The 60,948-nt window shown below is 39.4% G+C and overlaps 1 protein-coding gene across 1 annotated transcript; it reads left to right on the top strand.

Annotated features, from left to right (window-relative positions):
* Positions 1 to 683: 683 nt before the first annotated feature.
* Positions 684 to 55,422, top strand: gria1b (glutamate receptor, ionotropic, AMPA 1b). Its single transcript, XM_081391523.1, has 16 exons — positions 684 to 780; positions 935 to 1,069; positions 8,608 to 8,847; positions 22,690 to 22,874; positions 24,730 to 24,783; positions 26,323 to 26,481; positions 26,791 to 26,958; positions 29,063 to 29,167; positions 29,514 to 29,624; positions 32,346 to 32,552; positions 33,586 to 34,052; positions 46,426 to 46,624; positions 47,709 to 47,956; positions 49,905 to 50,019; positions 53,347 to 53,481; positions 55,149 to 55,422. Exons 1-16 carry the CDS (start codon positions 699 to 701, stop codon positions 55,305 to 55,307), a joined length of 2,769 nt encoding a protein of 922 aa, XP_081247649.1. The 5' UTR covers positions 684 to 698; the 3' UTR covers positions 55,308 to 55,422.
* The last annotated feature ends 5,526 nt before the right edge of the window (positions 55,423 to 60,948 follow it).

Genomic DNA, 60,948 nt, shown 5'->3' with positions numbered 1-60,948 from the left:
AAGATTCATAATATTAATTAAAATTAATAGTGCAATTTTTTAAATATGTAGCCTATGATGACATTTTATTTTTAAGAACTTGTTACATGTTTTAAAACATGTTTTTTTTTTTCCCCAGATATTCATATTTGGCATCCATAGGCTACAGAAAAAAGTGGTGTGTTTGATTTCTTGTTGGATAACATTTTTTGCACCATTCTGTTGCTCGGAAGCTTTTAACTGATCAGACTCGAGGCTCCTCTAATCCCAATATATATATTTTATGCAGTTTAAATTGATGTATAGCTAATAATATTACATAGCTACACATTTGCAAATTGGAGAAAATCGTGCTGTTATAAAATGGTACAGTCTGCGCACGGATTCAAGTTTACCCCCAGTCATATGCTCTTCTACTCTGAGTAGAGTAACGAGCTAGCGGGAGCGCGCGGTGATGTTAAGAAAGCGATCAAGAGCGCTTTTTCTTTCTTCTGCTGACACTACAGAGAGTGTTGTGTTCATTTGTAAGTAGAGCTGTCAGAGACGCGCTTATTCACTCACCACCGCTATTGCCAACAGGACTGACTGGGATTCACTGCGCTCTGCTGGCTCTGTGTTACCGCTATGGGTTCAGTGTGAGTGAAGAGGCAAAGACTTTGGGATATACATATATGTTTGGCATTTGGCTTTTCGTCAGTTTCTCAAATGCAAACGGAAATATGCGGCAAAGCTTCGTCTTTCTCTTAACCGGTTTGCTTGGGTTGTGTTCATGTTCAAGTTTCCCAAGTAACATCAACATAGGTGAGTACTCGGCGGCTATTGTTCATAACCGTGTCCTGACAGAGATTTAAAGTTTCAGTCGCACAGGGTGAGGTACAGTTAACCATTTGGGTTTAAATATTCCCATTCTGCTGTTATTTTCCCTGAATTACTTTTTTTTTTGTAATCTCGACAGGAGGTTTGTTTCCAACCGACTCCCATGAATACGACGTGTTCCGTTTCGCGCTCTCTCAACACAATGATGTTCCTAAACTGGTACCACAAGTGGACATGGTGGACACGGGGAGCAGCTTTGCCATGACATACGCCTGTAAGTTCTGTATTAATATATATGTCATAGGTCTGTTATTCTTCCCAAAGCCAAACCTCTGCAGTGCGCACGCGACCTGTTTCTATCAACCTTGTTGCTTTGCTAAATTTCCGACTCTGCACAGATGATTTGTGCCAGTGAAATAGTGCAGGCTTAGTTAAGTAAACGTGTCTTCACTAATAGTCTTAAACCCAGCTGGATTACTGTCAGGTGGAACTGCAAAGCTGGCAAAATGTTCTAGAACACCTGAGGTTGATTTTGACAGGAGCCAATGGTGTTTTTTCACATTTCCAGATGCTTCATTTCAATTTGCCACAGTAGTTTGTTTAATTTCACTACTTTCATAATCATGCCCTCTTTAGATGTTGACAAAATAGATTTATGCATTTATCATGTTTTCTATAATTTTTTTTTTTTTTGTAATTTTAATGGAAAATGTAAAAATGCATTGACCTTACCAAATACTTTAAAACTTATATTAGATTTAACAAAACGGTGCATGTATTTATTTTTATTTTTTTTGCATAAATCACCATTTTATTTATTCTACAAAACAATATTATATTTAACAAGGCAATACATTTACTTTTCCAGTAAAATAAAATCTTTATTTATAAGCCTTTGTAACTAATTAGTTAATAGTTATGTTTCCGCTTATTTTTGTTATCAGTTTTGTAAAGATATGCATTTTATGTTGTTTAATACATTATTTTTGGCCTTAGTTTATTTCTGTTGAAACATTGCCTGAAGCATCATCACCACATTTTTTACAGCAAATTTCTGGCACCACAGTTGTTACTTTTAACATGTTTTTTTTAGAGTGTATCAACAGATTAGACAACATATTTTCTGTCATGAATTGGAATATGAAACGTATTGCTAATATGAACATTTTTAGACAAGCCGAACAGAGAAAACATCCTCATTCCTTTCTCAGCTGGCTGTCAATCACAAATGTTGCCCTTTGATGTCTCAGATTGACACATGCAACCTTTCCATGTTTGTGCTCAACCCTGCCAGCGTCGTACAGCATAAAGCTTGGCATGCAGAAAGCTTCTGATGAAGAGAGAGAAAATATTTCAGATGTTTGAGATACTTCGACACTAGCAGAGTAGACTGATCGGAAGTTCAGAGAAGTCATATGGGCTATATAGTCTCTCCCAGATGAGTACGTGTGATAAACCTCTCTCATGTACACATCACTGGTGCCTTTTTAAGTGAGTCTCAGCGCCTCAAAGCAGAGTATGCTGTTTACTTGAAAGCTGAGCAAAGAAACTGGGGCTGCAGCGATGTTTTCCATTTTAGGGGATTCCTTAAGGCATTTTTATAGGGTGACATCGGAAAGGGTCTTGGGAGGCTATCAAAGGAAAGTTTAACGTAAGGGCTGAGTATGTATGTTCTTGTCACAGGGAAGTGTGAAAGTAATTATATGGAGCTAATTACATCTGCATGCAGAGAGTTGGCTCATCTGGGGCGATTGTGCATGGCTGCTGTCTTATCCTCTAATCGCTGTATACACCATCCCAGAACTAAACCCAAGAGCACTTGAGCAATTTGTGTGGCAGAAAGTGCAACCAAATTCAGTTTGATTATAATTTGATCATTTTCCTCTTTTGCCGCAAGAAAAAAACCCAGGACTATAGAGAACAGTGAATGGGCCTTTAAGAAACAGAACAAAAGAAAATCAGTGTTTTTGTCACTTGATTGATATGTTCATGAAAGCTGTGGAGAATTGAGTACATTTTTGTTAAAAAATACCAACCTGCAGTAATGGCAATACAGTAATACAGACATTTATGATTTCAAGCCTGTTTCAACACTGTTTTCTTCAGTGTCCATTTTTGCCCAATAATTGACAGATGGATTAGTAATTGCTGTTTATGTTAAAATATTAACATAAACAGCCATTGAAGATAGTTGAGTAAAACAGCATGCATACTCTTAATGTGCTCATCTCGACAATGGTGCCGTCTTAAGTTTTGTTTACACCTGGAATTAGCTTTCGTCTTGAGTGATCCAATCACAAGTGGTCAGCTGAGACTGAGAACCACTGTTTTAGTGCAATGATTGATTGACAGGTGAGTGTGCGGTCCTTTGCTGTTGTCTGGGTTGACATCAGGACAGATTAGCGTCTATAGTACAAGTGCAATGTGGTCACATGCGTTTCTGCTGCAAATCAGATCAGCTGAAATCTGTTATAGTGTACGACTTTGCATTTCTAATTTTTTTAATGCTGTCAGATAATCTGAAAAGAGCATTGAAAAAATACAGCCTGTCATCTTTTACCCAAGAAATGTATATTTCTTTGTATAACACATGTAAGGGTTTTATATTTCATTAACAAGACATTTAGACGTGTTCCCATAACTGTGAATCATTATCTGTTATCATATTTATAATACTAAAATAGATGATATGCATGGCAGAAATGGCACACAGAGCAGTACAGACTCTTATTTTCTTAGATATGCGCCTGAACCAGTTGCCGAAGATGCCTTAACTCTGAAGAGCTACAGTAACCGTTTAGCACAGCTCAAATAGATTCATGTAATCTATTATTCATTGCATCATAGCCAAAGTGATTATTTTCAGGGGTTTTGATGTATGCATGTGGGAGCAGAGCCACAAAGGGAGTTATCATGAAAAATCCACTTATGTGGGAGGGAATTGACAATATTTAGCTGGAGTTGGACAGGTGTTCTGGGGAAGGAAAATTGTTCCCCAAATTACCACATAATAGTGGGCTTTATCCTACATAAATGGCAACACACTGTACAGTGTAAACCTACTGGAGTGTTAAGATTAGATTGCAGTGGACATATCGTAGAATACTGTTCTGAAAATGTCTTCAGGACAGGGAAGTTGAATAGGGAAAGTGCTGATGGGAACAGAAATTAAAGCTCAGTTATAGAGGTCCCATGATGTAGTATGTTTATATAGGGCAATGTGAGCCTCCTGTCATCATTACTCACTGTCATGTTGCTTCAAACCTGTCTAGATACAGTTTTGAAGTTGTGTGTTCATACAATGGAAGTCAATAGAGCCATTGAAACATTCCTCAAAATCATTATTTTGTGTTTAGCAGAAGACACTCATCCAGGTTTAAGAGTGACTGAGTAAATGATGACAGAAATTTCATTTTCAGGTGAACTATCCCTTTAATATGATCTCAGTCGGTTTGAATGCTATATTTCAGCTTTCATTTGGAATGCAGCACATTATTTCACAGTAAACAGTTTATTAGAATTGGCTGGGCCCTTAGATGTTTTCAAACGGAATATCCGACCACATGAAAATTGCCATACAATATTCATGTTCAAGAATTGCTTGCACCTTTGATTTGAGTTGTCAGTTGCACTGATGAATAGTGAGTTACATGCAGTACGTCGACCTCTCCGAGACAGTTGAAATAACCAGTCAACGTCTGTCATGATGGTGATGAGTGTTTCTCCTCTCGCCTCTCTAGTTGAATAAAACCCCTCATCACATCATTTTAAATCTGGCAAACAGGCTTTTGTCTGTTGTGAATAGGACAGATTCCCTTTTCTTCCATACATGAATTATTTTAAGAACGTTTCTGCTTTTGCCATATCACAAGCCTTTATGACAGTCAGTTTTTGGCATTAGTCCCGTTCGGCCCCGTGGTCCTCCTTTCAGCATGTATCAGTCCTTTCATCACATTGACATGCAGTCGGGCCAAATGTCCACAGCATGTCAATCAGGCGAGCTCCAAAGAGACCCATTGAAGCTCATGTCACAGCGAGTTCAGGAACAAACACTGTTTTGTGTCTCTTCCCTGTGGAATTCACATAGACCTCTGAAGAGCTTTTACCTGTGTGGTTGCCTTAATTTGAAGCTTTATATACAAGTGATGGAAGACTTTGAAGGCAATAAGCTCCTACTTGAATATCCGTAGCCACGTTAGCATCAGCTGCATATTCATTAGCAAGGACTTCCAGCCATTAGACGGATTCAAAATGATGCATTGTGAAATATGACTGGCTTTTCTTTGGATGCTTGACCGTTGATTATAGATGACGGGTATGTCATTAGCTTCATTAGCCGTTAGGAACTGGATGCAGTTCAGAGGGAATGGCACTGAGGTTAGCAGTGGTGATTTCAGGATATGTGCCTGTAGGGCTACATGCTCCCCGACCTTCACTGGGCTGGAATGATACAGTGATAAAAATTTACCTTATCAGATATATCATCTTGCAAAGACTGAGGCTACAAGCCGCTTAGAGGACACCAGGGACAAAATCTGATTCTGTTAGGTGACAAAAAGAGCCCACTTGGCTGTAATCTCTGAAATGATCTAGGTATTTTCAGTGAAACGCTGGGCCCTAATGTTACAGAATTCAGGATGAGCTGCCACTTTTTCATTCTTTTGTAAGGAGCAGTTTACCTAAAAATGAAATTTTTGGCATTAACTCACTTTCATGACATTTCAACCTTGTATTATGTTCTTTGTGAAACATGCAAGGAAATCTTGAACAAGTTTCTGATTTCTATGCAAAAAAATGTGTATTGCCCACATACACACTGTCAAGCTTTAGGAGTGAATTTCTTTAAATTATCGCTCCATGTGTGTACCAGGGCCGTAACCACCATAGGCTATCCCCCCAAAAATTAGGAAAAATGGGAAAAAAATATATGATTTAATATCTAACTACATTTACTAACCTGACAAAATTTTTAAGGGTCAGATCAGGTAGAAATAGCTCCTTAAAGGTTTAGTTCACCCAAAAATTTTAATTCTGTCATTAATTACTCACCCTCATGTGGTTCCAAACCCGTAGACCTTCGTTCATCTTCGGAACACAAATAGATATGGCTGAAACCTGTATCACGATATAAGTGTTTCATATCGGTCGATATCGATAATTATTGATATTTTTTATGACCTATTTAAAATAAGGACCAGGAGAAAAATATATTACAAGTTGCAATGACGTTGCTGTCAATGGAGGGACAGAAAGCTCTCAGATTTCATCAAAAATATCTTAATTTGTGTTCCGAAGTTGAATGAAGGTCTTAGGGGTTTGGAACGACATGAGGGTGAGTAATTAATGACAGAAATTTTCATTTTTGGGTAAACTAACCCTTTAAGGTAACGATTGCCTGTTACACTTTTTTGAGTGTATAGTACTGTATGTCTTGAGAAGACTTGGAATATATTGCATGAGTCATATGGATCACTTATATGGTGCTTTATTTTTGTCATTTTTGGTGCTTGTCAGTAAAAATCACCATCCGCATTTAGGAAAACAGATGGTGAAGCTTGGACATTCTGCCTAAAATTAGCATTTTGGGTTTCACGGCATGTAAAGAAAGTGTGAGGATGACATGAGGGTTACTAATGCCAAAATGTACATTTTTGGGTAAACTATACCTTCATCAGGAATGACATTTAGTTCAAATGTCCTCAGCATAAAACCGCATCTCTGATTAACCATGGCTGGCACAAATGGCTCCTGTCTCCATTTTGGTTTATCAGCCATGTCACAGCTCCCTTAGGACTGCACATCAGTTCAAACACCCTTTTTTACCTCAGATTCTCAATAACCTAAGGCAAGGAGAACAGAGGCTGCTGGAACAGATTGATGCAGCAGAGCTCCTCTCATCTTCACTGCAGTGACTGAAGATCAGACGAGATCACTCATACTGGACCCACCTGTCACAAACATCTTTCAGCATCGTGGAGATCACCGCAGGCAGAAAAGTTGTTTTCTCCTCCCCAACCCGACTATACATTCATACACATGCTCTGTACCCGAACACAGAGATTCAAACCCTGATGCTCCTTCCAAACAGCACTACATAAAAATGCGTTGTTCTTTTCGACCCCCCCCCCCACACACACACACACACACTTTATCTGCGGTAGGCATGAAGAATGCTGATAAAGAAGATGTGCACACAGAAATCTTGCGTTATCTTTCCAAATGGTTGAGATAAATGCATTGTGCAGCCTCGCATTGACTCTTTATCGCCTGTTTTAAAAGATACATATCTCGCAGTGACAGTACATTTGTCAATCCTCACTATCAGTGCTGTGGAGGGGAGAATGAGGGTCATTATTATAGGGGAATGAAGCTTAAATAGTGCATGCTATTGTAGATGCATAGCAGAGAAAGCTATCTGCCTTGTGGGATGTGTTCTGAGGCTGATTTGAAAGTTTGCTCGCCTAAGGGGAAGATTTGGAGCTGAAGAATGTCACAACTGTGGCACATCCCTCATTCACATGCTCGAAGCCCCAGGGAACCAATGTCTGAATGCAAATGGCTCGTATCTTCCCTAGAATTATACGTTAGCTGGAACCAATGCAAGGTGTTAGCTTGAAAACACTTTTGAATTTTAGCTGCTGAGATTTAAATTTATGGTAAGCAAGGCTCTCATATAGTTTTATAATAAATGCACAATAATTATATCTAAAAACGCCTGCATTATTATTAATGAATGCAGTGTACAAGGGTTTTAAAAAGAGAGTGGAGCAGTGAAATGTCCCAGAGGAACATTTATATAATTACAGAATATAAGTAAAGGGAACGAAGTAGGATACAGTTTGGAGAATATAGCAAATTCAATACGCTCAATGTTTCCAGGGTGTTCTGGAGCTTTTCTGTTTTAGAAGACCCAGATTTGACACCGTCTGTAACAAAAGACTCACAAGTAAATGAAACGGACCCCCTTCTGGAGTACTGCAATACAAATCAATTGCCATGTGCTTCTGAAGCACACAGGGTTTAGCCGGCTGTGAGGGGGCTGGAGGAGAGATGATTGGTGGGTGGAGGTTTCACTGTCACTGTAATTACAAAGAAGAATGCAGGGCAAGACATATTGAGGTCTTGTTTTTTCAGGAGGAAGTGCTTTGGGGGTGATCATGACAGAACTTTAGATAACATATTGACTTGCTTTCTTGCGTAAACCCTGTGGGTATTGATTGAAAGATGTTGGAAGTACAGTATAGTGCTAATGAATGTCACAAGTTGTATATTGTCGATGAGCTGATGTTTTAATTCAGATGTATATATGCAGTTGCATCAGCAGCAATTTTCATAATATTTTTTGTTTGTTTGTTTGTAGCAAAAATACCCAAACATCCTTAAAACAAAATGTTAACTTTTTTCCCCCCAAAGGTTTTCATGTTTTAATGCCAAGCACTCCAAATATGACCAGGCTTTTTGTGAGGGACCCCTTCCTGAAAATAAATTATAAAATTAAACAAATTATTTTCAACTATAAAGACTTGAAATATTATATATTTTTAAAAATATATAATTGGCTTGTATGTTGTCACTGTAAAGCCAGGCCAAGTTATTAAAATATGATTTGGAAAATATTTACATTTGTATATTTTTTCTTCGTTTTTTTTCACCCACTTTGCATATTGCTTATCACAACAGATATCGTTCCAAAGCAGCATTTAAAAGAAAATGTTTTTTACAACTTACTTTCACATTCTTCAAAAATGCATTTTATAATCCAAATCTAATGTCCAGTACATTAGTCTTACATTTCTTCTGTTTTCTTCCCAGTTTGTTCACAGTTCTCCAAAGGAGTCTACGCCATAATTGGTCTGTATGACAGGAAGACCATGAACATGCTCATGTCGTTCTGCGGCGCTCTGCACGTGTGCTTCGTCACGCCCAGCTTCCCCATCGATACCAACAACCAGTTTGTGATCCAGCTGAGACCTGAGCTCCAGGATGCTCTGATCGCCCTTGTCGAGCACTACAAGTGGACTAAGTTCGTCTACATGTACAGCTCGGACTCAGGTTGGCTTTTTATCTTGCTAACGTGCCGTTTCAAAAGTACAATAACGGAAACTGAATTTAGAAGTTTTCAGGGTGAGGTAAATATTTCATTCGCTTTTTTCTGTATCTGCATTGCCACTGCAGTTGCAGTTGTGATTAAATGTTGTAATACTCTGTAAGGTTGCTCGGGATGTCACAAAGATGATTTAGTGATTTGTGATTTAGGAGCTTTAGAGGATATTGCTGGGAAAGTTTGAAAAACGTGATGATTTGTTATAATCCTGTTGAGGTGCTCATGCTTGTCTTGTAATAGGGTTATACTTTGACATTTCCAGTGCCTCGGGTGTAATAAGTTTACTTATGACTCCCTGATTCCTGCAGGATTGTTCTTATAATCAGTTTGAAGTTCACTGAAAGATCTTCTATTGTGATTTAAGTATGAACGAGCGCTGGCTGCACCATAATATCTCCTGTAAGTGGAGACACATGTGTGGTGCTCCATCATATTTACCATATCCAATCATTATCAAATTGCCATGTTGTCATTAGAGAATAACTCTAAATCATTACTGCGATCATTTACGGATCCTCACGACCAGAACAGTGCAATGCAAATGAGAGCATCAGACCATAGGAAGTGAGCAAATCCATTTAACATTTGTGGCAATGTCATGCACAGTATATCTGCACAAAAACCTGCGTCTATCCATTAACCACCCACAATCCAGTTTAACCAGGTGCTAAACGCATTGGAATAGCGTTTTACCATATTTAAATGAAGTCATTGTTTTTTGCACAAACATGCCTCATTTCTATGTAAATTAGGCTCATTATTGATTGCGCCCTATTCACAAAACTCAGTGCTATAGAACTATTCAGTCATGAAATCAATTTGTAGACCAACCTGGAAGACTAATTCACCATGGCTTCCCTTGGGAATTTCCCAAAGGGGTTTTAGAATAACAGTCTTCGATTTGTGAGTAAAATAAGGTCTGTGGTTCATGTTAGGCTACTTGAAGAGACTTTAATGTTCTGTTCTACAGCATACATTATACATAGTCTGACCTCAGTTGTGAATTCTGAAGCCTCTATTTTAGGACTACAACAGTTGTCCATTCCCTCAAGCATGTAAACTCACATCTTTACGGTAGATGTAGTGATTTGTTGCAGTTTTTTGTTTAAGATATGGTTTTTGTCTTTTGATGAAAATATCCTGCACTACATATCATGTAATTTTAGTTAAAAACAAACAAACAAACACACATTTTAGCTGACAAGCCGTACTGGGTAGTAACTGATTACATGTAATCTGGATTACATAATCAGATTTCAAAAATTAAGTACTTGTAATTAGATTGTATTATGTTTTAAAATACTCATAATCAGACTACAGTTACTTTTTTATTGATTACATGATTACGTTATTCTCACAATGGCAGTAAATTGTTCCTAATTTTATACGTATCCTTTTATATGTTCAGAAGGTTTTCCAGGCCTCAGACCAGCCACTCGTCATGTGACTATCACTGAGTGAGTCATTTGACCACTGGATTTACAGAAATAATTTCACTTTATTGAATTAATAGCATGTTTTCTCAACAATCCAACATTGCATGTCTAATCAACTCCTGACAAACACATTCATTTTTATTTGAATAATTGTTCTTTGTAAAGCTTTTGTCTTTCAAACACAAATGTACAAATTCATGTCACAGAACTTTATTTGTCATCTGAACTTTTGACCTAACATATTTACTTTCAATATGATAAACAAGTTATGTCAAAAGTAACCTAAAAGTAATCAAAAAGTAGTCTGATTATATTACCTTAAATGTGTAATGTAATTGATTACATTTCTAACAAATTTTTAGAAGGCAAAAAATCAGGCCTGATGAAATGGACTTGTTAAATAATCTTAAGTGCAGACCTTGTTTTACTAAAGTTAAATACTAATCAACAAACCTAAAGGAAGATCCCATGACTAGAAAATGCAAATTCTCTTCCTGGTTTTGAGACTACAAACTGAACAGCTCTGTTTGCATGGTGAAATTAACTTCCCATACCATCATTACCATTCACAGGAAGCAGTTGGTACACAGGACTTCATTTAAAACAGGTATCTGTGTGCATTGTCTATTCATTATGGCAGGAATTACTCATCCAAGAATGGAGAAAAACGTCATAACCGGCCATATATCCATATGCGGGGTGTAGTCGAGCATTTAAAGAGTTAGGTGTTTGGATTGCAGTGGTGGAGAGATGCTGCACAGTGATGTTCAGATTTTGTGGCAGCATTTGTGCATAATCTGATTTGCATAATTCCTTTAGTGAATCAGCACTAAAACAACACAGAGAGCATGTGCAAATAACAAATGAATCCCCCCATCATTTTCCACAATATTACATTTTTCTACACCCCACACCCCACTCTTGATTAATATAAAGCTGATGGAAATTAAAATCTCAATCATGAAACACGTTATTGATTCACATTCACATGTTTGCCAGTACTGAACTAGGAACACAAGGTCACTGAGTGTTTTATCCACACACAAATACAACTACTACCTCTAGAAGCCCCCACTGCTCTCCTGTTGCCTAGATACAGCAATACTCAGTCTCTAGGTTATTTTAAACCTTTTAAGTAACTCGTGTGTGTGTGTGTGTGTGTGTGTGTGTGTGTGTGTGTGTGAAATGTTTATGTCATGTCATATGTTGAACTGGTGGATAAATAACTGTACTTTGTCTCTGCTGACACAAAATCTGTCAGAGAGTCTGTTTTTTCCCTTGTTTTAATCAAATTATTTATATGACATGCCGATTAATTTTCTATATAGTATATTGGTAACATATCGGTTAGCGGTGATAGAGATTTGTAATATTTTATTTTTTACAATATTTAAGTGTGCTTCCTCTATTTTCATATTTAGATTATGTTTGCTGTCGTCTAACACTCAACACTAATAATTTTAATCACTGTTAAATGTAATCTTTAATCTCAAATTTAATATCCGTATTTCATAATGTACTTATGTTGTGATGAGTAATTTCACTTGTATTATTTAAAAGACTTATTTTATTTTTTTGTGATTTATTTCTATTTGACAAAATGACATAGAATTTTAATATCGGTTATCACCCATAACATGAATAACTCTCCTTATCAGTAATCAGCTGGAATTTTAATACCATACATTCCTAATTCAGCCATAATACAGATGGTCGTCTTTGTCCAGTGCTTGTGCATCACTGTTTTCAGCCATAACCTTTTTCTATTATTTAGGTTGACATGTTCATCTAGATGTTTATTTTTTATGGCAGTGCTGTAATTAGCGTGCTGAATTTTTATATAAATGCAACATGTTATGGTTAAAATAGTCCAACCTTTAGAAATGCTTCAAGTCTGTAATGAGGTGAGGTGTTGTGTTTTCTCTGTTACCATGCGTAAACACTGCTACAATAACCTGGTCTCACATTAAAATGTTTACTGCGTCATTTGTCAAGGTGCTCAGAGATGACATCTCAAAGCCGTTGCAGATGGGACGAGCATCATCTGTGGAGCTAGCAGCAGTTTAGTGATCACAACCCCCTGAATCTGCCCTTGCCAACTCACACAGATGTTTACCAAGCTGAAGCATGATGAGCTGGGCGCATGTGCGCTATCTCCTCAAAGACCCAGATAATAGAGTTAGTGCTTTAAACACACAGCCGGCTTTGTTGAAGAAAGCAAGGAAAACACACGGCTTTGGACTCAAAAGGACATGGAGGGAAATTCAATTTGTTCCTGTACGTGAGATATGAAGAAGCACAGAGAGAACAGGTGATATCAAGCCAGTTCTGCTCTTCCAAGACAATCCATACTCTCATCTCCTTCCCTTTTCCTGCCTTATCATCAACGGCGCAGTCGCGGTACACGACACTAACAGGAGACGGACAGAATGCACTGTCCGTTTCTCCCTCTTTCTTATCTGGGGGTTAGCGCTGCTCGGTGGGAGATAAAGCTGGTTTGCTCTGTGGCACGAGACAATTTCATAGCTGCCAAGATGCAGGCGTCAGGAGAGGGTAGAGCGTTGGTGTGGCTGTAGAGGCGTTTCGAAAGGCAATCTGATACAGTCTTTTAATGAATGCCAGTGAATGCAATGGCTGTCTCACCGCTCCTTCAATGACAAACCTAATTCTGGCTTCTGTTGCATAATAATCCAAGTACTGATTCTATAATTAGAAATCTGTTATTTTACAGAGAGGTGTGGAGTGAAAGATTTCTTTGGACTAATATTGACAGCAGTGAAGTGAAGAGTGTAGGTACTAGGTAGTATGCAAAATTATACAAAATTTCATCCTAATGACCAAAAGCTTCAATGAATATGATGCAGAGACCTAAGCGTATCTTTCTACGTTTGCTGCAGTCCAGATTGTAGTCTTGTTCTCTTACGAGAGTTCTCTCGTACTGCGTTCGTAGAACGCTGCGGGAAAAGTCTCTTTTCACGAAATACTGAAGCAAAATTATCCTTAATTTTCATATTTGTAAAACGCATTGCAGCAGTGCACAGCCATGGCGAGACGGCTCGCTCACTCATTGGCTGTTCTGCGGCAACTGCATGAGCCTATCGAGCGAGGGCTGATGCAATATCAGACCAATGAGAGCGCTTCGCGCGCTCCTCGTCACATCCCGCCGAAACGGGTGTGGCCATCCCCTATAAAAGGAGCTCGAGTAGGCTGATTCAACTGATTTTCATCTCTTCAGCGAAGCTCACGCATCGCTGGATCACGGAGAAGCAAGCGTCGTCGAGGCAAGCTTTTCAGCGGGACGAGCCCTTGAAGCCGCTGGCCTTCGCCGCCTCTACTGCCGTACCTGCTGCGCTTTCCGGCGCTTCATATCCTTTACCTGCTCTGTTCTGTGTGTGTGTGTGCAGTGTTCCCCGAACACTCACCCCTAAAAGAGCCGCGTCTTTATCAAGATGCCATCCTGTGGCTCGTGCCGAGCCCCGCTCACCGAGGGAGACCGCCACGTTATTTGCGTCTCCTGCCTGGGCGAAGATCACGCAGCGCTCGCGCTCGCTGACGGCGGCTGCCCTCACTGCGAGCTTTTGCCGATGGTGACTCTGCGGACTCGCCTGGCACATTTCTCCGAGCCTGCGCCCCCCGCCGCGGTGCCGCGCCGCAAGAAGCGCCGCTCGCAGCGGGCCCCGGAACCCTCCTCTTCCCGACAAAGCTCGCCGGCTCGCCCGCCAGCTTCGCCGGCTTCCCCCGGAGCACTTCCCGATGCTCAGCGCCCGCAGTCTGCCGCCGCTTCATCTGAGGAAGTTGTTTCTGAAGCCGAGTCGGTCGATAAGGATTCCTGCTCTCTGCTAGCTTCAGGCAGTGAGGACTGGGCGAGCTCTGCGGATCTCACGCCTCCTGCCCGAAAGCCCTCGGCTAGAGCTAGCATCGAGAGGGAGCTCATGCGAGTACTCGCGTTGGCCGCGGCGAGCCTCGGCCTCGAGTGGTCTGCACCGGAACTCCCCTCGCGCACCCGGCTTGATGGTAGCTTCCTCCCTGGTGAGCGTTCTTCTCCTGTGTCTAAGCCCGCTCCGTTTCTTCCTGAGCTTCATGAAGAAGTGGCGAAGGCCTGGAACGCTCCCTTTTCTGCACGAACACGTTCGTCTGTATCCCCAGCATTTTCCTCCCTGGATAATGCTCAGGATCGAGGCTACCTCACTCTGCCGCCGGTGGAACAGGCGATAGCAGCCCACCTTTGCCCGCCCTCTGCTGGACGGCGGACTAAGCCAGTGCTGCCGTCGAAAGCCTGCCGCATGACGTCGTCGCTGCTCGCGCGGATCTTCTCCGCCGCTGGGCAGGCGGCATCGGCCCTGCACACCATGGCCACGCTTCAGGTGTTCCAAGGCGATCTCCTCCGCAAACTGGACGAGATAGGACCTGAAGCTATCTGCATCACGGACCTGAGAAGCGCGTCGGATCTTTCCCTCCGCGCTACCAAGGCTGCAGCACAAGCCATGGGACGCTGTATGGCTTCCGCTACCGTAGCCGAGAGGCATTTGTGGCTGACGCTCACGGAGATGGCTGATGCAGAGCGCAACGCGTTCCTCGACGCCCCGCTATCTTCCGCTGGCCTCTTTGGATCTTCTCTCTCCGAGTTCGTGGAGAGATTTTCCGAAGCCCAGAAAGCGTCACAGGCATTCAAGCACTTCCTGCCGAAGCGCTCCAGTTCCGCAGCGGGCCGTGAGAAACAGGCCCCTCGGAGCTCACAGCCTCAGCCTCCGGCCGCCCCCTCTCAGCGACAGCAGCGCAGCTCACGCCCTCGCTCTCGCTCTACCAGCCGCCGCCCCACTCACCGCGGGCCGCGACCAAGGGTTGTGTTGAAGCCGGAAGCCCCAAAGAAGTCCTAGCACGCCTAGGAAAGCGCAGGTGTGTAAGCCCCGTTGCGACCGGGCCCTCACCAAAGCGCACCGCTGTCTCAGTCCCAGGAATTGCGACTGCTTCAGCGTTCTCAGCAGAGCACAAGCCCGCACAGCTGCCCGCTTGCCTGCACACAAAAGCCGTTTTTACGGCTACCCAGATAAATCCCGAAAAGAGTGTATTTTCTGGTGTCCCGGCCAAGGCCGATGGTGCTATAAATGTAGTGTTGATGCCCACTTCCCTGTGCCCATCCCTACACACAAGCACAGCCCTGCACACAGGGCCCGTACTCATAAGATCGACGCAGTTCGATCGCGCCACAAACATAGTCAAAGTGCCCACTTCCCAGTGCCCACAAGCGCTATGTCTGGCAAGCCACAGGCTCCCTGTAAAAACGGGACCTGTGAGCACCCGCTCTGTTCAAGCAGACAGCGCGGCCAAAGCAGTAAACGTGCCCGGTCCCCGCCCACGTTCACTTGTAGGCTGCATGAGTCCCATGAGACCTTCTCAGACCTCCCTCGTTCAGATAAACACTGTAGCGGGGTCGAGGATGAGCGTGTTGCCCGCTGTATTATGCGCGCTCCCCGCCTCAAATGTCACAGGCGTAACGCCTATGCTAGCGCGCCCCGAAGCGCCGCCGTCGCACAGCGAACAGAGCGCGCTTCGCATCCAACCCCTAGCCGGCCATGCAGACGCATGGGCCGCGCTTCCAGGGGTTTCGGACTGGGTGCTAGACATTATAAAGAGAGGCTTCTCGCTACAGTTTTGTCGGCGCCCTCCACGCTTCACAGCGCGCGTCGAAACTACGGTGAATTCAGAAGTAGCACACCTGCTTCGCGCCGAAATATCAAAACTGTTGAGCAAAGGGGCGATACAACATGTATCCCAAGCTCAAAGCGAAGGGGGGCTATACAGCAGATACTTCCTAGTCCCCAAAAAGGACGGTGGTATCAGACCCATACTAGATCTAAGACGACTAAACAGAGCTTTAGTGAAACGCAGTTTCAAAATGCTCACAACCAGCAAAATCCTCGCGCACATTCGCCGAGAAGACTGGTTTATGTCGATAGATCTAAAGGACGCGTATTTCCAAATACAGATAGCGTCACGCCACAGGCGATTCTTGAGATTCGCCTTCGAGGGTCGGGCATACCAGTATACAGTCCTGCCATTCGGCTTGTCCCTGGCACCCCGTACATTTACGAAGTGCATGGACGCAGCGCTCGCCCCCCTCAGACTCAGGGGCATGCGAGTGCTGAACTATCTGGACGACTGGCTGATCATAGCTCAATCACGATCTCAGCTCGTGGAGCACAGAACCATGTTACTCGATCACCTCGAGAATCTTGGTATCACGATCAATTGGACGAAGAGCTCCTTGAACCCCAGCCAAACTATTTCGTTTCTGGGCATCGTTCTGGACTCTCGTTCTATGACGGCGCGGCTGTCGCAACAGCGCGCGCTGCGCATACAGCACGCAGCGAGGTCCTTCCGCTGCGGTGCGATTATCCCGCTCAAACGTTTTCAGAGGATGCTGGGCCTCATGGCCTCAGCATCATCAGTTCTCCAGCTGGGCCTGCTTCGCATGCGCCCTCTGCAGTTCTGGTTGAAAGCGCGAGTGCCACGCGGAGCGTGGGCACTCAGCCGATTGCGCCTCAAAGTCGATCAAGACTGCGCAGCAGCCCTGAGACCATGGGCGGCGGGCGATTGGTACCGTTCAGGTGTAAGCCTGGGGACTTCCTCGAGAGTGAAAGTGGTGTCTACGGACGCATCCACCTCGGGATGGGGAGCGCTGCTCGAGGGCAGGCCGTTCTTTGGCCTCTGGTCAGAACGAGAAAAGCTCCATCATATCAACTGCCTGGAAATGCTAGCAGTTCACAACGCGCTGACGCGCTTTTGTCCCCACATCAAGGACCAACACGTCGTAGTCCGCTCGGACAACACGGCCGTGGTGTCCTACATAAATCGCCAAGGCGGCCTCGGTTCCAGTTCCCTTTACAGGCTGGCCGAGCGCCTCCTAATATGGGCTCAGCGCAACCTGAGCTCGCTGAGAGCGGTGCATGTGCCCGGGACACTCAACCTGGGTCCAGACAGGCTGTCCAGGAACAATGTTCCCACAGGCGAATGGTCTCTACACCCACAAACAGTCCGGCTGTTGTGGCAGAGATTCGGCAGAGCGGAGGTGGACCTATTCGCGTCCCCAGAAAACGCTCATTGCCCCGTGTTCTTTTCAAAGAACGACAGCGCGCTGTCCCACAAGTGGCCGCACTGCCCGCTATACGCGTTTCCCCCAGTCTCCCTCCTACCTCAGGTGCTGGAGCGAGTCAGGGAAGTGAAATGCCCAGTACTGCTTATAGCACCGTTCTGGGACAACCAAGCCTGGTTTCCAGTCCTGATGCAGTTAGCAGACTCCGCTCCATGGCCAGTGCCATTGAGGAGAGATCTCCTCTCGCAGGCCAGGGGCTCGATTTGGCACCCACACCCAGAGCTGTGGTCCCTTCATGCGTGGACGTTCAACGGTTACCCGTTAGCCTCACGGATGGAGTGCTGAACACCATCACTCAGGCTAGAGCGCCTTCCACCAGGCGGCTTTATGCCTCGAAGTGGTCGGTTTTCTCCAGCTGGTGTACAGCTCGGGGCCTGTCACCCCTCGAGTGTGAGGTGACGGAGGTTCTCTCCTTCCTACAAGAGCTGTTGGATAAGGGCAGATCCCCTTCCACGCTCAAAGTCTATGTGGCGGCTATCGCAGCGTGCTCGACAGCAACGCCAGGCCAGTCACTGGGTAGGAACGATTTAGTCATCCGCTTCCTCAGGGGAGCTAGGAGGCTGAATCCCCCCAGACCTCCCTCAGTCCCGGTGTGGGACCTTTCTACGGTCTTGGCAGCCATGAAAGGCCCCCCCTTTGAGCCTATCCAATCTGTTAGCCTCAAACATCTGTCTTTCAAAACGGTGTTTTTGATGGCCCTCGCTTCGGTGAAGCGCATAGGCGATCTGCACGCGCTCTCTGTGAGTCCAACGTGCTTGGAGTTTGGGCCCAATGACTCCAAAGTCATACTCAAACCTAAGCACGGCTACGTGCCGAAATCCCTCAACACTCCGTTTAGGGCTCAGGTTATTTCCCTGTCTGCCCTGCCGGGGTCAAACGAGGAAGGGGACTCGAGCTGTCTTTGCCCCGTTAGGGCGTTAAGAGCTTATGTGTCCCGCTCCGCTGCCTTCAGACAGACGGAGCAGCTCTTTGTCTCGTTCAGTGGACGTTCCAAAGGAACGGCTGTTTCGAAACAGAGCCTGTCCAGATGGGTGGTTGACGCCATAACAATGGCTTATACTACCAAGGGCCTTCAGTGCCCGTTGGGCATTAGAGCGCATTCCACGAGAGGCGTTGCCTCATCGTGGGCCTGGTCTAGCGGGATTTCCTTACAGGAAATATGTACGGCGGCGGGCTGGGCCTCGCCGTCTACATTCATAAGGTTCTACAACCTAGAAGTTCCCGCCTTGCAGGCCAGGTTGTTTTCGGTTTAGCCGTATCAGCTGTCTACCACGACACTGATTTCGCAGGCGCACAACGCCACCGAATACTTCACCGCACTTGCAAGCCAAGTGTTTTCGGCGTATTCGAGTCAGCTGTCTGAACACGGCACTGATATCGCAGACGCACAGCGCCGCCGAAGTTCTCTGGGCAGAATTGTGTAAGACCCATGTTTTCCCACATTAGCCAGGCTCCCTCCTGCCTATGTGATGTTATATCGCGTCTAGAACGCACCTATTTGGGCGAAAGTGTGTAAGTCCCACATTTCCCACATTAGCCAGGCTCTCCCTGCCTATGTGACGTTGTATCGCGCTTAAGGGCGCATCCATTGGGCGAAATTACGTAAGACCCACATCTCCCACATCAGCCAGGTTTTTCCCCTGCCTATGTGGCGCTGTTTCGCGCCTAGGGGCGCATATATCTGGGCAAAAATTTGCGTAAGACCCACATTTCCCACATTAGCCAGGCCTCCCCCTGCCTATGTGATGTTATATCGCGTCTTAGGACGCAGCTATCTGAGGGTGGTTGTCCCCCCCCCCCCCCTCCAGACTCTCCGAAGTCTACCGGGTGATTATGCACTGTATACCTGGACTAGCTTCCAGTGGTCGGTGTTTTCTCATCCCAGCACGCACGGCGTCTTACAAGTGGTTCCCGCAGCGTTCTACGAACGCAGTACGAGAGAACTCTCGTAAGAGAACGTACTCGGTTACTAACGTAACCTCGGTTCTCTCTAGAAGAGGGAACGAGTACTGCGTTCCCTGCCGTGCGCGCGGTTCGCTCTGGTTCGCTTCGGCGATGAAAACCAGTTGAATCAGCCTACTCGAGCTCCTTTTATAGGGGATGGCCACACCCGTTTCGGCGGGATGTGACGAGGAGCGCGCGAAGCGCTCTCATTGGTCTGATATTGCATCAGCCCTCGCTCGATAGGCTCATGCAGTTGCCGCAGAACAGCCAATGAGTGAGCGAGCCGTCTCGCCATGGCTGTGCACTGCTGCAATGCGTTTTACAAATATGAAAATTAAGGATAATTTTGCTTCAGTATTTCGTGAAAAGAGACTTTTCCCGCAGCGTTCTACGAACGCAGTACTCGTTCCCTCTTCTAGAGAGAACCGAGGTTACGTTAGTAACCGAGTACGTTTTAGTTAATGATATGCATTGTTAACATATTATGCTAATAGAATGCAGTGGGCCAAGATCAGTGTCTATATTTATAATGTTTCTATCTGCTCATCTCTAGATATTGTTGACTTTGCGCCAAAACCTTTTTTTTTTTTTGCTTCATTTGGGAAAACAAATAATGCAAGAGCTGTTCAAAAGACATGGTGTTAACACAAATGGACAAATTTTGATATATATTTTGACAGTGAAGCAAAATTCATAATTTCTTTTTAACACCAAGATTCATTGTTGGAGACTGGGCCGTAATGTACGAGCAAATGTGATGACAGCACCAATTATTAGCCAAACCCATGACAGAAAGTGCAACCAAGCATTCACAATAAATGCAAATTCATTTAAATACATAAATTGGCTTATTAACGTTGTCTTGGATTAATATCTTTGAATTTATGTTGCTTTCCTGACCCATTTAAATGTGCCAGCTAGATTGCATTAAAACATCTCACTTGCTGAACTTTTGCATGGCCTAATTTTCCACTGAATGCATAGTCAGGCTTTATTAGGAGGTTGGTCTTTTGTTTTTGGGTTTTTCTTTTTTTACATTTGTGCTGCTCGAACACTGATGTGTGGTTATAGGTGTCCGCATTGATCTAGCTTTTGCTTTGAAAGCAGTTGCCTTTGGTTGAATTGGAGATTTGATGTCTTTGAAGTTGAAATTCTGCTGCCTGCAGAATTCGTCCTTCATATTGACCAGTAAACTTATCATAACGCTGATCGTTGTTTCAAAGGATCATAATAATATTATTATTATTTTTTTTTAAATGCACAGACTTTGATGCTGTTCCTCTATGTAAAGGACAGGAACAGGGACAGGGAACTTACTTAACTCAGTCAGCATGACTGAATGAGATTGTCTTTTGAAGTTGGTATGTGCTGCATGACCACCCAGTTCTCTTTTTAAACACTGTATATCACTTTTGATCAGCATTTGTATTACTGATGAGACGACTTTTAAATGCTGAAATATTTCGATTTAACACTGTAGTGGCACTATTAGTTGTTATCGGTGGGGATTTAAAGACATTGGTCAATAAAATATATAAAAGTATTCATGCTGAAGAAACTGACATTTTGTGAGGAATTTAAAAATAGCCATTTCTTTTTTTTGAGGCATAAAGTAAAAAAAATACTCATTAAATGGATGACATTCTTGAAAAAAAAAAAATTATGACTTAAACAGTTTGGAGTCTTTAATTACCGTTCCTTAGGAGAAAAAAATAGCATTGAAGCAGATTTCTTTTTAAATATTATAAATATTTGAAAAACTTCTGCCCGCCAAATCAAGCCATATGGTGCTAATTATGTTTTTGTTAAAACTATTTATTTATTGAAATTATGTTTTTCAAGTAATCATTAATTAAGTATTATTTACTTTTTACATAATGGTTATGTCATAAAAGTTTAAATTTAAACTTTTGTTGAAAGTGGTATAAAGGTTTAACAAAGCCATTTAAAACTATGAATGCAAAAACATTTCTGAAAGCTTGGTACATTTTGTATATAAAACTAATTTCCTTTACTTTATCTGGGAAACTATTATTTGTCATTGACCTAGGTAACAGTCTAATAAATGGAGGAATTTGCTTAATTCTGTTCAATTCATTGTTAAAATCAATAGATCTGAGGAGGCTAGGAAAGCACTCACCTTAAGAATACAAATGCTACTGAGGAACGGTCATCTTTCATTAAACTACCTATCAATGTGTCTGATACACAGGAAAAAAAGCTGTCAGATTCAAACAGCTCCTTTTTGAGGAGCAATCAGTCATTTTCTTTTATTAGTTTCTCTCAATATGCAAGATGCCATCACGTGACATGCAGACAAGCAGGTACTTGATAAACAGCCTGAAAGAAAAAGTCAAATGATCTGAAATGGTGCATGTTTATTCATACATCGCATCTCTGCATGGCGAGAGACATACGGTAAAATTGGTTGTTCAGTTCTAATGAAATTCACAGCAAGCCATCCAAAAGCTGACTCTCAGCAGAGTAATGTCCATTAATATCAAATGGTTTAATTTCCTCTAAGAAAAGCATAGCTATCCAATTTATACAATTGGTGGTAGTGGCTTTGATCTACCGGATTACATAAGGCAGTTCCTCAACGTGAGGTTCTGTTTTCCTTGAAAAGATAAGCACCGGAGGAAAAACATCCAAGGATATAAGAGGATATGATGCTGAGAATCAGGCATAAGCAAGCTAGAAGTAATAGTAGAGCACTGTTTAGTGAAAAAAGGAAGGTTGCATGTCTAAATACTTTATTTAACTATGATCACTCAAGGTTTTTCTAAATGTGTCCAGACTAAACAACTTCAAACACGTCTTTACTGGTCCTCCTCCTCACAAAAACACCCAGAATTTTCTCTAAGCTGAAGAAGGAACATTTGAAGTTCAGTGTTTAGCTGTCCAAATTCTAAGTAGGAGTTTCTTAGTGATATGAAAGCAGATGTTCATCAGAGCTGGAGCAGAACAGCGGAGACCCCCTGCTGAATGTAGAGACAGAGCTTCTCCTCAGGAATACGTGACTCAACGGAGCATGTGGGTTTTGAATGTTACAGAATGTTACAGTACGGTACCTCACTAAAGGGATATTCATAGAGCTGCATCACTGTCTTAAAATACTGATATTTTGAAAAGGTACAGATGCTTCAACATATTGTGCTGCAACAAATGTGGTATCAATGCAAGCAGATGCCTGTTAGAAATATTCAATTATAGACATATGAGTCTTTTTATTGGGATTTTTGTTTTTGTTTTTGAAGGTCTGACAGTGCTGCAGAAGATTTTGGACACTGCTTCCGAGAAGACCTGGCAGGTGACATCCATAAACTTTGACACCCTGACAGAGGCGGCATTCTTGAAAACCATCCAAGATCTGGAAAATAAGAAGGAGTACAAGATCATTCTGGACTGTGAGCTGGAGAGACTCAATTCCATTTTAAACTTGGTAAATACATACATTTCTTAGGGTTGAACAAAGATTATGAAAGCGTTTCATTTTGTATCTAGTGTATTTTACAATGAACCAATTACCAGGTGGTTGACCCAGACAGTTTTTAATTTTCTGCATTGATTTTGAGGGAACAAGGTAAATAATTTCAATAAAACAATTAGCTATAACGCTATTACCTTTACTGATAGCCTATGTTTATGAAATATATATGATGAAATATATTCAAGATCTTTATCTGTTTAAAATGTCATCTTATATATTTATAAGGCCACCAAGAGAATGTGATTTTTGCATAGGAGTGGTTTCAGTTGTTCTTACATTTTTACGAAGAACGAAAGTTATTGATGAATTATGATTTGTTTTTGAAAACGTTTGTATGCAGATTTCAATCACAAATTTGTGCGAACACATGCTTAGTAAATGAGGCCCTTTGAAAAAAAACCTTATATAAATTGAATTAAATAAATAATATTATTATTGATTTATTTATATAATCATATCTAATTATAATTATAATATGTTTTGTAATTTATACAATTACAGTACCTGTCAAAAGTTTGGAAACATTGCAATTTTTTTTAAAAGAAGCTTCTAATGCTTTGAATATTTTTTTTTTAAATGTAATATATTTCTTGTGACGGCAAAGCTGCATTTTCTGCATCATTGCTACAGTCTTCAGTGTCACATGATCTTTCAGAAAAAAGCAGCACATCTGTTTTCAACATTGATGATAATAATAATAATAATAATAATAATAATAATAATAATAATAATAATAATAATAAATGTTTCTTGAGCAGCAAATCAGCATATTAGATTTTTTTCTTAAGGATCATGTGATTTTGTTTTTTTATTAAAATAATTATAATTAAAACAAATTTGTCTAGTAATCACAATCGACAGGCAAATGTCACAAGTGAATGTGATGGAAATTCATTGTTCTGTGGAGTTTCATCTGACCGTAACGTTTAGCAAAGCAGGACACTGAATTATTTTTTTACATTAAAAAAACACAGACTTATCACACATATCAAGATGCTTCCTATTACAACACTGTACTGCTTTACATTTGTTCCTCTGTTAAGCATTTATTTTATTTGCTCTATCCCCATTTCATTTCTTTGGACATTTCTGTTTTTATCTTTCATAATGCACAGTGCATTCTCTGGACTTTATTGGCTAAATAAGTTACTCTGGGACACATCAGTTCATTTTTAGACAGTTTGAAATGGTATGTTAAGTTAATTATAGAACATTACATGTCGTCTTAAAAAGCAGATGATATTTCTGTACACTTTAAAGTTATGTCATGCCTTTCCCAGAGAGGCCAGAAAATGATTTGAGAAACAATGAATTCCTCCTTCAGGCACACCAAGGCAATTACTCTTCTCACTAGTAATCACCATCCAGACTGTCAAGATCTCAAAGAAACCACTGCCAAACCAAATGATCAGAAATCAGTATCCAATACAATTAACCCTGGCGGTGTGCTTCCAGAGGCCCGCTGCTGTTCACAGGTGTTCCTGTGGTCTTCATGCCCATGTAGTCATTAAGTCCTATAATTGGACTTCCCATGGTGACAGATGCCAAATCTTTCTTTCCTCCCTTCCTTCTCGTGTAGTTCCGACTGCCCCTTCTGATCACAGATATTCCACACTCAGTGAGCTTAGGAGGGTGTACAATTAAGTCTCGAATGATGGGACTATTCCCGAACCTATTCATTTCTATTTAGAGAGCCAGGCTAAAAATGATACTTTAACTGGCGCTGAATGAAAGAGGCCTGCCATTAGCTGATGGTGAGGGAGAGGTGCTCTTTTACGCTCTCATGCATGTTGCATTTGTCTTTCAGATTGCAGTGCAAAAAAAGAACATGAAGAACTATCACTACATTCTAGCAAACCTGGTAAGTGAAGCATCCTGTCTCTTACTGCATAAATGAACTATGAGCCTTGAGGCTACTTAAGATGTGTTGTCGGTTAACCACTTGCACATTAACTGGAATCGCAAGGGAACGCTCAGGCATTTTATTTTATTTTATTATTCCTAGCTTCAGTTTTTATATTTCTATTTCAGTTTCTATTTTAATATAATTAATACTCTGCATTAAGCAGTTCAGTGGAGTAGCAAAATAATAGTTTAATTGGCTGACTGAAGAAACTGTAACACAGCACTCATGAACTGTGACTTCACAGGAAGCATTGTAAATTTATAATTGGGTTCTGTGAGAGGAAGAAAAGAAAATACTCCAAACTGCAACACTCTTTTGCCAAGTGCATAATTCCCAGCAATGATAAAAAAAAAAAAAAAGATATCATCCCATAACCAATTATGATGAAAGCTGCAAGGATGCAACACTTTCCATGATAGAGTCCCCTGGGGTTCATCGCTGCATGGGACACCCAAATGAGCAAAGATACACACAAACACAGATTCAATTAGCTGTTATCACACAGATAATATGATATTTACCCAGCATGCTATGTATGTCTATGCATGTCAGTCACTTTATCATTAAGCCCGGGACACACCAAGCCGACGGACGGCCGTCGGGCAGTTTTTGTGCGTCGGCCGACTAAGTTTTCTCAGTGTGTTCCGCACCGTCGGCAGAAATTGGTCCTCATCTGCTTTTTTTCGGGCCGATTCGACATGTTGAATCGGCGTCGGGCTGTCAGTGAAGGAGGGAACTCTGATTGGCTGTTCAGCTTAGTGAACGAGTCAGTGCACGAGAATAATAGCAAAACAGCGAGCAAAGAAGTCAAAACAGGACAGATAGAAGGCTGTTCTAATGTTACGTCATCTTACCTGAGTGTTCCTTGGCAAATAGGTTCCTTGCAGCGTCGGTTTCCCTGTTTGAATGACGAATATAGACGAATATCTGCAGAAATAGACAGTTGTCTCATTTACACGCAGGCGCAGAACGCGCATTCTAGCTGACAGTCGGCAGTAGTTATCTCGGTGTGGTCAAGTGTGCCTTTTACCCCGACGCGAGGCGACAACACAGTCGGCTTTCATCAGCGCTAGTTCTTTGCCGTCAGTTTGGTGTGTCCCAAGCTTTAGCTAACACTGACTCTCTTGTATCCATGTAATATTATACTGATAACCATACAGCCCTTGGGTATTTTTCTAAGATTTAGTCTAAGAGGATGTAATTATGTCTAAAAAGTGTTCTGACTTTAATTATGGGTTCATATTGTGTGTTGTAGCTCTATTTGACTATTTTCTGTTAAATTTTACTTATTGCTGCAATAGATTTTAACTCACTTTACAAAAGTCATAATACCCTGAAACCATTTCTTAACAGTTCTGAGAATAAAATTATTGCATTTGGTTATTCTTTTTTCATTAGAGTACACAAAGTCCTGAAACTTTCTATGTTACACAATGGTAATAATTGGATGTTAAAAATGTGAATAAATGGAGATTTTGATGTGTTTGTCTTCAGGGATTTCTGGATCTTAATCTCACAGAATTCAGGAAGGGAGGTGCCAATGTGACAGGCTTCCAGCTCATGAACTACACAAATCCTACTGTCAGCCGGACAATACAGGACTGGCTGGTGTTTGACAGTAAAGACTTGAAAAGTCCCAAAAGGAGGCTCAAGGTAAAGCAAGGTCTTAAAAATAAGAGTCATAAAAACATAATTGTAAATGTTCTCATGATGGACTTAAAAAGCTATGTATCCTGCTGAAAAGACCTTGAATTCCCACTTTGATCCAGCATAGGTAATGCATTTTAGAGGTAAAGATGATTGATCAAGGGAATGTTGCTACTTAAACTAAACAAACATACCAACATATGCGGGTCTTTTGAGCAGGGCAAGATACTAACTGTGAAATCCAAATGTTGTGAATAAATTCCTTTCTTTTTTTCCTAAATTTTCATTTGAAACCATGTCTGTGGAACGTCTCAGTACACTGGAGCACTCACGTATGATGGGGTGACTGTCATGGCCACTGCTTTCCAGAACCTGAGAAAGCAGCGCATTGATATATCTCGCAGAGGGAATGCAGGAGAGTGTCTGGCTAACCCTCCTGCACCCTGGGGCCAGGGCATTGACATTCAGAGAGCTTTACAGCAGGTAACCAGACCCTTTTTTGCACCAAAAGAATGCTAGTTCTCATGCCAGAGCTGGTACTTGTTCGGGGGACCTGTAAACCTCAGAACTGGTCTTGTATTTCTACTGACTTAAGGACCGAATGATGAAATAACACACTACGCTTCTATATAACCTGCCCACAAACAAAGCATCAGGGTCATCTTAAAATCCAAATCAATTTGATTCAGCGTGTTTATGCAATAACGAGCTGCTTTTGTTTCATCGGTTATCTGATGAAATTCTCGGCAATCATTCAAAGATATGTTGTTTGTAAATACAATTATTTTAGTAAGGCTAATAGATAAAATCGAGTATTATCGATAATGAAAAGTGGCGTCTGCGCGCTGTGCTTGGAAACATCAGACAGTCTCTTATTTTCCTCAGTGTATAACTTACATTTTATGGTTATATCCTTATCTGTAAATGTTAGAAAGTCCCGCGAGTATTTCCATTTAGCATATTCTGACAACAAGCGAGTCTTGTTAAACTTCATAGACTTCAATGAACGAGCCCCGGTGCGGGCATACACGTCGAACAGACGGAGCGCAGTAAATCTGACTAAAATATACATTTTGCTAAAATATGTTTTGTTAGAAACTAAGTGTAGTTTTAAAATTCTACATGTAACACAAGTAATCATATTTATGAGAGCACTAACAGTAAAGTTACAATTACAGTAAAATTACTATGTTCAGACGGGTGAACACACACAGTGTTCTTGCAAGTAAAAATGTTGTGCTTTTATGTTTATTATAATTTATTCAAAAATTGTTTGTTATATTTAGGTTTAGAATGTACTGTTTGTATTTGACCCTTTTCTTGCTTATAAAGTACAGCATAGCCTGCATAGATACATTCACAGCATTGAGCAGGATATGGAATAAAATTCATTTTTAATAATAAAAAAATATTTTAATGTATAATAATTTTTTGATTTTTTCATCCGATTAATCAATTAATTGAAAAAATAAGCAACAGATTAATCGATTATCAAAATAATGGTTAGTTACAGCCCAACATTTTAGACAAACTCCTTGTCAGCATTTCTTTTCTTATTGGGATTCTGGTTCAAGACCAAACGTTTTTAGGGGCTTGAGCAGAGCCTATTTGATCACCCAGATCTGGCCATTCAGCATTTAAAGGAGAACTTGGTAACTTTTTTAACTTAATAAAACTGTCTAGAAATCATTTGGATGGTTAAACAACCTGTTCTGGTGATATTGGTGACATTCCCCGCTCCCGCCAGCGTTCCCAGGCGGAAAACCAACCTTGCAACTTGGGGACTACCGTCCCGGCAAGATAGAAATTGGAAGTCTCGTGAGAAACGAGAACGAGCGCGAAACACGAATTGCTTTATGGCAATTCGACATAAACACACGCATGTATGATGTATTACCAGATTACCCACCTCGGTAGTCAGACATAGCTCCACATGATACAGTTGGCTTGCTCCGATCAAAACAAACGCACATGAGCAGCGGTAGAGAGGGGGAGGAGGCCGCCGCAAGTGAGTTTTTTACGACCGTGTTGTGAAATATACGCCCCCCCACAGCTGTAGGGGGAGCTCGTGGGGAAAACATGCGGCAACAAAACAGAAAATCAGCGAAGAAGTGACTAGAGTTCGCTAGAGTTGCCGAGTTCTCCTTTAAAATGCACAGAAAAAATGGGAAATGGGAAAAATGTAGTTGATTTTTTTTTTTTTTTTTTTTTTTTTTTAAGCTCCAAGTTTGCTGTGCTTGTGATTATTTTTAGGTGGTGCATATTACGTTTCCAAATGCATGTTCCCAAACTCAGAGCACATGCAAAGATGAGTTTGTGTGGAGCAGCATTTACTGTGTATAAATGAACACGGTGCTGCCCTTCAATCTGAAACACGTAGTGCATATATTTATTTAATTAAATCACAGCCTTTGCGATTTGCTAATCGCCCTAAGCCATATGGTGATTTAAATTTTATTTTGATTAATAATGCAGCCAAAACATAACTGTCATTTGGCTTCTTGTAAAACAATGGAAATCTGATCAAGTTCTGTGTGTGCTAAAATGAAATTATGAACAAACCGATTATGTGTGATTCTCTCTGTAGGTGCAGTTTGAAGGACTTACAGGACATGTTCAGTTTAATGACAAAGGACATCGGACCAATTTCACTGTCAGTGTGATGGAATTTGGCCCAAATGGACCCTTGAAAGTAAATCAAATCTTTTTTTCTTGGCTTGCACACAAATGGGGTTCACACTAACCAATGCATCCCAATAACCGAATCTCACTCAAAATTTGTAAACGCGTCAGTGCTTGATATTCTCCTGACAGAAATTTGATTTGTGTTGATTAACCTGAGGTTGTGCCTGAAACTTTAGCACTGACTGTGGTGAAAGCGAATGAAGTGTTAGTCACAGGAAGGCTTAAAGAGCCGTGTATGCATTTCATGTGATTACAGCTCCTCTTAAGCCGTCAATATGAATATTTAACATTCTAAAAATAGTGTCTCTGAAATTCCTGTGCACTGCTGTGATATTCCTCCCTTCTGCCTGCAGGTGGGCTACTGGAACCAACATGAGAAATATGTGAACACAGCTACTTACAGCAACGTACTCAATGAGTCATTCGGACTGCAAAACCGGACCTACGTAGTCACCACCATCCTGGTGAGTTTTTCAATACTAAAACAACTACAATTGTTATGAAAAAATAGTAGAGTTACAGTTAGTTATTCTTTTTATCCATTTTTCTTTTAAAGCGTAATTCAAAAGATACGGCCATATGGCTCTTCAGACTTTTTCTGTTCTGATCTGGAAATGTGTCACATGAGTGTGGATTACAAGTCATCAGTGTCATCAAGATTAAATGATGTGCATGTTTTCAATTTGTGTTTGTAAGCACATAATGATCCTGAGGTGAGTATCATTAAGCTGAAGTGTGCAATTTTTTTTCACCAGTTCTCACTAAGCAGGATTTTGAACATGATTGTTTTGGTTATCCTAACGGATAGTTTCAACCCAAATTCTTTCCATTGGCTGCAAGGATGTGCAAGGCAATGAATTGTTACCAGTTCATTTAAACTACAAATGGCTTATATCTGTCTGTGCATTTTATATGCCTTGTTTCCTCAAAGTAAAAATATAAAGGGTAATTGTGAGTTTAAAATAAAAGTAAAGGATATTTAAGTCAAAGTTGTGAAATATATAGTTAGAGATAAAGAGTCTTACTCAGTGTTGTTGTTTTCTTTTTTTAATCTAAAATATATATTTTATATTCATTTTTATTTCAGTTTTAGTTATTTCAGTAAATCAAGTTAAACTAAGTAAAAATGAGAAATGCTGCCTTGGAATCTAGCTGTAATAAAATTTAGCTGTAAAAGTTTTTATATTTGATTTCAAGCAACAAGAATTATTTTTATGATTTTAGTTTCAGTTAACTATAATGACCATGGTTATTCATTTTTTTTAACTAAGATTGAAATGGGTTTCAGTTATATTTAAAATAGGTTCTGGGCTGCTCTCCTTCAGGTCCATTTGCTCCCATTTTACTCTGTAGCCACAAACTTGCTAGAGCATACAACAAAGACATAAAAAGCCTTAACAACACTACTGTCGCAGTGTACATTGTGATATTTTTGTGCTCCTTGTAGGTTATTATTTGTTTCATACTAAGAAATGATGTAAATTCTACAAAAATTGTCACCACATGATCCCTCTCTCAGAAGAGTTTGTTCTTTGCCTCTGGGGTGAATCACCATCCTCTCAGGAAGGTGAGAGGTAGTGTGAATCTTTTGAGCCATGCTGGGTTTACTGTTCTGCTCATTACGGGCACAGTTTGAGGTTTGACTCGAGAGTGTTGAGTGGCTATTGATCTTATTTCATTGGAACTCCAAAATGAAATACCCTCTTCCCTTAAGGAGTCTTCTTTGACTGTGGTTAGGCAGCTGGAGTATTGATTTGTATTGTTTTTTATAGTAGTGTGTTTCCTCTTACACACATTTCATATATGTACTTGTAAGTATATATTAGTGGTGTGACGAGATCTCATGCCACAAGATCTCACGATATTAAAATGTGACAAGATTTCTCATGGAGGTGAAAAGCTGTCTAGCGATATCGGCATGACGGATCATGAGGTTGAAATTAGCATAGAATATGACACTGCAAAGTTTTGCCTCCGCTGTCGTTTTGCTTTTTTTATAGAAGTAAAAAACATTTAATTTCAGTTGGATAACAGTCGCCTTTAATTGTATACTATTGTAAACATCTCCTTTGCTCATCCAGTACAAGCTGCAGAGTCGCACACAGTTCAGCGGGAATCACGGTTCACTAAACACGTGACGAGAGCAAGGCGAGATGACTGACAAGAAAGACCATGACGGTGGATTCATTGTGCAACAGAGCCAAAGTGTCTGATAAATGTCTTTTCTTGTAGAATGCGCATTCAGCACCACCGCTCCCTATACACAGAGTACGTGTGATCGCGAATTTGAAAGCGAAAGTAAAACGCAAGCTCCCTAATGCACGCAAATTAGGCTACATACAATAGCCCGTCTTCCAATATCAGACCTATCTTAGGCTGGGCTGTGTAGTTGTAGTTGTGCTCTTAGCTCTTAGCACTTTGAATATTGAAAGAGTGCTTTTATTATAGTTGCACTTATTGTTTGCACTTAAGACTAAGAATTTTTATTTTTTTTTATACTGTTTTTATTTCTTTGTTCAATTTGTGGAAAGGAGGTCACACACAGCCTCAATCAGAAGTTCTGGAAGCTCATAATTCATGTACAGTATGAGTAAGGTCTAAAGAGACTCATGTGAAATCATACATGAGAGAAGCCAGTCAGTTGAGTTTGTGGCAAAACCTTTTACGGTGCTTGGATATGGTTGTCATTCAATGCATATGATAATTCATACTCAGAATATAGAACTGAAATGACATTCATTTCAAATAGCACCTGCAGACTATTTTTCCAGTCATGAATTTTGTCACTGAGGATTTCTTAAAAATTCTGTGCACAAATCTCGTCTCGTTTTTGTGAACCCAATCTCATGTCTCGTCTCGTCTCATGAGCTAAGTGTCTCGTCACACTCCTAGTATATATACTGTACTGTACATGTACCTACATTGTTTTTGGATGTTTTTTTCAGTTGATGTTGTTCTGTGCATTCTATAAGATTGAGCTGAAATGCAACTCTTCAATAATTTATAAGCCAAGAAATATGCAGAAAAATGCAGAAAACATTTGATGTAGCTGATGCAAGATTTCCTTTCAAGCCTCTTCCTACTACTCTGAATCATGGAGTAACCAAACAACTAGACTGATCTGGCCCATGCTACCACACGAAAAGGGAAATAACCTGCACCTGAAACATGTTCTTCATCCTTAGGAATCTCCATATGTGATGCTGAAGAAGAATCATGAGCAGCTGGTGGGGAATGACAGATATGAGGGATATTGCGTGGAGCTGGCTGCAGAGATCGCCAAGCACGTTGGCTATTCCTACAGGCTAGAACTCGTGGGAGACGGAAAGTATGGAGCCAGAGACGCAGAGACATTGATGTGGAATGGGATGGTTGGAGAATTAGTGTATGGCGTAAGTGGCTATTATCTCTGATTGTTGTCATTTCAGTGTGGTAAGGATTTTTATTTATTTAATTATTTTAGCCTTTCGTGTTTGTCTGTATTTTTTTTTTTTTATCATTTAATTTTATTTTATTTTACAGACATGACATCTTAAATTTGTGTCTCTAGCATACATTAAGAGTCACTTTGGCTTAAAGCTGCATTTTTATCCATTCCTTGGTGGTAAGATTTGTTACAGTGACAGAAATCTTTTCCGAAATAAGTAGCAAAGCTGGCAAAGAGTGCCGCAGAAAAGAGAGCAGCACACGGTGTGTCCGAACCTCAATGCCTCAGGTTGAACAAAAGTTTTTTGTCTCATCACTTATGAAGTAGTTTTTCTCTACTGTCAGAGCATGTTAGTGCAATGTCTGACTTTCTGGCAATTTTGCAACATAACAAAGAGTCTTATAACTGCTAACGAAGGCAAATAGATATAATTTATAATAGCAAAATTTAGATGCATGTGAGGTTCGCTTTTGTAGGCACTCCGTTTCTTATTCAGTGGATTTTTACCCTAAGGCTGCAGCATTATTGGCTTTGGAATGCTAAGCAGTGTCAGATGTAGTCTGTCTTTATTGGGCTAAATGCGAACACTCCAGCTCAGTGTTGTCAAGCGGTGTTCGTTAGATTTCTCTTCTGCTTGAAGAAAATATGGCATTATTATGAAGCGTAATGTATGAGGGATTCTCTTGAGGATGCAGCATTGAGTAGAACTGACTCTGTGGTGATTCATAACACTTGAAGTTATTTATATGTTCAGCTGCTTCTAAAATGGTAGAAAATCTTTTTGTTGGTTTGCGCTTGATTTGTAATTCTAGTGTTTTCTGAAAACCTACAGAGGAACAGCCTTGTTGTATGCAAACTGGATCACAAAGCTTCGTGAAACACATTCTGAATGTTTGATTTCATCACTTTCTGAGAAGCTGTTGAAAACATGAATGTTATGCTTGAATGTCAAGAGGCACTCTATCCATGCTTAAATATGTAATCATATTGTCTTGTAGAAAGCAGACGTAGCTGTCGCCCCCCTTACCATCACTTTGGTCAGAGAGGAGGTCATCGATTTCTCCAAGCCCTTCATGAGCTTAGGTATATCCATCATGATCAAGAAGCCCACCAAGTCCAAGCCAGGTGTCTTCTCCTTCCTGGACCCACTAGCGTACGAGATCTGGATGTGTATTGTGTTTGCCTACATTGGCGTGAGTGTGGTTCTATTCTTGGTGAGTCGCTTCAGTCCGTATGAGTGGCACGCAGATGACGAAGAGGATGGAATGGAGCAGCAAAACCAGAACCAGAACCAAGCACCGTCATCAGAGGCCAACCAGTCACCAAATCAGCACGGTCAAAATCAGAATCAGCGAGAGGAGAAGCAGGAGAAGCAACCTGAACACAACAATGAGTTTGGGATCTTCAACAGCCTGTGGTTTTCCCTGGGAGCCTTTATGCAGCAAGGATGTGATATCTCTCCAAGGTAGGTGGAGATGAAAAAAAGAGCCATTTTGATAAGCATTGTCATAATTTTTTCATCTTCCACTGCTACTTTTTCATTTGGCTCATACTCCACAAACAACATCTGTGTGAGAGAAAATGGGTTATAAAATAAAGATGATCTCTTTAATCGCCTGCTGCATTACACCGTCCCTGAACTACATCTGAAATGCACATCATGATGAAAAGACTCTCAGGTTATATTAAGATAGAAGATTTGATAATTTTAAAGATTTTAAAGGTAAAGATTAGATATTGACTGATTTTTATGACTAATACAGATACAGATTTTATGTTGTCTGATAACATATATGCAGAACTATTTTTTTTATTTCAGCTTTTTGACACATAACTATTATTATGACATACTAACTACATGATCAATGTACTACAACAATAACATTTACTACTAATGGTCATTTGTTTATAATATAAATATGTATTTTATAATATAATATTACTATATAACTATGTTGATGTTATATATGCCATTTATATTTATCCAATATTGTTTTGTGATTTATATTTTTAAATATTTTTGGCTGTCTAATTGTTAATTTACACATTTAAAACATTATTTAAAAAGTTGTGAGTAATTATCCAAACAATACAGAGCCACTAAATGGTGGCATTAATGGTGCACTCAATATTAAAGAACCAAAGCCTGATTAATTAAGGCCTTGAAAACATATAGCAGCTTATGCATCTAAAAAGATGAAACAAATAATAAAGTTTATTACTGTCTCTACCTCTCAAATTTCGCTCAAGGTCTTTGTTTTGAAGTAGTAGTAAACCTTTCTCTGTTTATGTCACATGTTTCTGTGGAATCATCCGATGTAGGAATCATCCTGAGGCTCAAAATTCCCTGACCTTTCTACTCCTGGCACCTTATTTGATTCTGCCCTGTCTCTTTGACTGAACTGACGCTTGTTCTCACAATTTTTTTTTTTTAGCATTAGTCATGAGGAAAGTATAACCGTAACCAATGGTTAGGCTAGTGCTGACACCCCTGATAGGGTCTTCTAGCCTCATTATGTGCAGATTGGCCTTGAGCCTCTGGGTGTGCTGGCTCCTCTGCTAGTGTTTGACATTTTGGTTGGACATGTATATCCTTGGCTTGAGGGAAGGAAGCAACACACTCAAATTAGATTACACTGCCAGAGAGCGTTTCATGACAGATGTGATTGTCTGAGTCAGAGCACTCAGCTTGACAGTGTTTCTCCATGCTAGCTGAGGACTTCCATGGAAAAAATCTTCACCTCCCCTTTGAGCTAAAGGAGGAATGCTGAAGTTCTGGGTAGAAATGAGGCTGTTATGAAATCATTCGAAATTCTGTGATCTGCTCTCAATGCGTGAGGGAGTTCAGTTGGATTTTATGGCTAGAGAGTCTTAGATTTAATTAACATGGAACTGAATCATCATGTTTTTTTTACCTAAGAGCTTTATACAGTGATATGGAAACATGTCCAATCTTTCATGGCCTCCAAAGTATATTTTATGCATTCTTCATTTTTTTTTTATGATAACTAATCTGATAACAGTTCTGATAACTGATACAGAAAACATGCATCCACCAAGATGCCGATGTTCCATAATTCAAGTGAGAATCAACTCAAAATGAATAATTTTTGTATGCGCCACGTCTTATTTTTGTGTACTCAGATAGGCACCATGTCTGGAACTGAAGCATCTCTGCACCACTTCTGGCCACAGTACCTATTGCAGTCTGGGCATGTGCCACACAGGATTCGAACTCACGACCTGAATGGTTTGGAGCTCGTGACATGTCGTTTAGCAGCTTGCGTCACTCAGTTGACGATGACTTATCAAACTGCCAAACTGAGGAGAGGCTTCAGTGTAAGAATTAGCACTCAAAAGCATGCAGATTAGCATGCTAAGCTATCTTAATGCTAATGTAGCTTCACGAGTTCACATGTTAATGAAATCTGATGTAAAATTATAATGCGTATTTGGCTTGCTGTCCGGGGGGAGGGCTCCGAGCTCGGAATTCGGCCCGACCCCTGAGTACTCCCCCCTATGAATGTATAGACCATAGGTATCTATGAGCAGACCCAGCCAAGTGAGAGGTGATGGGGTGGTGGTGGGATGCTGAGAATTTTGTCATGAGACAGGAGGTGAGGGAAGGCTTTATTTATACTGGCTTCTTCTTGTGTTGAAGTTGATGATTACCTGAACATGCTCCTCCCGAACTTTGTTACATAAAACTTCATTTATGGTTAACCTGATAGCTGAATAGCCACAATGCATTTGTAAAGTGTAGCATTTAATATCATGATATTATATTGTAATTAATGTCCTTGTTTTGTTCTATTATAGCGCCACCAAGTGGTGCAGTTCCGCTTTTTTATGTGTTCTCAGAGTGAGCCCAAACATGTGTGTGTCAAATTTGGTGAAAATATCTCATTTTGTTTTAGAGTTATAGACATTTATATTAATGACCCATGGGTGACTTTGGATTTTTTTGCCACTTACTATCAAAACTTCGACATTTGGGTGTTAGCATTTTTCAAACGACCTTTGTTTCCAAACTTCCTACAGTGGGTTCGTCTCGATCAGTCTAACCGTTTCGAAGATATTGGCAATGTTTTTTAAGTGCTAAATCACAATGCTACACAAACAGTAAGGCGAAACCTAGCATGTTTGGTATCGTTGGACTCGGCAAGGATTCAGGAACCTAAGGAGATGACTCCCGTGAAAATCAGTCAGCCACAACCAGTTATAAGCATTTGAAAAATGTATTTTACGACTAGGTAGTGCTGGTTTGAAACTTCTCAGGCTCCTTCAGGGCATCGTATTGATGACCCATACCGAGTTTCATAATGATACGTTCATGCGTTCATAAAATACAGCATTGTTGTACAAAATTCAAAATGGCCGATATGGGAAAATTAGATATTAGTCGACTCGGCATGACGCCCTGAATCTAATGAGACCACTTTTAGAATTTTTGGACAAATCGTTCAGAAGTTATAAGCAAAAATAGCCATTTTTCGTGTCTCCGGACCAGTAGGTGGCGCTGCGCCGAAACGCAGTATGTCGTCTCAGGTCATGCTTGTGATGACATGTACCAAGTCTGTTTTCGCAAGCGCTACATAAAATTAGTTTGCGCGGTATTCAAGAACGGTTTGACGAATCAACTTGAATTCCATAATTTTTTGTTGGCATGGTCTGAAGATGATCTGGTTCAATTTTCGGAGCAACCGTCTAGGAGGAGTTTGAAAAAGTAGGTGTTTCTGATAATTCAAAATGGCGGAAATATTTCCATGACAGATGCAATCAAATCGGCTTGAGCCGAGGAATCAGAGGAAACAAGGAACAAGATTTTTGTTTCTAGCTTTTAACGGTTCAAAAGTTATTAGCATAAACATGAGTGAAACTTTGGACAGTTGGTGGTGCTAGAGGGATTGAGTTAGAGACTCCAAATTTGCTATGATGACTGTTCAGACTGTCAAAATTTCCAAATTGTCCAAAATTAGTGTGCCAAATTTCAGAACTTTCCCGCAAGCGGTTCTATGGGCTGCCATAGACTTCCATACGGAAGAAGAAGAAGAAGAAACGGAAGAAGAAGAATAATAGGAATGCCAACGATTTCAATAGGTGCCTCCGCAACTTCGGTGCTTGGCCCCTAATAAGAATGCCAATGATTTCAAGAGGTGCCTCCGCACTTTCAGTGCCTGGCCCCTAATAATAACAGGTTGCCATATTCATGCTGCACATGCAAGTTGTGCTAATTCAAGGCAATGTTTTCTCTCTATGACAGATGTGTAAATATTTGTACTGGAAAACAAGACAAAAGTACTGATTAAGAAAACGATTTTATGCAGTATTTTGTTTTGTTTTTTGTTGTTGTTAAACAAGTTTTTGTGTTGGTGGGCAGTTGTGTCTGTAATAGTTTGAACTTTTTAATATTCTTGGGCCTGGTTTCACTGACAAGGCTTAGATTAAAGCAGGATTTGGCCTTAGTTTAATTAGGGCATTTAAGTAGCTTTTATAATTATTGATGTGCACCTTGTGACAAAACTATGGCAATGACATATTTTAAGATTCGTCAATGCAAATTATTTTCAGTTAAAACAGCTCAAACATGCATTTTTGTCTGGGACTAGGCTTATGCCTTGTCTGTGATACCGGCAGTTATGGTTTTACATAAAGGTGTAATGTGAATGTGAGGCTATTTGTCAACCATCTCAGAATCCTTTATTGAAAAAAAAAAAAAAAAAGTTATTTGGCATGATTGTTTTGGTAATGAGGATTGTGTTGGCCAGACAGAAGGCACCAGGCTGCTTACAGTATTTATCTCTGACAGAAAATGTGTTTGTCCTCAACAAATGTCAGAGCTGCCACTCAGAGCTCTGACTGTTCACATTGTTATTCACTCCAGCTCATCTGTGCCATTGCTTCATAAAAATCCCAGTTACCTCATCTAGCCTTTCTGATTCTGATTAGTTTCTGATGAGGTGCTTATGAAGGAATTTCATTAATTCATTATTTCTTATAAAGGTGCCAAAAACAAAGTCTCTTTGACGTCTCTAGAGACCGGTAGCAAATAGAGAAGCTACAGTAAGCACACGGGCAATCAAAGCAATTAACTCGGTTCGAGCTGTGCCATAATCTGAACTCATGAGAAGATGGCACAGATGATTAGCAAGCGCAAAATGTGAGTAGAGAATTGCTGAAGCCCAGCAGCCTGACACAGCTCTGATGGTTTATAAATTAAATCGACACGGTATGATTGCTGCTCCTCTTTTAGTGGTTCACCCAGAAGTGGGAATTGCAGACTGTTTACTATGCATATAATTCACTATCACTGTCACGTCCACTAGCATCAACACTGTAGCATTTCATAGCACATTTGAGTGTTGCAGCAGCTAGGCTATGTAAACAGTATGCTTACGTGAACTGTCTTTTTAGATTCTGACTGCTAAAAACCACCTGTTAGTTGAAACCGCCTGTGTTCGTCTGCAGAGAGATGTGTGCTTTATTTGAAGCACATATCTTGAGTGCTGTAACATTAGTTTAGGGTCACCATGATTTTGACAAATAAGAAATGTTCCTTGATCAATGTATTTTGTTGATCCTGGACCTGGAACAACTTTCATATCCCTACCCATAACTTATCCCTAAAATCAGAGGGAAATGATAGGTGAATAGCACTGATGTAGAAGCACGCCTAAGCCTAAACTTGACATTAGGAGTCACAAAATACCGATAATCTATGATATTTTAAAAAATGAAATATCGTTATCATGTTAATTGGTATTGGCGATAACCATAATATTTCAAACGAATAGTAAACGTACACTGAAAAAAATTATTCGTTGAAATTAATCAATTTTTTTATCATAAGTAGTTGCATTCAATTGATTTTATCTACATTTAAACAAATGCATCAAGTTCAAGTTAATGCATTTGTTTAAATGTAGATAAAATCAATTGAATGCAACCACTATACGATAAAATAACTGATTAATTTCAACAAATTTTTTTTTTTTTGTGTATGATAATATTACACATAAATAATCCAGCGCCAGTATCTGGTTGACATCCCAACGAACAGTAGGTGGCGGTATTGCACCTTATTGCTGGTTGCCACATGTCATAAAACACAAGCAGTCACAGCACGCAGCTGCTACTGCCGCATAAATGCAAATCGTGGGATATGACAGACGAGACACTCTACCCGCACTCTAAGAAAGTTAGCTCATCAGTGTGGAAGTTTTATGGATTCCGTGAGTTTCCGATTAAAACTCGTTAATTACCTCAGTCTGCACCTGTCAATCAACAGTGAGCGCAAAAGGAGTCAAAACCACCAACCCATTCACCCACTTCTGCCTCCGTTATCTTACAGTTTTGGCCCCACATAATAGGAGTAGTAAGTAGTGAATACACACACACACACACACACTGCAAACCGTGGACACACACACCCAGAGCAGTGGGGAACGTTTGTGGGTTAGGTGCCTCGCTTAAGGGCAACTCAGTCATTTCCTGCCGGTATTGAGAATCAAACCCATAACCTTCAGGTTACTAGTCTGACTCTCTTATCATTAGGCCATGACTGTCTCTATCCCTTTGTATCCCTCTGTGCTTTTAGTGCAAATGTGTGCTCATTCGGACAAAAACTTGTGGATTATCCTATGTTTAGTATTTTTTTCCATTTTGCCCAAAATAGGACGATGTGAGCATTATGGAGCGTTAAACTCTTACATATAATTTCTGTTTCATTCATACTCGATGCCGGAGTGAGACTCATGAGTAATAAGTTCCAGGAAATCCATAATATGGAGAAAAATATTTGCGATCACTTTGGCTGAATAAAACGCAGATAGAGACATTTTGACTGATTTAACATGAAAAGAATTAACACACCATTGCTACAGTATTATGGTTTAACTGTGTTCTTCAAGTCATGTCTGATATTTTCATAAGGATAATGTATTTATAATACAAAGCCAATCGACAGCCTTTATCACTGTATATAATAGTAAAAAATAAGATCATATCTTTTTAATTTAAATTTGACTGATAGTATTATTTTTATTTTTTATTTTTGCAAGATTTCTATAGATATCGCAATATATCATTATCATGAATTCTTTTGGCCACAATAACCATGTAGTGAAAAATCTGATATCGTGACATAAGCCCTACTTGACATGAACTGTAAACTTCTGATTGGTTGATTGGAATGTTGTTCTAGGATCAACAAAGATGCTGATCCCTGAATCCTGTTCTAGGATTACAAAGATGTAATCACGTTTACCTTAATTTTACAGTACCTGCACTTGTGTGTACTTAGTGTACTTACCTAAGAAAGCACTAGGTAATACAAGGTAACTTCATGGGTTAAAGTTAGGTTTAGGGGTAGGTTCAGGGTTAGTACCTAGTTTTTACTGTAATTACTATAATAAGTACATAGTATGTACACTGGCAACAGGACTGAGAAAAAGTGCTACCGGTAATAGATTCATTAATGTGATTAATTTCTGCATCACTGAATCTTACATTATTTGAATTAAGTGTGAAGTAACGTTTACATTTGTCGAAATACCACCAGGAAGTACATGATATAAGCTAACTTAGCCGTGCTAACCAGCCAAACATTGACGCCTTGGAAAATACACACTGCCCCTTTAAGTTATTTTAGCCACAGATGTCAGTTTTTTCAGCTGTAAAACCCAGTGCCCTCATTACTGTAGACAGAATGACCTCTACTGAACTACTACTGTGAATCTTGGTATGAAGAGTAGGCTACTCACCATGAGGGATGGTGTAGATGTGACTCCTAAGAAAGCTGTCACATAAAGGCCCAATGAATTTTCCAACGAGTTAAATTGGCCTGGAGGCGATGATCTGTCTGTTCACACCTGCTGAAGAATAAACCAAGAGCACTCCAGGATATGAGCACGGAGAAGTGTGTGTGTGTGAGACAGAGAAATAGAGCGAGCAGTTACCCCGAGGAAGCGATACATGTTGTGTGCCTTAGGAACATTATTTGAGATGTGGAGTGTGTCTTTGTGTCTGTGTTTGTGCGGGGTCAGACCATCAGGCTTTCAGCGATCATGACAGTTCAACCCAGGCGCCATGGTGCCCCCTTCCTCCCGTGGGCCTCCGACTGTCACTTCAGCTTTGTCCAGATTCCCTTTCCCCCGTACAAAAATACTCTCCGGTTTACAAACACTTCCATACGCAATGACACTAGCAGGTCACATACACATTACGTTTAGGTCACAAGCACATTAGTGTAATTTCACAATACAAACACACATACACAGAACAGAAGCCTGGAGGGAGGTCTTGCTCGGGCCTTTCCCACTGTCGAGGTGACCTTGCCATCCCGAGTGTTTGGAAATGTTCTGCAGTGTTTAACTGAACTGTGACACCAGAGTACGAAGAGATGATCAGCATGTCACAACGTTCTCAACAGCGCGCTTCAAAGTTTCTGTAATGGAACGGACATTTTGCAGCATTACAATGTAGAACGACAAGGAGACTATTATTTTTAGTTACAGCTCTATTGTGAGTCGTCGTGTCTCCATGGAGACGTGATTGAGTGTGTTTGAAACAGTGTTTGTCCACGGGAACCTTTTACTTTGCTTTCAGTGTAGGAGTGACCCAAATTCTCCGGATTAGATTGATAATTCATTTTGAGTATTCATTAAGGGATTTGCATGGTATTCTTCTAATGTGCAAGTTGTGTGTGTTGAAACATTTAAGGTGTTACATGACCTCTCACATATGGAAATGCAGATACAGATATGGGTTATACTTTATTTTAAGGTGTCATTGTTACAGTGTAATTATATATTTAAGTACTGAGTAATATTAAGCAACTACATGTACTTACTATAGGGTTAGGGTAGGATTAGGATTTGGTTGAGGGTTAGTTGCATGTAATTTGCTTCATTTGCTGTTATTACTATGGTAAGTACATGTAACATATGTAACAGGGACACTGTAAAATAAAGTGCTACCCAGATATCCTTCGGCTATTCTGCTTTTTTAAGATCAGATACAACAATGATGATTTTATGGCGATACATTTTTTTTGCAAACACAATACTGACTTTGACAAAGTTGGACGTACCTAACAGAGACAGTTTAAGCTGAAGTAGGTAGAGAGTCGAGACAGACCCAGAATTTTTGAGGGGTGGCATTTGACTTTATTTGTTACACTTTTTTGTTATACTATATATATATATATGTGTGTGTGTGTGTGTGTGTGTGTGTGTGTGTGTGTGTGTCAAGTCAAGTCAAGTCAACTTTATTTATATAGCGCTTTTCACAATACAGATTGTATCAAAGCAGCTTCACAGTATTAAATAAAATAGTACATCAGTGTATGTTTCTAGTGTAAAACATCCACGTTTGGTAATGCAGATCAATAGCACTGTTGAATCGATTAATCAAATTAAGTATCCCCAACTGAGCAAGCCAAAGGCAACAGTGGCAAGGAACCGAAAAACTCCATTAGGTGACCTAATGGAGAAAAAAAAAAACTTGGGAGAACCCAGGCTCAGTCGGGGGCCAGTTCTCCTCTGGCGTTTATGAAGTAGAGACCGGATTTAACTGTAAGATTAAAATATTACATGAATGCCTGGCTGAAGAGATGCGTCTTTAATCTAGTTTTAAACTGGGAGAGCGAATCTGAGCAACGAACAGTATCAGGAAGGCTATTCCAGAGTTTTGGTGCTAAATGTGAAAATGCTCTCCCTCCTTTGGTGGATCTGGATATCCTAGGTATGACCAGAAGCCTCGAATTTAGTGATCTTAAAGAGCGCGATGGATTATAGGGCGATAGAAGATCCGTTAAATAAACTGGAGCTAAGCCGTTTAGGGCTTTATAAGTCAGTAGCAATACCTTGTAATTAATACGGAACTTTATAGGTAACCAATGTAGTGATGATAAAATTGGTGTTATATGGTCAAACTTTCTTGATCTAGTAAGAACTCTAGCGGCGGCATTTTGGACTAACTGTAGCTTGTTTATTGAGGATGCAGGACAACCAGCTAATAAAGCATTACAGTAATCTAGTCTCGAGGTCATGAATGCATGAACTAGCTTTTCTGCATCAGAAACAGATAGCATGTTACGTAATTTAGCAATATTTCTAAGGTGAAAAAAGGCTGTTTTTGTAACATATGAAATATGATTTTCAAAAGACAAGTTACAATCTAATATAACACCCAGGTCTTTTACTGTAGAGGATAAAGTAACAGGACACCCTACTATGTTAAAGTTGTATTGAAGGAGGTTTTGTGGGCGGTTTTTTGAACCGATAAGTATTACCTCTGTCTTATCTGGATTTAATAAAAGAAAATTGTGCGTCATCCAATCTTTTATATCTTTAACACACTCTGTCAATTTGGATAATTTAGCGTTTTCATCCGGCCGTGATGAAATATATAGTTGAGTGTCATCAGCATAACAATGGAAACTAATTCCATGTTTCCTTATAATATTTCCAAGTGGCAGCATATATATTGAGAATAATAGAGGGCCTAACACAGATCCTTGCGGCACTCCATAGTTTACTGGAGTTATGATCGATTTTTCTCCGTTTAAATAGACAAAATGGTAGCGGTCAGATAGGTATGATCTGAACCAGCTTAATGCTTGTCCTTGAACACCGGTATAGTTTTGTAGCCGATCTAAGAGTATTGTGTGATCTATAGTATCGAACGCAGCACTAAGATCAAGTAAAACTAGTATTGAGATACAGCCTTGGTCAGAAGCTAAGAGTAAATCATTTGTGATTTTAACGAGCGCAGTTTCAGTGCTATGATGCGGCCTGAACCCAGACTGAAACTTTTCATAGGTGTCATTTTCTTGCAAGAAAGAGCCCAGTTGGGCAGACACAACTTTTTCTAATATTTTGGACATAAAAGGAAGATTTGAAATGGGTCTATAATTTGCTAGGTTATTTGGGTCTAATTGTGGTTTCTTAATTAGTGGTTTTATAACTGCCAATTTAAATGTTCTTGGAACATGACCTAAAGATAAAGACGAGTTAATAATATTGAGGAGAGGCTCTTCCACTATAGGTAACACTTCTTTCAATAGTTTAGTTGGTATGGGATCTAATAAACATGTTGTTGTTTTAGAGGAAATGATAAATTTATTTAACTCTTGTGTGTGTGTGTGTGTGTGTGTGTGTGTGTGTATACACTTTTTTACTCAGCAGGACACATTAAATTGGTTTAAAACTTTCTGTAGGAACAGATCTTCTCAAATACTGTGATCTTTGATATTGAAGGACATAATGAAGTCATTTCTGTTTGAATATACTCTGCAGTTCAAAAGTTTAAAGATTTTTTTTTTCAGCAAGGACGCATTATGTTGATCAAAAGTTACAGTAAATACATTTATAATGTTACTGAATATTTCAATGTTTCAAATAAAAGCTGTTCTTTGTTCAACAAAAATAGTAAGCAGCACAATTGTTTTCAAAAGTGATCATAAAGAAATAAGAGCAGTGTCAAATCAGCAAAATAAAATTATATCTGAAGGAACTTTTAATGTGTAATAATATTTCACAAATATTACTGTTTAATAGTGTATTTTTGATAAAATAATCTTTTACAAAAGTTAAGACCCTAAGTAATTTTCCTGCATATACAAATAGCTGTTTGTCATTTTACTTTACTCTTCACATGCTAAAGTTAAATGTGTGCTGTTTTTTCCAAGATAATAGAAGGTATGGTTCTGTTAATGGCAGTTAAGTTGAATGTAGACTTTTATTAGAAAGCATGAACTATAATTTCTGTTTTGGATCTATTAACATTCCAACAATGTTCCAACAACTTGTAATGCAGGACATTTTGCTTCCCAATAAAAATTCAAAGTGGTTTATGGGCCCCTTTAATATAACTGATAATATCATTGGAGGCTGTGAAGAGAATGTATATTTCCCTTGAAAGTGAAAAATGGCGGAATTGTGTGCAGCATGTATTGGAAAGCAGAACTTTAGTGCAAGCTTGGCAGAACAGGATCTTTGATTCAATTTAAGACTTTCATTCAAAGGGAGCGGTGAAAGATGAACAATGTTTTTAACATTTGAGGACAGTCAGATTAATAAACAGCCTATGCATAGAGAAGTCAGAGATCAAACCAAGTCATATCTTGTGGGAAAAGAGCATGAGGGGTTATATCATGTTTTTAAAGTATTATTGTTATTGTTATTAGTTATACAAGCAAAAGTCAAATTTTAATGTTTAACTAGGTTTTTTAAAGTTTCATACTTTTAATTTATTTCAATCACTTTTGATGTTGATGTTATTGCACAATTTAATATATTCAAAATGAAAAATAACATCTAATTTTTTTCATTTAGGCTTTGGGGGAAAATTTTTCAAAATACTGGGAATTTTTCTTGCATACCGACTGTTCAGTTTCAGGATCAGTTTTACTACATCCAGTTCCTTTTCAGGAAAGAAACACAATTATATATTACAAAGATGTTTTATTGTAACTTCAGCAGTCATCCGGTCTGTTCATTAAGATCATTTATAGATGATATTTCAGACATTTCGAGCTGTGATGATAATTAAATTCTGCCATACAAAGACTGTAAATTACTTTACTTTTGTTTAAACTCTGATCCAGATCTGATTTATGACTAGATTGGCCAATAAGAAGACCTTTTTTCATCATATATGCCTGCTGATAAAGTCATTCATTTATTAATTAATCTGTTATCTTTCCACTGTGTGCACAGCTAGAAATGGAAATCATATTAAAATTCAGACACTTCATAATGAGTCTAATTTGATAGGGATCACTGCAATATTCCAGACAATTAACCACCTGTTTGTTGTTAAACTGTACCCCCCAGATCTCTCTCTGGTCGTATAGTTGGAGGTGTGTGGTGGTTCTTCACTCTGATTATCATCTCCTCGTACACAGCCAATTTGGCTGCCTTCCTCACTGTGGAAAGGATGGTGTCACCCATTGAGAGTGCCGAGGATCTAGCCAAGCAAACAGAGATTGCTTATGGAACTCTGGATGGAGGATCCACCAAAGAGTTCTTCAGGGTAAGAGAAAAAGTATGTTACTATACTCTTATTCAAAATGTGCAAAAATTTTGCTTTTATCAGTACTCTCAAAGATTGTGCCTTAGCTTTGTACCTTATCTACCACTAAAAGGTGCATATTAATACTTCAATGTACCAATATTCACCTCTAAGGTATTAATATGCACCCTTTGGAGAAGATAAGGTACAAATATGAGGGTACTACCATGGTGAGAAGCTTTTGTTGCCCTAAAGGTAACATTTTTGCACATTTTATCCATACACCAAGAATACAAACAGAATTAATCTAAATGTCCTGAATTGACACGCTGAAGGACCACGATATCAGGTACTTTGTGTATTTTAAATTCAAGTTTAGAAATGTAAAAAAAAGTCTGTGTTTCACGTGGTATATTTGCTATCTTCAGTTCTGTGTGGGAGTATATAGACAGACTGTTTTTTGTGGCAGATTTATGTGAGGAAAAGCCAGAAATTGATGTTTTAAGATGTTATTCAGTTATAATCGACATCTTTCAAACCTTATTCATGTACACTACGTTTAAAAGTTTGGGGTTAAAGATTTTTTAGTCTCTTATGTTCACCAAGGCTGCACATATTTTATCAAGAATACAGTAAAAACAAAGATATAGTGAAATACTCTTAAATGCAATTTATTCCTCTCATGGCAAAACTGAATTTTCAGCATTTGCTGCTCAAGAAACATTTCTTATTATTATCAGTGTTAAAAACAGTGTTGCTTTACATTATTGTGGAAATCATGATACTTTTTTCAGAATTCTTTGAGGTATGGAAAGTTTAAAAAAGAAGCTTTTATTTAAAATAGAAAAAGTTATAGTTGTAAAATTATAAAGTTATGAAAGTCTTTACTGTCACTTTTGATCAATTTAATGCATCCTTGCAGAATAAAAATAATAATTTGTTTAAAAAAAATACCCCAAACTGTAGTGTATTTTTAAACATGGTGCAAAACAGCAGTTCTTTTGAACTGTTACCTTTGATCAATGCATCGTGTACACCAAACATATTGAGGCAAACACAGAAATCTGACTTCTTAACCTGACTTCATTATTACCCCCTTCCTCAGAGATCAAAGATCGCAGTATTTGAGAAGATGTGGTCCTACATGAAGTCTGCAGAGCCTTCTGTATTTGTGAAGACGACAGACGACGGTGTCGTGCGGGTGAGGAAGTCCAAAGGGAAGTATGCTTATCTGCTGGAATCCACTATGAATGAATACATTGAACAGCGCAAACCATGTGACACCATGAAGGTGGGAGGAAACCTGGACTCAAAGGGCTATGGAGTAGCCACACCCAAAGGATCCGCCTTGAGGTACACCTGAGCCCCCTAATACTTCAACCAAAAATGTTTTCTTTTTTGACAATGATTATGAACCGTTAAAAGTATGAGAGTTTACATTGGAGAGATTTCTGAAGGCATAACAAGTGTGTAAGGGCTTCTCCTACAAATGGCTAACTTAAAATGTTTATCCTTACTCAGCATAGACAATTCTAAGTATCCAAAAAATTGTACACTTCAGCTTTAAAATTAATATAGAATTTTTTTAATGTCTATTTTTACATTAATGTAATAAAGTAGCCACAACTAATGTTAAATAAGACTTAGCTTCATTTTTCAAAGAAGCATCTCCTCTGTAACCTCTGATTTTATGTGTTGACTGAAATTAATTATAATTGTCTGTTTATGTTCTGTACCATCAACTCTCATTACCACAAAATGTATACTCCTGCTTATCATAATTCCATCATCAAGATCGCTATTTTTAATGTTTATGTGTTAATATCACATCTCATACTTGCATCTCACCACATTGACTAAATGCATTTCAATACTTCTGTTCTTTTATACATACATCAAAGAACACATCCTTGAGAATAATGACCACAGCGGCCCACAAAGCCCATTGTGCTTTTTTAAATGCTAAACTCTGATTTGAATAAGAGCTGTGTGCCTGTTCAGTAGCATTCAACTATAGAAAACATTTCGTAAGAGTTGATTTCAACATCTAGACTCCATTTATTAATACAGATGCACTACCGTTCAAAAGTTTGGGGTCGGTAAGATTTTTTTAAATGTTTTTGACTGCACCAAGACTTATTTAATCAAAAACACAGTAAAACAGTAATACTATTACAATATAAAATAATCTTTTTCTTTTTTATGTTATTTATTCTGTGATGGCAAAGCTGGATTTTCAGCATCATTACTCCAGTCAGTCACATGATCCTTCAGAAATCATTCTAATATGCTCATTTGCTGCTCAAGAAACATTTCTGATTATTATCAATGTTGAAAACCAGTTGTGCTGCTTAATATTTTTGTTGAAACTGTGATACTTTTTCAGGATTCTTTGATAAATAGAAAAAAGCAGGCTATTTTGAACATTTATCAGTTTTAATGTATCCCATACACCTAATATATTGTCTCACAGACACTTAAATTGCATTCTTATGACTCATAAAGGCCTTTAAACAGTAACACAAATGTTTCTCTCCTACTAGTCCAAAGCTGATGAATGTAAATGTTGACCATCAACTTGTGGCATTTTCACCATCTTTCTCTCAAATTCTCCTCTCATGTGCTCCATTTTAGATGTTGTGATGGTTTTACCTATCATTATCCTCCCTGACATCCTTGTTGTCTTGTGTACTCTGCCGATTTCAGATAAACGTTCATGGATGAAGTCTGGCTTTGTTTTAGTCATCCATAAGCACATCAGCCTCTTTCTCCCCCTGTCTCGAGGGGTACAGAAAGAAGTCAGGGATTTTACAGAGAAAGACACCGCCACACATATGAGAATGGGCCGCATTAAGAGCGCTCTGGGTTTGATTGCAGTGTTGGGTTTTCCCAAAATATGGAACGCAACCACGGCGTATTCGATTTTCCAGAGCTAATCTACAGTAATATTGACTTTATCTGGGAATCCTCTTACGCAGACCACGCTGTGACAAAGGGCTTAAATCCAGAGCATTGCTAATTCGTCCCGTTTCCTCTCCCACAATACGAGGTCTTGCTCAGTAAAATCTCTCATAATTTGGTCACAGTACTTTTTTTTTTTTTTTTTTTTACACTTTAGCACAACACAAGACAACTAATATTACATCAACAAGCCCAGCAGAGCCAGGCACACAGTCAGATCAGTTTTATGTTCTGTTCACTTCCTCTACGACTTAATAGACTCACTTTTATTTGACACAACCTCTGCCTCGCCGTATCATATCACCAATGCTGACCCAGCTTATTTTATTATCATTTCAAGAAACCCAGTAAACCTGGCAGTGTTAAAACTGAACGAGCAGGGCCTGTTGGACAAATTGAAAAACAAATGGTGGTACGACAAGGGAGAGTGTGGCAGCGGAGGAGGTGATTCCAAGGTCAGCCCCAATATGAGCTATCCAGCGGGTAACCACCACCTTGGGGGGGTAACCGGCAACCTCAGTTAACAAACACCTCGGCTGCAGTTGTACACCAATTGAACATATTCCAACTCGTTTTTTGTTTAATGCAACTGAGGCGTTTAAATGATTGACAGTCAATTATAACATTGAGTATCATACTCAAAATTGTGCAAATCCGAGTGTTTTCGATCTCTTTTGCCGGTTACCCAAAGTGATATAGTAATACACATCTTGCAGTAGGGAGAAAGGTCACAAAAGCTAGATGGAGTATTAATGCATATCACTTTGGCAGTGACAGTTTTCAAACTCTGTGACTGTGCTGTTCTTTCCTTTTTTTCTGCTTTTGTTTTGTTTGTTTTCTTTTCTATTTATCTGTAGACATGTAGAACACATCAAAAAGTAATTATGGGTGTATGTTTGCTTAAATGCTGAATAACATAAGATAACATGGGTAATGTTATTTATGTTATTTTCCTGGTTGAAGAATCCCCGTAAACCTAGCGGTGTTGAAACTCAATGAGCAAGCCGTCTTAGACAAACTGAAAAACAAATGGTGGTACGATAAGGGGGAGTGTGGAAGCAAGGACTCCGCCAGAAAGGTCAGTTCACTCATTGGTCCTTTCCCTCACTTAGAGATACAGCTTTAGTGCTTTACTAAAGGCCCTGTCCTCCTCTCTCTCAAACACGCACCACAGCCAACGCTCTGTCTCCAATCTGCCATTTACCAAGAGACTTGTGCGCAATGTCATCATGTTGCTGTCTGGCCCCTATTACTTCCCACATTACAAAATAGATGTGATGCTTGTGGTGTATTTATAGAAATAGGAAACATAGTTTTTTTTTTTTTCTTCGCTCACTTCAGTGCTTGCTTCTGAGCTTGCCTCATTTACAAATTATTGAGCTTTTCCTGCTTATTTGGTCGCATTTTCTAACCGTGCGTACGTACATATTCATGTGTAAAACTCAAACCTCTTCACTCATAAATCATGTGTTCATCAATAAATGCACTTGCTTAAGGATAAAATCAGACTCTGGGTTCAAGAGTTATATTGTATTATATTATATTATATTATATTATATTATATTATATTATATTATATTATATTATATTATATTATATTATATTATATTATATTATATTATATTATATTATATTATATTATATTATATTATATTATATTATATTACATTATATTACATTATATTACATTATATTATTACATATACAAAATGTATTATATAAATGAAGTAAATTATATATATATATATATATCATATAGTGAATATACCTATAGTATATACCTATCATATATATATACCTATAGTGGCAAAAATATTAATATGAAAGAGTTGCTAATCTTAATTAGTTTACATTACATCAGAATACTATTATTATAGTCTTGAATTATGCTAATTTCTTAAGTATATTAAAGGGATCTTAGGCTCTTAAAATCAACCTACGGTCCTTTGCACCATGACCTCGAGCCAAACACCCCCCCAGAAGCCTTTTTTCCCTTGGTCGAACATTATTAAAGTTTGAGCTTATTTAGAGATATCAGCCGGATGGCTTAGTGCAGGCGCTAATGGATCCTAGGCTGTATCTCGTAAATCACCCCACTAATAATGCCCAGAATGGTACCAAACTTATACAGTAGTACAAATAGGTTCTGTACTCATAAAACGAGGCATTGGAAAGTTTGTAAGTACATCAGGAGTTTATTTAAATAACACTTGCCTGACGGCTTATGTTACCGCTAACCCGGACGTCGAGGTCACTTCCGTGATTTGGGAAAAGCCCGTAAAAGTCCTGGCAGAAAGTGATGCATAAGGATGTAGTGTAACGACGCCCAGTTCCAGGAATGCACTAATATTTTGTTGGTAGTACCAGTTTGCAACAATTATTAGTTAACACTAAGTTGTTAACACTTCGGAAAAAATTATAATTCGTCATTACACTCATCCTTATGCATCGCTTTCTGCCAGGACTTTTATGTGCTTTTTCCAAACCACTGAAGTGACCTCGACGACCGGGTTAACAGTAGCATGAGCCGTCAGGCAAGTGTTATTTAAATAAACTCCTGATATACTTACAAACTTTGGCTTTGGGGTGTTTGGCTCGAGGTCATGGTGCAAAGGACCCTAGGTTGATTTTACTCCGAACCATCCCTTTAAGTATATTCAGCTCCATTACTGGAGAATTTATACATGAAGCCATACAAGTAATAAGCAAAGAGATATTCCGACCTTGCCTTTATTCTAGAGGAATTATATCAATAGGCTTACATGTTAAATGGACAATACATAAAATCCACAGAATTTCAATAATTAAGAAAAACCAATATGAAACACTGAGGTGCTCAGTATAGTTGCTGTTCGGTATTTTTATTTTTTCCCCCATGGTATCTGCTTCTTCCTAAACTCCTCCTAATAACAACAGCAACATATAAAGCCTAAAGCCACCCATTCATCTCAGCATGAGTAAATGGCAGTCTGGAGAGAAAAGCGTTGCCATGGAATGCCCTCTAACAGGATTGCTGTTCCCCGTAGAGTCCTTCAATGCTGTCTTGTCTCTGTCCAAAGACAATGTGCATGCCAATGGATGAGACCTCAATACGGTCACCAAACAGATGCATGTCACTGACTCCCACCACCCCTGACGTGACGTCTCTGCCACCAGAGACAGAGAGAGACGCCAAAGGGTCTAAGTTATGACCTTTGGGCAAAAAATCTTAATACAGAAGCCAAGAAATTCTATAAACAAGACAAAAAACTTGGTTTATACCTGCATGTTTTTAAATAATAAGGACTATATATTTATTTTATATCAGAGGTATAGATATAGTTCAAATGTAAACAGGGAGATATCTTTGATTTTATTCATATTTTATTATTAAATATTAATATTATTTATTTATTAATTTATAATTATTTGTTCAAATTGAAACCACTATGCCAAGACAGTCAGAAATTCCTGAAAGATTGTTTGTTCCAAGTTGACGCATGCGTTTGCATGATTTAGGCAGCTCTTTTTTATTGCTGATTCATTTTAAATACTGTGACAGAATGAATACCATAGTTATCATAATATAAATATATAGCGAATGTATAAGTATCTAGATTTGGTTGTGTACATTAAGTGTACGTTATATCTTATAGCTGTAAATATCATGTTGTGTGTTTATTCAATAGCTGTAATAGAAAGAGATCATTTATGTTTGTTGCTGTCCTGTAGATTTGTGTGTGTTAATGTGTTTGTGTGACAGCTCACAGTTCAAGTGTTTGATTGTCGTCTCTGCTCTGCAGGATAAGACCAGCGCTCTGAGCCTCAGTAATGTGGCTGGAGTTTTCTACATTCTGATTGGCGGGCTTGGGCTTGCCATGCTGGTGGCCCTTGTTGAGTTCTGTTACAAATCCAGAATCGAGTCTCGAAGGATGAAGGTGTGTAAAAACCATTATAACCCATTTAGCATCTCCAGCCCAGTATAGTGCCGTATTTAGATCCATCCACATTTAATTATGGGCTTTGCATTTGGCACTTATATTGTTTTATAACTTCTATCGTATACTGACCTCACTTCCTCTTGGGGATCTGGCAGAGGAACGTGTTGGCATTTAAGAGGTAATTGTGGGTGGGTGTAAACATCATACCACCCACTGCGCCTCTCTGTAATCCTGGAGCACATTGCTCTCAAATGCTTACAAAATTAAGAAGAATACAGTGACTTATATAGATTTAATTACCCACAAACCCATGTGGTGACTCATAATTTTCATTTAAGGTCTTTCAAAGGGAAATCTGAGAGGTAATTTTAAGACATGGTTTACGAAACACACAACGTTGCCTAAATATATTTTTCAGACAGCATGTAGGAACCGCAATTTTGGTCACACTTTACATTAAGTAGCCTTAACCTCTATGTAATAGCATTAAATACCTACAAGATTATGGATTTACTGTGTAACTACATGTTGTTCTGAAAATTCCCAAATTTATTTCTAATGAGTTTGAGGAATGGTTAGGTTTAGGAGTAGGGTAGGGTTAAGGTTAGGTTTTGGGGTAATGATTGTGTTACGGTTAGGGGTAAAGTTAACAGTGTAACTACAAATCTTATTTTAAATGTAAGTACTTTAAATGTAATTACAATGCAACAACATGTATGCACATGCGTAAATTGTATCAAATGGTTAAGTAAGGCCACCTAATATAAAGTGTGACCGCAATTTTAAAATGATTAGATTGCCTTGAGTACGTCTTCTTTTCCTGTGTTTATGTATTTCTTACTGAAACAATACATTTTGGTGGGACATATCAAAATAGACCTAATATGACAGTGGAACACATAAGAAAATATATATTTTTTTACCCATACAAGGAAAGTCATTGAAAGTCACTTTCACTGTATGGACAAAATTTATTGAAAGAATCTTCAAAATATGTGTCCTGCAGAATAAAAAAAGTTAACAAACATGAGAACGGCATGAGGGAGAGTAAACAATGACAGAATTTTAGTTTTTGGGTCAACTATCCCTTTAAGTCTAACACTGCTATGTATTTCACCTTGTTTTTTTTGTCTTCTTCCGCTATGTGACATTCTTCTTCATTCTTCAAGTGTTAAGACATTACAATCGCATAACAGCCACATTTAAAATATCACAGCAACAAATCGCTGTTGCTTGCAGGCCAATTAGTCTGCATGAGCCTGAGCAACATAATCCCCAGCAATCCACTGAAGTGTGCTGGATTTAAATCATTTATTCGTCAAGGATGTGCAAGCCAACATCCACATCATTAGCTCCAGTTTCAAGCCTACAGGGTTTCATTATGTAAAATTGCTACATGAGAGAGTGGCTTTAAGTTAGTGTGGCACTGGTCTCATCCTTGCTGCACTTGATGGCTGTTATTTTTCACCATTTCTTATCATGAATCATTGCTTGTACCGACTGGAGCAAATCCTTAGATCAAATGAAATATGTTTACGCGTAATTGAGGTCAGAGCTGGTGAGTACAGTTAGCCGGCTTTAAAAAAGCTCTCTCTTGTCGTTTGTGCTGCAATGCCTGTGCAATGTGCTGAGCAGCTTCTTTGTGTTTTTTTTTTTTGTCCTAGCAAATCATTGACGCAGCCATGCTCAGCTCCACGCTGACCAGGATGGGCAGCGGAGGTGAGAACGGACGCGTGATGGCCCATGACTTCCCCAAAGCGGCACAGACTCTGCCATGTATGGGCCAGGCGGCCGCCATGGGCCTCAGCACCACTGGGATGTAAACGGCCATCAGTCTCTCTGAGATCAGGGGACATCAGGAGACCAAGAGTGGGAGAGGATGTGAGAGACACTGCAGCGTACAGCTCACCTGCCACTAAAGTACTGCCAAATGGATTCATGGACACACTTTGAGCTCCAAATGAATTTAGATAAGGATGGAGGAAAATGACTTTTCTAATAATAAGATGTGGTTGTTTTTTGGGGGGTGGGGTGGGGGGGGGGACTTCTCTGGTGCAGGAGGAGACCATGCGTGAGGTGTTTTTGTATGAAGCATCATTTTTTTGAGAAAACTGAGTTGTCCCTCAATCTCATAAATTACTGACAATTTAACTGCAATGTTTCTTTATTGTCTCGTTTCCCCCAAATCACAATTTTCCAGTTGTGCTCATTTTATTCTTTTCCTCTGCCTTATGATATATCTTTGACTCCATCTCTGTAAGAGAAACATTTTTACACAACATTTTTCTTCAACCATAGTTACACATCATTATTTATCAAATAGTTCAGGTGAAGTGTGTAATTTCTGTGCAACTAGCATCACCAAGCAGCAATTGCAAAATAATAACCCTTGTCTGCCATTGGTCAGACAAACAGATCCCACCCCATTCAGGTCAGTTAGGATGCACTATTAATCTGGGAAAGGAAAAAGTATCATAAAGGTACAGTATAGCTCATCCAAAAATGAAAATTCTGTCATTATTTACTCACCCTTGTGTCGTTCCAAACCTGTATCGCTTTCTATTTCTTCTGTGGAACCCCCCCCCCCCCCCACACACACACACACACACACACTTAACTGTATGATTCTTTTTTGAAGTGATTCGAATCATATTTCAAGCAATTCACAACCATAATGGCAAAAAGTTTGCATCTGAAGTGTCTCAGCTGAAGGAAATAATCCATTATTTATCAGCTTTAATACATTGGTCAAATTTTCGGATCGGGCTGATAACGCTAACATTAAAAATGAACATATATTCGCCCATAGCGATCAGTCCCTAGTTTTTGTCTCTCCATTGAGTGTCATTGTATGAAACATTCTTCAAAATATCTTCTCTCATGTTCCACAGAAGAAAGAAAGCCATACTGGTTTGAAACAACATGAGGTTGAGTAAATGATGACACAATTACAATTTTTGAGTGAACTATCACTTTAAGATTGAAAAATATTATACACTTCACCTTTAAGTAAAAATTATGAATGAAATGAATGTTTGTTTGATGTCGTCCCAGGAAAAACTAGGAAGTGTGCTACATCAGTGTGTCAGCTTCATTGCACAGTCTACAAATGTCTTCCTTTCCAACGGGTTTGATTGGCAAGCCTCTCTAGGGAAGGTGAGTTCTTCCATAGGTGCGGAGAGGCTGATTACCAGTCCTGTCATTGTTACTGCTGTAGCTCACAGTCTCACCCTTTACTTATGAACACTTTGGATCAATCACCGCTTCCCCTATCCATGCCGCTCAATAGAGCCTGAGAGTTAAAGACGTCAGAGAGAGAAAAGGGGCTGTAGACTACGCTTTTTGTATTTATTGCTTTTTGTGTTATTGTTATTGTGCCACTTCCGTTCGGTCTTCCTTTCCTGGTTTACATGACATTTTTCTTTTGAAGTAGCTGATGATATGTATAGTACATCATTCCCACACTGAACGGCTAATAAGTTGTGACAGTATTAACGGATTGAAGGGCAGCATGAGCACCCAGCAGACCGTCTACCTAGAAACCCTAAAACTTCTGTTTGTAATAATATTGTCATTGTAATAACAGTTTAAATATTGTCACGTAGACAACGATTCCATGAAAAGAATTTTATGGAAATCTGCCTAATAGCGGACACAGGGACAACAACATAAATTGCTCGTGCTGTGAGATTAATAGCCTGACTCTAACAGTCCATTTGAGAGAAACAAAGCACGCTGGCGGCGGCTTGTTTGCTACAATCATTGCTTTATGCTCCAATAAAATGAACACTTTTGGATACATAGAAATGATGTCATTAGCAAATGATGATACTCAAACCTATTGCATCTTAAACTGACTTTCAGAATTTTGAGGTGCCACATCAGGCCTTTTGTTTCTCTACCAGACTGGACGCACTGGTTCAAGCACAGAACAGGATGCGAGATGGATGAGATGAGCTCTAATGGACCTGATTATCAGATACAATGAACGAGCACAGGTAAAACTGAATGTCAATACTCTAAGCACAAGATCTTCATTCAGCCATACAGGAGAACTTTCTCGGAGCTTTTCTCTGTTTGTATCCTTCCTCGATACTTTGCCAGTGGACTTTCCGCAGTCCTTACGTCGTCTGTCCTTTTTATTGTCGATTCCGTTTGTACAAAGTAGAGAGAATCAACCATGACATGACGTGGAACATTTGTGCTGACAAAACGGCACTTTGTGGCCTTTGTTTTTCAATATATGGGTTATTTGTTTCGTTGATTATATTTTGAATTATTTCTGGTCTTGTATTTAAAGTGAAATTCTGTATTTTAGATGTTTTTTGTTGGTTTCGCACCTCTAGTTTTAAATAGGGCTGTCAATCGATTAAACATTTTAATCGAATGAATTACGATATGCTGATTAATGAATCAAATTAATAGCATACTGTGTATTTCCATGTGTGCTGAGAAATATAAAGAATTTTAAATTCATTAATTGTTTACAAATACAACATTGTTGTGGCATGGCAGCGTTAAGAATTTACAAAAAGTAATTTATATATTGTCAATAAGTCAGTTTCCATATCATTGAACATAAGCGATCAGTCCATAATTCATTTTGCAATTGATTTGTCAATCAGGAAAAACAAGTTTTTTCATTGTGTTTATTTTATTATTGCTTATTTTAATCACACTAAATCAACGTATCACATTGACAGCCCTAGTTATACGAAAATCTCCTCTTTTTCACATTCACCTCACAAAATACCTTTTAAAAACAGCAGCAAGATGTAATGACAAGAACCAACATGTTGATGAGGAGTATTCGGAAATAAACTTTTCTTACTGAATGCTTTTTTGTATTCTATCTTTTTTTTTGTTGCTTTTTTAATATACAGTATGTCTATCTTTTCTCTTGTTTCTCTCTTCTTAGCTAGTTAATATGTTTTAATACCTGAATCTACAGCCAAGTGATCTATCTGATCCATCTCTGTCTTTCTGCTCAACGTCATTAGATGAATTCATGTTCACGACTGAGCTGCGCTGATTCAGAACATCTTATTTGAGCTCTGTTGGCTCTCAGAGTGCTGTATTGATCTCGATAAATGCCACATTTGTTCTCTTCCTTCTGTTTCCCCCATAGGCCTGGCCTTTCACTCACTCACTCCCAGCTCATGTTCAAGACATATAAAGTGCCAGAGGCTTTTGTGCTTTTGCATTTGCAAGTGTTCAGAAATTCAGCACTATCTGAACTCAGCTAATTGTGTGCCTACAGGTATGCATTCATCTCTGAGAGCTGAAGCGGAGAATTTTTGTATGGCTACTGAGGAGGTGTCTAAATTTAAGACCCAGCTTGAGCTGCAGTTCTGTTTGGTGCAGCTGAAACGACAATTGGCATACGAAACACTTGCAAAACAAAAGACTTGGACATGTCTGCACATATCTGCTTGGATTTAGATCTAACCATTTGTTCAAACTGTACAAAACAGATATGAAGTCATTATAGACCTTATTGTGAGCAGCGCCATGGGTATGAAAGCAAGGCAGTGAGGGATAGACTTATACTGTGTTTTCAATGGCATCCGCTGTAAAAGCTGTATAATATTCCACAGCTCATGTTGTCTGGAGTTTTTCGTCTATTGAAATTTCTTAGAAAGATATTTTTGCAGTGATTCATCAGCAGAACAATCCAAAAACTCATTAAATAACAGTACAACCCACTGCAGATATGTGTCCCTCACAGGCTCGCTTTCATTCCCGTTAAAAATCAAAGATGGTGCTGCTGTGAATAAAGTCTATTAGACTTCTGGAAAAACTTGAATTTCACATTTTAATTCACATCCTGCTCTCAATCACTCAATCATGTCCTGCTCTCAAAGTTTCTTAAATTACACAAATTCCCCAAATGTTCTAAACACGACAATCCGCACATGTAAGTCACAATAACAGAACAGCGTATCACAATCATAAGCAGACTCGCCTCCTCAGAAACCATGTGTCTGTGCAGGAGTGAGCTTTAATTATGCTATTCACTCATGTAATTACAAAGGGAAGCATAATTAAGGGTCAAGGTTTGGCTGGTTAGTATGACACAGTTAGCCCTTGCTGAAAGATGCTGTACACCATTCTGGGGGGTAAAAGCCTCAAGGTTTGTAATTTGAATAATTTTAAAGTGAATATTCTGAAATGGTATGTCACATTTATTGGGCTCAATACAGTTCAGCCCTTATGGACTTGACGGAGCTTCACACATTATGTTTGCTTTTCCACAACCTTCCTAGTTAGCTAAAACTTGCTTTACCAGTTCTGTTGCAGGGTGAATTTAGCAATCCCCAAAATTCCCATCCATTTCCTTTTAAAATCAAATCATGTTTAAATCGTAAATATCATTTAGGTGGATATGTTTGAAACACACTTGTCATTGTCAAAGAAGTTAAAGGTAGGGTAAGCAATTTTCGGAGCGGCTAGCAATAGCAAGTTAGCTTTGAAAGCATGAGATACCACCCTCACTTCAGAGCGTCTCCAAAGCCACGCCTTCTTCAAAACACATGAACGCACACAGCAGAGTTTTCAATGGCGTTAAACTACCTCATGTCTCAAAGCACATATAACATTCCAATAATAATGAATTTCGGTGCAGTGCGCGATGACTGACCTCTGTCTAACTCTCCATAGCATGAAACGGGGCAGGGTGCGTGCATATATATATTAAATATCAAACTATTTAAAAGCCACACTCAATATTATCATTGTATAGTTTTATAAGATTTTATTTTATCTCTAATGCAATAAGTGTAAAAAGTGATAGCAACATATCATGGCTTGAAAACCATTTTTATATGTCTATATTACAAAGGTTGCAACACAGGGCTGTTATAAGCCAGATTGATGCCTCACTCAGAACTTCATCATTCTGTAAGCAAAACCTCACCCCCCATAGCCCCTCAGTTCTCCTAAAACGGTTGCCATGCCAACCCATGCAATTCCATGCCTTAACTTGGGAAAGAGCCTCACTGTTACCAACTTCTGTCCGTAAGCTGTTTTTCATGTCATTTATTTCTCCCTCTCGCATATTCCAACAAACAGATTGCCTTCAGATCATTTGAGCTAAGTGAAAACAAAAACATGAATGCTAATATCAAAGTGTCCGACTTCAGCGCGTTTAGTAATGATCACTCATGGATGCATAGCGTTTAAAGATACAAGACTTGATTATCTAACCCAAGAGCTGCATGCATAATAAAGTCACCTATACAGACATCAGACATCCAATGGATGACAAGCACACTGAGGTCTGATATCTAACGACCATAATTTGTCAAGTGCCCTTGTCATTAATGATGTTAATTCATGTTGATTGACATTGCCATCTGACCTGCTAATAATAACCTCATCCAGTGCTGTTCTGTTATTGAAATTGTGTTTGCTATACCTATCTGTCCTATAAAAGAGTAGATGTCATCTGTGCATCTGTCTGTG

This window comes from Scardinius erythrophthalmus (assembly GCF_964197995.2).
Source record: "Scardinius erythrophthalmus genome assembly, chromosome: 17".
Lineage (NCBI taxonomy): Eukaryota > Metazoa > Chordata > Actinopteri > Cypriniformes > Leuciscidae > Scardinius > Scardinius erythrophthalmus.
Note: the sequence above shows the minus strand (reverse complement) of the source record. Positions and strands in the feature narration are given on the sequence as shown.

What these genes read in the sequence shown, in the direction of transcription:
- gria1b (XM_081391523.1), top strand. Translation starts at nt 699, where the DNA reads ATGCGGCAAAGCTTCGTCTTTCTCTTAACCGGTTTGCTTGGGTTGTGT. An exon ending in CCCAAGTAACATCAACATAG is followed by an intron (nt 781 to 934) that starts GTGAGTACTCGG and finishes TAATCTCGACAG; the next exon opens with GAGGTTTGTTTCCAACCGAC. An exon ending in CCACCAAAGAGTTCTTCAGG is followed by an intron (nt 46,625 to 47,708) that starts GTAAGAGAAAAA and finishes CCCCTTCCTCAG; the next exon opens with AGATCAAAGATCGCAGTATT.